The sequence below is a fragment of the Cygnus atratus genome, chromosome 2, assembly GCF_013377495.2.
Source record: "Cygnus atratus isolate AKBS03 ecotype Queensland, Australia chromosome 2, CAtr_DNAZoo_HiC_assembly, whole genome shotgun sequence".
In the NCBI taxonomy this organism is placed as follows: Eukaryota; Metazoa; Chordata; class Aves; order Anseriformes; family Anatidae; genus Cygnus; species Cygnus atratus.
In genome coordinates, this window is record NC_066363.1 from 129,721,808 (window position 1) to 129,788,966 (window position 67,159).

Genomic DNA, 67,159 nt, shown 5'->3' on the forward strand with positions numbered 1-67,159 from the left:
TTAGCAGATTAAGATGAAGATTCTTAGTGACTAACATCTCTGGGGACTGGTATAAAAAACCTGAAGGTGGGACTTAGTTTGAATGTTGAGGAGAATGCAAAGATGGCGTTAGAAGAGGGCATGAACAATGTATTTCAAGATCCTCCAATTTTTGCTCTTCCACTGTTGACAAAGAGTTGTGGAATCCAGAGACAAAGCACTACATCTCACTTTAATATCCATTCACGTAAGTAAGCATACCAAAAACCTATGTTGGTATCCAAGTTGTCACTGACAGACTTTTTTTTTTTCCTTAAAATAATGGTTTCCACGTACTATATCTGAAAATGTGAAAAAGCTACAGTTGACAAGTCAAGTGCTGAGAAAAAATTATGGCTAATGCCAGAATTGAGAATGACAGTACAATCTTAATTTCTCCTTTTTATAGTGTATACACTGTAACAGCATTATATTATTATGAGCTGTTCTTCCCATTTGGAAGGATGCTTTATATTACAATGTTAGTAATGCATTTTTAAGCACAGAAAATGCTACAATGAGACTATTAGTCCTATAAAGTTTAGAAAATGTATAATCAAGCAATGAAGTTGATGGTGGAAAATGAGAAAAAACAAGCATCATTGCTATTAAAGCGTTAAGAAAATCAGACTCCTTTGTACTAAGACAATGCTTGAAGCCCCAAGGGGAAAAAAAGGAGAACACATCTGTTCCCACTGACGTCAGGAGGCTAAGGGCCGGGCTCTACCCCTGTACATGCACAACTTCCATTACTTTCAGCTGAAACAACTTGTAACTTAGGGCAGAACTGGCCTTATGCATAAAAGTCAAACCATCATATTAAAGAGACAAGTGACATAAATTACTGTAAGTGCATTCTGGAAGAGACTAACATTGTACAAACTGAAACACTGACATTGCTGCCTTGAAAATCTGACTATCCTAGTCTAAGAAAATATGCAGCCAGCATTAAAAGAAGGATACTTAGAGACACTGGCACAGGCTGTCTGCAACCAGAGTTTGGTTGTTCTAATCTGTTCAGAGGCAGATCATTTTACTTTAAAATTCCTCTTGCTGAAGATTAGAAACTAATGTACTGGCTCCAGCATGACTTGTTTTCATTTTAATTCATATGATTTTGATAGAGTTATCAAGCAATCAGGCAGAATTTACTTAACCCCCCCCCTCAGTCATTCCCCCCGCAAATGGTTTGGAAATGATTGCAGATATCCATCACTATTTTAAATATATTTTATTGATGATGGTTTTATTTATAAGAAAGTCTATTTGGGTATTGCTGACACTGCAGTTTGTCTTGCAATGTTCTTTTTCATTGTCACATTACTTCTGTGTCCCTTTTTAAAATTTCTGCAATACACATCACATCCCATAAACACAAACAATTGTACAAAATATGTTCTTTTACCTAAAGGCATAACTATACATAATAAGCAATAATGGTAATGAAAGAATAAAGAAAAGAGTGAATGAAAGAATGAAAAAAATTGAAATTGTGAACTTGGAGAGAGAGCTTAGTGCATTTGCTTTTAAAAAATATCTGCTGAAACAGAATAAAATAATCATAGAACCATAGAATCATTAAGGTTGGAAAAGACCTCCAAGATCATCTGGTCCAACCATCACCCTACTACCAATATCACCCACTAAACCATGTCCCTAAGCACTACATCCAACCTTTCCTTGAACACCCCCAGGGATGGTGACTCCACCACCTCCCTGGGCAACCCGTTCCAACGCCTGACTGCTCTTTCTGAGAAGAAATGTCTCCTCATTTCCAACCTGAACCTCCCCTGGCACAACTTGAGGCCATTCCCTCTAGTCCTGTCACTAGTTATCTGGAAGAAGAGGCCGACCCCCAGCTCCCCACACCTTCCTTTCAGGTAGCTGTAGAGAGCAGTAGGGTCCCCCCTGAGCCTCCTCTTCTCCAGACTAAACAACCCCAGCACCCTCAGCCGCTCCTCACAGGACTTGTGCTCCAGGGCCTTCACCAGCTTTGTAGCTCTTCTCTGGACACATTACAGAGCCTCGATGTCCTTCTTGTAAGCACAAAAGAAAAACTGCATTTTCTTAGCACTAAGGTTACAGCAATTTTTCTTTTGTGCATAATTTTATTTCAGGGACCTGAAATCATTTCATCTAGTAGGTGCCAGAGGGGTCAGAAGGACAGTAACTTACTGGGCACAGTTAAAGAGTTCATACAATGCATTTTTACATCATTCTTCAACAACATCAGTAAGACTGGTTTGCTACACAATATGGACTGCACTTACAATGTACTCCAGAGGAATTGTAAAAATTTGTTCGATATCTTATATTACATTGCTGGTGACAATTGGCAATTGTTTTTTCTGCCGTTTTCTGAAAGTTACATAACATTTTTGCCCAGAGCTGTTATAAAAACTGGTGAAATTTCCTAAAAACTGTTTATTCATTGTCTTGCTATCTTTTAAACATAGTCTGAAGAAATCCAGGAAAAAAAAAAAGTAACTGTTATTAAAGTGTACAATATTTAGTTTAATATGAAATATAGTTTAGTTTAATAAATATAGTACAAGTTTAATAATAATAATAACAACAAAGCTTATGGCAAAGTATGATAAACTGGTTATAACAGAACTATGTATTTTCCTGAGAAAAATAGTGTACTGGCTTGCACTGCAGAGACTCCAAAATCTTTAGAGTTTTGGCCCACGCAAACCAAACCTACCCTGGGTAACTGCCACATAAGCAGGCTGGTAGGAGGTAGGCTATTTAGATCGAAAAAGTAGACGGGGGATCAAGACAGGTGATCGGAGTTCTTGTTTATACTCAGTAAAACCAGTTTTCCTAATCTGAGGAATATAAGCTTTGAAGACGCTTATGTGCAGTAGTACTTGTATCTTCATATGTTCTCCATATAATATAAACCTTCATTAGCAAGATACCTTGTAAAGCAGATCAACTTTTACCAACCCTTGTGGTCTGAACTACTTTTACCACTGGTATCAAGCAAAAGCTAAGTGCAGGAGACTTCATTAATAACTTCCTGAACATCCTAATGCTTGTGAAAAGTCTTACATGCATAGGTGGGCATACACTTACATACAAAGTACATGTGAGCAAAAGCATGATGAAGTATTTCCTTACAGAGGAGCTTAAATAGCTCTCATAAACTATTAAATACTGCTATACAATCTAGTGCATAGATTTTTGATGCATTACATGCCTAGGTAACACTGAAATGAAAGGTCTGTGGGAGCTAATCTACTCTGAAGATGGACCAAGAGCTCAGGAAACACAACCCAGTCGGCAAACTTCCTTATCTATACTAGCCTCAGTCGGTATCTGCTAAAAATACATTTTGCTTTCTCAAATCTTACAACACCACTAGCTCAGAGTCATCCAGCGAACATCTAGTACTTCTGATTTTTTCTTTCTTTTCCTTTGTAATTTTCAGACAATGATTCTCTACTGCATAGTTAAAATGTTTTGTGTTTTTGCTATTAAAACTTCATCATAGTTCTGTGATTTCACTACTCATACAATTAGTAGGTTATTCCAATCCCACTCTGTACTGATAAGGCTTCTTTTAATTCATTTGTACTTACTTGCCAAGACCACTACTGAAAATACTAAATAAAAATCAAGATCACTCTTTTTGAAATGCTACCACTAGCTTTTCTCCAGAATGTCATCTTGTCCTAACAAGACAACTTTTTGCCAGTCTTCACATTCCTGGTCTATTACACATATACTTTACCTACCTTTAACCACTCCTTATTTTCTGCAGTTTATCAAAATGGCTTCCACAGTCAAAGCATCCCCAGATTTCAGTGTTGCATGCTGCCAACAACTAGCTAAGGTAACTAAAGTTCCCTAGGTCTTTTTTCTTCTCATATCTTAAGTACTGGTACTGTCTGACAGTCTCCAAGGAGTAGGGGAGCACCCTGACTTATATACATTTTTTGTGATTTTGTACCCTAGTTTTTCATTACATTTAGACAGAGATTTACTCCTCTGATTTGAAGACACTCTTTTGATTTTAATTTCACTGTGAAAACAGTAACGTTAATTTCTAAACATCCATTCCATTTGCTCCACCCTTTGTTCCAGCCAGCAATTACCAGAAAAGCAAACTACTCAGTTTGAGGGACAAAGCGTAGATTTTTCACCCCATCCTCACTGAAAGAGAGCTCAACTTCTTCATTTCAGGTTTTCTTTATATTTTTACACAATACACATTTTACTATTTATTTCAGTATTTATTTTAACAATCTAATTCGAGCGTTGGCAAACCTCACATCATCCTGGTTATTTCTAACCTTAAAGCCACAAATATCTTTTCACTTGTGAGTTGACAGCTTAATTCTAATACCTTGTTTGAAGTCACTCTCTTTTCAGTTGTCTGGAGTTATTCCTTACACATTGTTCTTTTCACATCTAAGAAAAATTCCCAAGGTTTCCCCACACTGAGTTTTTCAACTGATTTCACTAACTAGTTTCTTCCTTTATTTCCCTGCAGACTACCCTTTTAAAGCTAAAATGCTTAGTTTTCGATCATTTGTATTTATATTTCCATTTATTTGAAACTAAGTCCATGATTAGTAAATCCAATATTATATTCCCTTAGTATGGGATCTCTGAATGTTGCTAGATGATGCACACCTCTATGTTTTTCTACTACAATCAAATTCTGTAGGTGTTTGCCCTGTGCCCTTCCTCTTTTCTTGTAATGATGTGGAACAGTAGTAATTAATATTCTTGGGCCAGGAGCATTTACTTCTCTTGACTCTGCAATTTAGTGCTACTAGAGAAATAGTACTAATTCTTACTTTTGCACAGATCAAATATTTTATAGGGCACTAATCATTTAGTGAATTAGTTGCTGAACCAGATAGCAAGCAAGGCTGCCATGGCTCCATGTTCCAAGGTCCAACCTCTCCTCCAGCAAGTCTTAGCATGCATTCCTGATAGGCAAAAACACACTATACATGTACACAGTAAAGATATGAATATGCACTTGGCCAGTCACACAGTTCAACACAGACACAAACACTCATGCAAACAGAGATGGTGTGGGAAGTGTAACGCTGTCCTCTCTGGCATGGGTCCCTGTGACCTGAGGTCTGACTCCCATTGCTGGCACTTACACATCATACACACACACAGACCAGGAAGCCCTCTCAGTTAGCGAAATACAGTTTAATGAACAGACAGGAAGACTGCAGTGATCAGGTGCAGGGCACAGACAGACAAGCATACCAACCAGCCTGCTGTTTACACAGGACTAACCCTGTTGATCCCCTCATCCCACCACTTTCCAACACTTGCTCATCCCCAAATCACCTTGGTATCTATCTCCCTTTCCCCTGGCCTTTCACTCTTCTCCTAAACACCCCATAATAATCCTTTGTACACTCCCCAAACGCTCTACCTATTATGCACCCCATAACCTGTCCCGCCCCAGCAGTCAGTGGGGTGACCCGGAGATCCTTTCAGTTGCCTGCTGGTGCTGGGTCCCTATAGCCCCATGGGGCTGAGGCTGCCTGGGCCAGCCCCACCTGCCTCTGCGCTCCTCTGTGTGTGCGGAGATGAGCCCTTAATCACATAACAAACTGTAAACAGAGATTAAGCATCAGTGTTGAAATGCTGCCAGTTCTGCACATTCAGATCCGCAATGCCAATCAATATAATAGTCTCAAGGCAGGGAGTAAACAGGAGCTGCCCCAAATTAGTGCAACTGTGGAACTGCGCAGGCACTGGAAATCAAATCAAAGATCCCAGCGCAGTTAAAAGCCTTTTCATAACCACTAGAAAAATAAATACAAGGAATTTCCAAACAGGAACAGGGGCTCTTAGTTTTTCCATTTCATCTGAGAGACCAAGATTAAGATCCTTACCTTAATGAGACTCTTCTCCCCTTATCTGCTTTCCTCTGCCACTACCGACAACTTTCCTAGCTATTCTTGGGGCTGTTGAGGCAACTCCTCTCGAGAGCTTTGCTCCTGTCTCAGGCTTTACCACCATGGCTAACGGCAGTGTTTCCAACTCGTGCCTACTCCAGAACTTCACTGGGACACTGGCTACCCGGTCAATAGGACCAAGCGCCTTGGGAACACCTGCGCTCAGAGCATCTGTGTTTCCCTAAGAGCTCTTCCATCAGGATTTCTCCTGGTTTGCTTGGCTTGGGCAATGCCAAGAGCTCTCGGGCCAAGTGGCTTGGCCACACGCCTATCTGTCTATCTGCACAGGACTGCCTGGTGCTGTTTGTACGGCGACACGGCCATGCTGGTCCTGCACGCAGGGCTGGTTCGTGGGGTTGTAAACTGTAAACTGTGGCTGCAATCCAGCCTTCTTTCTGTACGAGCCTGCCAGCTCCCCAGCGCACGCACGGCACTCTATAAATAACAAAAATAGATGTGCTGCCTACTGGTGGATCTTAAAAATATCAGGACACCCTCGTAAAAGGGAGAAGCGTGTCCTGGTGACCTTGAACCAGGACGGTGGAGGGCTAGGCCCTTCCTCTGCCCTCCACCCCCCGGCACGGATCAGGACCCCCCGGGCCAAGCAGCTCCCCTCGTCCCCCCAGGGAAAAGCGTTTTTGGGGGGCAAGGCGTTTTTTTGGGGGCGCAGGCTGCGAAGCGCTTGCGCGCCCTGAGGCCGGCGGGAGGAGGAGGAGGGGGGAGCTGGGCGCCCACACGAGGGATTACAGCGGATTTTCCTTGAAAAACAAGACACACGCACACCCCGGGGGAAGGCTTCCCCCGCGGCTCCGGCCTCGCAGCGCCGCGGGACCCTGCCCTGCCCTGGTACGGTGCCGCGGGGCCGGGCGCTGAGGGAGAGGGAGCGGGAGCTGCGGGGGGGGGGGGGCGGCGGGGCGGCCTCAACCCCCCCCCGTCGTCGGCGGGAGCGGAGTGCGGCGGCCCGGGGAGGGGGCGGAGAGGATGACTTCATGCCGCCGGAGCGCCGTGAATTTAGGAGCAGCTGCCGCCGGCACCGCCGGCACCGGGATGTGGGGGTGAAGAGGCAGCGGGAGCTGAGGGAGGGGCAGCGCGGGGCGCCCCGATCCGCCGCCACCACATCCAGCAGCGGGAGGCGGGGAGGGGGGAAGATGCGCTGAGCCGGTCGCTGCAAAGGTGAGCGGGGGGCTGCGGGGGGCTGAGGGCCGCGGCCGCCTCTTCCGTCTCCCTCGTGCTGCGTTTTCTGCCCCGCTCCCTGCTCGGCGGCGGGGATCGGTGTGTGGGGGTCGGCAGGGCTGCGGCAGGTGCGGGGCCGAGCTCCGGGCCGCCTCCTGCTGCTGCTGCTGCTCCCGCCGGCGGCAGGGAGACATCTTAGGGCCGGGGGGCTGAGGGGAGCGGAGCCGCCCCGTACACCGCCCCCGGCCGGAGCTCGCTGCGCAGGGAACTAAAGGGAGAGTGGAAGAAGTTGGAGAACCGGCCCTCGTACCGAAATGGGTGCTGCGGGTTCCTCACGGGCTTCTGCCCGTGCTCCTTTCGTTTTTCTATTGGTACCGGCCAGAGGGAGGTTTGGGCTGAAAAATGCCGGCGAAATCCCAGTGCCCTCGTTGGCTACATGGAAGAATTAATGAGTTGTGTCGCCATCGTATCAACATCTAAGTGGGAAAACAGGAGTACACGCAGCAGTGTAGCTTGGCCATTTGACATTGCGCCTTCGTTGTGGTATGTACGCAGGTCCTGGTGGTACACGAGTTGTTGCTTGGAGTTGAGTGGAAAGGGGAAAAATCTGCCTGGCCTGTGCCCCTTTCTGGTATGTTTGGTGGGTTTTGTTTTTGTTTTTCCTTTGTTCTGCTCTCAGGAAGGATGCTGAAGAGATGGCATGTCAGTACAGGAGGCCAGGGTTGGCATGCATAGGCAGATCATTAGCATGAGCTCTGTTTGCATGTGGTAATGGTTAATGGCTTTATTTGGTTTGGTTGGGAAGCGAAAAGAATGATTGTGCCTCCGGTGAGAGGAAGGGTAAGGTATTAATGAGAAAAGGAAGTGGGATACTGGAACCTGAAAGTTATTTAGTTCAATGTCTATTCACTTACATGTTCATTGTAAAGGATCCTGTTATGCTGTGTGCTCATTGAGCAGCTTACGTAGTTGTGGGTTCCTCAGTTGTGGCCAAAGCCCCAGGCCATGGTGCTAGAATGATAAAAATAATACCTATGGAAGTAACAGGCAGATAGATGCTTGGTCTCTTGTCATTATTTCTGGGAAGATGTTTAAATACATGTATTTGCCTCAGTATTGTTGCTGGGTAAGCAGAAGGCGGATGATGACTACGGAGGCAGGAAATGCATATAAAAGACAATTGAGGCTTCACAAGGCTGAAACAAAGAGTGACTGGTGAATTGCACTGTCAGAAATCAGTTCAACAGACAGATCTTTACTGTGAAGAACAGTCATTAAGTATGACCCCGTATAAGCTATTATAGTCATTAACTATGGCCCCATATAAACCCCGTTAAGCACTCCATGGCACATCCATTGTATGCATTTCAAGCCACAGAAAGTAATAACCCATTGCATCAAATCTGTAGTTTTCATCTACCAAACATATACCTTGTTCCTGTAAAACACCTGGGAGCCTGAATTATGATATCTCTACTTTTTTGTGTTGTTTTTTGTTTTTTTTTTGGTTAGAAAAGAACATGGTTGTTTGTCTCAGCAGTTGCAATGTTGCAGTCATCTGTTGATTTCTGTTGTGATGGCTTCTGGCTGGAAAAAGAAACCATGCAGCTGAGTTCACATACTTTTCAGATTAGTCCACCCATTCTATATTGAGTCCATTGCTTTGCTGAAGAGAGCATCAAGTAAGGGTTTCACATTCTGTTGTTGTAAATGTGGGGTAGTATGAGTACTTGCTAATGTTGACAAAACATTACCACAGTAAATATAGCTGTTTATGCTTCCTGGCAAATGTAAAGAGGGTTTCAAAAGGATGTCAGTAATTTTTAAAACAATGTGGTGCCAGGGAAGAAGGACTAGTTGGCCAAGAGTCGTTATTATAGATGTGAATGTACATCTGGTTGGTTTGACACAGAAAACTTGCTGTTGTTTTTATTTTATGTGTACTCCAAAGACAGACGGTGAAAAAGTGTATATGTAACTACCAGTGTGGATTTAGTTAAATGGTGTAACCGATGTAAATCAACTTGTTTCTTAACTCCTCTTCCTCCTTTTGTTACAGTACCTACCAGGCAAAGAAAAGGATCTTTGCTGTGGTTGATCTGGGGCAAGAGCCCCACTGCCTGGAAGAACGGCACAGTTGCCCAGCTGGTTGATGCCAGACAGACTGGGTGGCAGCTGAGACTTAGCTGTCTTTTCCTCAGAGGGTCTGCTATTTTGGATTTCTTCATCTGGGTTAGTTCTGCAAATTCGTAAGACCTTAATTATCTCTGAGATTTCTAGGCCACAGCCAGCCTTTGAACCAGCAGGTTCATTTAACCAAATTTATGAGCAGGGGCCAGATGGATATGTTTGCATAAAGCTTGTTTCTTTAGGAGAACAAACTGGAATACCCAGTAACCTTGAATGCTCTTGAAGCTACAGAGGCTTGATTTACTTGTGCTCCTTTCCAAGGCTGAAATGAAACAGTTCAGTTAATGCATTTTTCTTACTATGAGAATGTTCAAAGATGATATTTCTAAGTGCTGTTTGAACCAACTGAAGTAAGCACCTTCCAGATCAAGCAGGTAACAGTCCAGTTATGTTGTTACTAGACTTTGAGTCGGATTATTTTCTCCATCTACAAATTCCTTAGAGTCCAAGAAATAAAGGAAGACGAGCGGAGTGTGAGCGAGCAGACATTAAATTGTATATAATACACGTAAGTGCACGCTCTAAATGAGCAAAAGAGTATTTTAACAGTAGTGGTACTATCTTTTCTTCATAAGAACAAATGTATTAATGCTTGAAATGCATGCCCTGTATGTGCAGTAACTAGCATTTCTAGATGAGAAAAAACTTCCGTCAGAATTAAATGCCAGGTATTGACTTAAATTTCATCTGTTTTATCTAAATTTCATCCAAACCCACTTGCATAGTAAAATCTTCTACTGGAATCTTTAATTATTGTCAGTAGAAAATTGGCATGTGATTGGTCAGTCAAATACAAAGGTAACAATTGTTAAGGAGAACTAAGAGTTTTATTCATTGATATCAAGCAGTGGGAACAAGACAGGCATTAAGTACCTTTGTACAGAGACCTAACTGAATACATCAGAACTTCACAACCCAGGTACTGAGGCCTTGAATTTAGTATCTGAAGTGTAGAAGAACATTGTTCATATATGCTTCTTGCAGGAGCAATCAGATTTGCAGTCCTCTTTAAGAGAGAGGTTTATGTGAACGCAACACAAGCATGAATCCATTTATTTGCATTAATTTCATGATGCATTGATAGACTAGTTTCTTGAAAGTCTTCGGGTTTATACTCTTAAAAAGTGACTCTAAAATAATAAAATAAATGATCTTAAAGTATAATAACTGTATGATTCCAGTATGTATCCATGTCTTTAAACATAAACTTATCGGGAGAAAGTAACATAAAATGGAATCTCTTATAGGAGTGTTGGTGAAAATGTCCTAGCCAAATGCCAGATGAAGCAATCTCATTTTTCGTCCCTTAAAGCTTGCAGTAGAACCAATGAGTTACGCTGGTGTTCTTTGTGCTCCCTAGCGTACTGCCAATATACTGCATTTCTGAGCTGCCTGACTTTCTGTGGCAGTAAAATGATTCCAGGGTACCTCTGTCTTTCTACCCTGGGTGAACCAAGTATAAAGTTGTTGGTTTTTTTCCCCAAACCTTTTGGAGAACTTCAGCAGACAAATTCTGATGTCATCCCTGGTGTAGTTGTCTCCAATAGAATGTATTTTGTTTTCTAACCATTATTAAAATTGGTTTTAAAATAGGCTATATTGCTGTTCTTTGGCTTTATGGGATTCATGGGCAGTTTAACCTGTCCCATTTCAGAAGTACTTCAAAGCAATGGGCTGGTCTCTGCACAGTTATGCATCCCTTTCTGCACTAATGTCCCAGTGATTCATCAGAAGTGATAGGCAAAGAGGTCTAACTCCAACATACGGTCTTTGTTTCTCTGACTGCTTTTTTGTCACATCTTTGTTCTAGAAACTATTCCGAAAGACTCAAAGATACATCGAAGTTATCCTGGCAGCTGTTAGCTAGCCTGTAAAATGTGCTGCAGCTTTAATGAGATCATATATATCTTAATATATCTATATAATTATATATATTATATAATATATAATATATGTATTTGCTAACTATTCACTCATTTGCCTTCTACCTCCTACAGAATTTCCATTTACACATATGGTGAGCACATAACTCTGGTGAAACGATCTCACCACCTGTTGTTTTAAAATAGCACAGATGCTTATTAATGGTCCTTCCATGATGCTGTTTATAGTACATGTTAAACCTCCCTTAAAATACTGTGGATCATATTGGTAAAGGATATTATTACTTCAGTAGCAGCCTTAAATTGGCTCCTGTTCAGCATCTCTACTTAACCTGTTGATTGCTCACAGGTAGGACAGAGGCAAACTTCGTGGGAGAGTCAAAGCTGTGATCTCCAGTGAGAAACATGTCAGTGAGTCCCATACAAGGTGTTATGTGAAAATGACTGCTGCTATTTGGATTCCAGAGTAACACAAAGAACTGCAAAAAGTATGAGTACACCACTCTTCAGGCCAAAGCTCAAGTACAGAGTCTTCATACTTCAAAGCAAGGGAAAGTGAATAAACTGAAATGTTGACACTTGATCAAGAGCATCTCCTGATTGTATTTTATATATATCTTTTTCCTTTCATGGAAAAGTAATTTCTAAACTGACTAGACTAAATTATGTATCTAAATGTTCCATCAATTCTGTGTTTTCTTACAAGTGACTTGGAATCTGGAAACTCTTTGGAAGCAAAGTTTGGAGTTCTGCCTAATTCTTCTGCTCTGTAACAGTCCAGACTTGTGGGTGAATGCTGCTGCTCGCTGCTGCTTTTTTTTTTTTTTTTTGTCCAACCTGATCAAAGTAGAAATTAAAAATGCATTAGATGCATTTCTACTTCAAAATCAATCATCTATCCACAAGGGGGCCAAGAAAAACTATTGATGTTAAGTGGTATTTTATTATCATTCTCACTTCACTGAGATGTAAATTTAAAAGGGTGATTGGAATAAGCAGACTGTGCTGCTTTCAAACTTCCTGAAGTGCTTGCTTAAGGTGCAGTAAGTTCTTCATGTTTGTACGTTGTTTATGAATTCCAAGAAAACACTGTTACATACTGCAAAAAAATACATAGCAAGAAACAGAATGAAGGATGCATCTTATTTAATTTGAGCAAAACCTCTTACTATTAGTGAGTGTCTTTTTTATTTTATGAATATTTTAAATGAAATATGCGTGGAGACTTTTTTCCCGTGGTGCTTGACAGATGGCACTGACTGTTTGGGTTTAGAATGGCTAGTAAATAAACAAAAATAGTTGTTCACACCAGAATATTGACTGTCAGATGTCTGCTCAAACTGTCTAGGATGGACATAAACCTCTTCTCATTCAGAAAAGTTGTGCATCGTATCAGTGTAGACCTAACCTGTGATAATAGAAACGTGCTATTGGAATAAAACTGCTGGCAAACTCTCAGTAAAGGACGCTTGGAGAAGTAATACATAATGGAGAAATAATACATAAATTCAGTAAAGATCTTCTGATGGAGTCTTCCAGCACTTGGTGCTCAGCATTGATTAAGAGGTTTGTGAGCTTAAAGTAATACTTACACTACTGTATTTAATTGCAGGAGATATAGTGCCCTCACTGAATGAGTTCAGTTGCTCTGATTTATGTTCTCAGCCTCCATAGCGTGGCAGGCATATGATGCAGTGCTTGTGTAAGTCTCCATTTTGCCTTAAATTTGTTGCCTAATAGTTTAATTGGTGCCCTTTAAATTGTCATGCTGTGAGAAATGTTAAGCGATCATTTCCTTTTCAGTTTCTCACCTGTCATGATTTCATTTTATCTATCACATTGTCTTTTTCCTCAAAAACAGTCTTCTTGGTTTATTTACTCTTCCTGCATCTGTAGACTCTGTTTCATATCTGATTCTTCATCACTTTATTTATATGCTTCCTACAACTTTATTTCTGTTAGGCACCAATAACAACGTAGGAACTCTACTTAGCAGTGTGGTGACTTCTATTTCTGTTCTATTCCTTTTTTCTTTTCTTTTCTTTTTTTTTTTTCCCCACAGTTATTAATTCTGCATTTCATTTGAACTGATCTCTGGCATCCTCATGAAGTTCACTGTAGGATCACTGCAATGATATGTCTGCAATGAGTCCGGAAGAATTAATTGGGTGCCATTAGCAGGAGGCATGGATGTTGGTAGCTGGATCTCAAAATGTGCCTCTTACAAGTGCATAAAAATATCTAGAAAGTGTGTCTTAAAAATATAAGAAAGAAAAAATGTAGTGTGTAGCCTTACAGAGCAAGAGAAATTTAGCCCTTTCTTTGTTTCATATTTCTTATGTTTCAAAATAGCGGCAGGTTGAGGAGTTGGGCTGATGTTTGTGAATTTAGACATGGCGAGCTGGAAATGAGTGAATAGGATCCATTAATGCATCTGAGAATTGGAGCATGTGGAAAAAAAACGTACTCTGAAAGGCAGGCATAACGTGAAAAACTTTATTAATGAAAAATAAATAAATAAAGCCTAAGAATAGACTGCTGCATTTTAAGTAACTGTTATTTGTAAGGTCTCAGGGAGTCAAAGCGTGATAAGAAATGTGAATGGAGTACGCATGAATATAGAAGCTGCGTGACTTGAGAAAGACATGGCTTATCAATTTTGATTACAGCATGCATTAAAAGCCTAAGGATACCAGAGCTTTTTGTCAGTGAGGTAAAAGTATTTTATCATATATTTGCTTCTATACAAGCTACTAATGTTTACATTTATTTCTTAGGCAAACACCAGAACATTTTCTAAGCAGAATATTGTGAATATGAAGTGCCCTGAGTTATCTGAATAGCTAGAGGACTTCATGAATGTTTCTTTGGTGTGTAAATTTGCCTGTGAGGAGTACAGGTGTTGATCTGTTGAACGGCAGCTGCAATATTATAAGGCAGAAAATAGAATTCTATAATGCCAGTGTCATTCACTCTGAGTGACAACATACAAAAAGAGCATTGCCAACCCTGCATGTCCTTTTTAGAGTGTAATTGTTGTAGCTATACTGTGTGTGGAACTACAAGGGCCTGTCTGGGGCGATGGCAATGTTCTACTGAATTTTTACAGAGGCAGAAACACTGATAAATGGTGAATGAGGTGCACAGCCTCCAGAGAAGGTATCATACCCACCCCCATGACACACACAGCACGAGGGTATTTATAGAAGACAAACATGATAGCCATGCATCCAGAGGAACACAGACAGTGTGTAAAAAAAAATAAAAAATTAAAAGCATGTGACATCACTTCCTCACTAATACTTTCACATTCGTTGCATGTGGATATAGCAATAAGCTTTTAATATATCAAAAACTGATAATGCTGATTAGTGCGTAAAGATATTTTGCATGATACGATACACAAGCTAATTGTCACTCCAGAAATGGATACTTCTCAATTTTACATTCTTTGCATGTTTAAACAATTACCGTACAAACCAAAGAGCAAGAAGAAGAATTCATGTTATTTTCCTTTTCTTCGATATTGGGGAAATGTATTATATACTTTTAATCATGGAAGACCTCAAAACACTTCACAGTACTTCCATTTTCTTTGACAAGCAGGGTATGAAAGGTGTAGTTTAAACATTGTTTTCCCCCAGTCGTAAAGCAGATAGAACTGCAGGGAGTTATTTATGCTAATCTCCAGAAAAAGGTACTGATTTCTGATGACTGCTGCAGCACACTGAACCATACTATTTCCTCCCAAGCAGAAAATTCTTTCCTGTCACTTTTATGCCTCATATAAGCAATTTTGAAGGCTGTTCATCCATTACTGACTGCAGCTCTGCTTCTTGAGCAGTGTTTCCAGTGGGACAGCACACTATGCAAATGTATTTTGTGTGGGTTTATTTGATTCTCCAAGTCCACCCTTCATTATAATTTCTGTTCTTCCTCCTCATCCCCTCTTCTTGGTCTGGGTAAGCCAGGCACTGGTACTCATTTTCCAAGTCTATTCTTTACTGAGTTTGTCAATAAGACTTTATAGTTTATAGTTGGGGCTGTCTTGGCAGCACACTATTTTATAAATATTTATTTTTAACTACTATCTCATAAATTTTTTGGAGACTAGCAGGTGGTATACGTCAAACATCTGATTGCTTAAGCAAACTGCAAGGCACAATATTAAGAGGAAGAACTTTTTTGAAGCACTGCTCTGGGATCAGCACCCAAATGACCACACATCTTCCTGTGGTGGTCTGTTGCGTTCATTTCCCACTGGAGTGAGAGGAAAAAGAGAAGGTGCCACGAATCTGAACAGTTTGTCCCTGCTTACTGGGCTTGTGTGATCTGAGGTGATCACTGAATGCTGTGCTTTCTTTGAGCATTAGGCACTGAGCAAATTTAAAGAGAACTTATGCTTTAGCACCTTGATTTCATCAGTTCCCGCTATGTGTTAGTAATTTACAAAAGGTACTGCCATTTCTGGTAACAGTGGCCAAAATACTAGGCTTTCATGTTCACCAAGGGTTGTTTCTCTTAAGAGATTCTAATATGAGTCAGGGTATGCATGTGGACAGGTTGGAAAAGACAAAATAAATAGAGGAGTTAACTGTCACCAGAAGAATGCAAGAGTGGATCTACTCAGAGTCTTTCTGGATAAGTCAAGTATTGGACTAAGAAAGTATAAAGGTTAGTGTTTATGTTGATTATTGTCCAATGGGTGAGGTTTCTTCCTCCTACCCCTCCATAGGCAGTGCCTTCTCTGTGGAACTGATGAATGTGAGACTGTGAGGAGAGAGGTGTTGCTGGGTCACTCTTATTAAATTTTGAGTAAACCAAAGTAAACATGGCTGTGATCTCTGCTCTATACCTGTCCTTCCCTTTTTCATTTCTGCTTTTGTATGTATTTGGGTCAGGTATGTAAGTCAGGTGCTTCTGTCTTAGAGTTTTGGCTTAAAGCTTTCTTATAGACTTTTTTCTTTTAGGTTCCTACTGCTTTCTACAACTAGCCAGCTCATTTAAAGTTTAAATTTTACACTTGGTGGGGAGGCTGTTTATAGTCAACCCACCTGATGTATCACTAAATGAAAAAGTATTCAAGGAAGCTTGGAAAGATGAAGTGGGATTAAATAGCAAAGTATAAAGGTTTATTCCATGCAGGAGAAGCATCTGAAAGCTAGAAGCAAGCAAAAGAAAGAAGCGTTAATTGAGGGAAGTTAAAATATAAAACAGAAATCGTAAGAGAAGGTTCTTCAAATTCTTCCATCTATTAAAAACATTAAATTGGAGGTCTTTAGTTTACAAGTTTACATGTGATCAAATATAAAGAGAAATAGTGAAGAAGCCTATTAAAGATAGGAAAAAGGAAAAATGTTGAATGAAGCAACTGTTATGCATCTCCCCGGGGTCAGCTGTCTATGAAAAGGGTATCTTCCCTCCTACCCTGTGTGTGGTTTTAGACATTTGATCAGAATTGTTGGTTATTTAAGGTGGCATGGATGACATCTGAGTGCGAGACATAGATGAAGTCAGTTATCTGTATGCTTCTATAAATAAAATTGCATGTAAGGCCTTGCTGACTGCTAGCTTGTCCATTAACTGAAAGGACTAACTATCCACAAGTTTTATCCAGGTCTTCTTCCTTCATGCATTGCTTATTGTTCAAAACCTAACCAAAGCTGAACACAGGCTGTTTTCTTTGTCTCTCCTTCCCTATTTACTGAGTGTCTCAAGATCCCCACATAGAACTTGATGAAAACACCCCAGCTTTTGTAGTCACTTGTTTGGTTTCACCTGGGAAAGGTGAACACAGCAATATTGCAGACAGCAATGCAGTAACGAGTTGCTCCTAAAGGATCCTTTGTTACCCTCTGAAAATCCTTGTATCTCTGAAAACAAGAGGAATATGAGACTGAAAAAAGGTCTAAAATGCCCATCTCAGTGCCTCACTGTCTGCACTTGGATCATCCACAACACACCTACTTCAAGTGGATGTCTGTTTTTCCATGGAAACTGGGATGGTGATGGAGAGAATGGGAGTGTCTCGGTTTCATCCTGACATTTAATTATGACAAATCTGCAAAGTAGTTGTGGAGCGTGCAACTGTAACATAACTGAGATCTCTTTTTTTTTTTTAGTCTCACTGACCGGCATGTTTTCCTACTTTCTCTGCAGGCAAGCTTTTTTTTGTTTTTGTCTTTTATGCCTTCTCATCTCAAAATGACAGAAGTCACTCTACTACTTCACTGAGCAATACTCTAGCCCCTTTGTTTGCTGGATCAGCTGCAGCAGGACCTTTCAGATGGTGTGGCTTACTCCTAACCTTCTGATGGAAAATACCCGATTTGGCAAGTAATTTTTATTTCTGCAATTGTTTGGAGGAGGATATGCTTTCTCATCTACTCTGAGCCAAAGGAAAAGTGCACACTTACACATGTGAGGCTTTTCTCAACATCCAAACATTCTGCCAGGTGCTGTGAGGGAGCTAAAATGGCTTTGCCAAGTTGTCATTTATAGTCTTGACTATTTGAAGTGCCTTTATGACAAGATACTTCATATCATCCACTGAAATAATTCTGATTCCTTTCCAAAATTTCTGGGCAGAAAAATCAGGCAAGAAAGAAATTTTTATCTCCAAGGGCGTATTTCTTACAAGCTTTTGAAGTCCATTCATTTCTGTGGAATTCCTACCGCATCCTTCTCATCTTCTAATGGAAGGGCCATCTGTGACCCATTAGCTAGTCTGTTTCTGTAGCTATGTTTATACAAGCTACCAAAAAGAGTGGAGTTTGTTTGTCACACATCGTTGGGTACAACTTGCTCAAAAAAAAGCAGTGTCACCCAAATTTAAATGGAACTGCCCACCATTCCTTCCTTCATGCTCTTCTACTCTTCCCTCAAATATTTTGGAACAGTAGAAATAACAGTTACAAAGAAAAAGAAAGCTAATGTTACATCTTTATTCAAAATGGATAAATATAATGACTTACAATTGCCAAGGTCTATCAGTCTGATATTACTACCAGGCAAAATAGTAGGAACAGTAAGATTCCTTTTACTTAAATCTTTGAAGGATAGTACTATAGGTAATGCCAATCACTGATGGTTAATGGAAAAAAATAAATAACCTTGTTAAAGAGTGGTGTCCCTCAGGGGATCTGTCCTGGGACCGGTACTATTTAATATCTTTATCAATGACATGGACAGTGGGATCAAGTGCACCCTCAGCAAGTTTGCAGATGACACTAAGCTGAGTGATGCAGTTGATACAACAGAAGGAAGGGATGGCATCCAAAGGGACCTAGACAAGCTGGAGAAGTGGGCCCATGTGAATCTAATGAGGTTCAACAAGTCCACATGCAAGGTGCTGCGCCTGGGTCATGCCCAGGCGTGAGTACAGACTGGGTGAAGAACTCACTGAGAGCAGCCCTGCAGAGAAGGACTTAGAGGTTCTGGTGAATGAAAAGCTCAACATGAGCCAGCAGCTCGCGCTTGCAGCCCAGAAGGCCAACTGCTTCCTGGGCTGCATCAACAGAGGTGTGACCAGCAGGTGGAGGGAGGGGATTGTCCCTGTCTGCTCTGCCTTTGTGACGCCCCACTTGGAATGCTGCACCCAGGTCTGGGGCCCCCAGCACAAGAATGATGTGGGGTCAGTTGGAGTGGGTCCAGAGGAGAGCTATGAAGTTGGTCAGAGGGCTGGAGCACCTCTCCTCTGAAGAAAGGGTGAGAGAGCTGGGGATGTTCAGCCTACAGAAGAGAAGGCTCCGGGGTAACCTCATTGCAGCTTTTCAATACTTAAAGGGGACTTGTGAAAAAGATGGAGAGAAACTTTTTGCTCGGGCAGTCTATGACAGGAACTGGGGAATGGCTTAAACTAAAAGAGGGGAGATTTAGATGAGATGTTAAGAGGAAATTCTTCACTCAGAGGGTGGTGAGGCACTGGCACAGGTTGCCCAGAGAAGCTGTGGATGCCCCATCCCTGGAGGTGTTCATGGCCAGATTGAACAAGGCCCTGGGCAACCTGATCTAGTGGGAGGTGTCCCTGCCCATGGCAGGGGGTTGGAACTAGAGGATGTTTAAGGACCCTTCCAACCCAATCCGTTCTAGGATTGAAAGAGATTGTGACATGCTGGCTTTATGTGTTTTTGGAGGTTGCAAGTTTGGCTAAAGGAAATAGACTTAGTGTATTTCATTCAGTGAAATCTGCAGTTAATACCACTTTGTGTCTGCCAACTCAAACACCTCTAGTATGTTATCTGCCAGGTTTGCTAGTTTGCTCCAGATGCCAGGCAGATAGTTAGAGCAAAACATATGATATGTTACATTCACACCTATGTCTTACCCACTGTAACTTCTTTGTGCCTGTCTTAGAGGTGTGACGAATGTCTTCCCAGCAAGTCCATGGCTGCATTAAATCAGCACTAACCCAGATGAAGCAGCTGTTTCTAGGTTCATTGTAAAAAGATTTCTAAAAAATGGTGTAGTTACAAGACTCTTAACCTGCGTAGAAAATACCAAAGCATACCTACCTGATGAATATCTACTGAGTAATAAATGGTATTCCCTTTCTTGCTCAGTCTCTGCGATGGTCTGCAGTATTGTTGGGTGTTTCCTTACTTACCTTTCTTCTCCCTGACTTCCCCCTTCATCCTGAGAAAGAAAAGCAGAGGGAGGTTTTTCCTGCAGTAGAAGGTAGAAATAGAATTCAGTTGTACTCTGAGAGAGTTGAGCTCTGAATATTTGGAGAGCTGCATGATTTTGTACAGCTTCTGTATTTATTTCACAATGGAAAAATTGTTTTCTTATTGATAATTTACCTTGGCACACAGACATTCCATTTTTCTCTTAAAATAAAACTTTGAAGCCAAAGAAGTGTGAATTAGTTGTTCAAAAGCTTTGATATTCAGGATGTTGTTTAAATATAGCAAATATATCAACAGTATCCTAACAGATGTCTTTATAGGGCTCACTAAGTATGTTTAATTGTTAGATGAATTCAAGGACAGCACAAACAGAATTAAGCATTCTCCAAGGCCATCTTAATGGCTTCTATGACGATGCTTTTTTTTTTTTCTTTTTAGGTTTAATGTAGACCAAGAAAAGACCACTTTTTCCAAGTGTGTTTGATGGCTACATTGCAAAGCTGGTAAAAGATCTGTACCTCCTCCTACCAGTAATTTTACAGGACCCTTAGTTCAATAAAAAGCTAGGAAGGAGGACTGTGCTTTAGTGGCCTGAAAGCTTCTGAAAAATCCATTTTAAGCCTTTTTTTTTTTTCCATAATGTTCAAGACTGATTTTTTTTAGCTGTTGTTGTTCTAACCAACAGAATAAGCAGAATTCTAAGGTTGCTTGTAAAAATGTTGAAATTTGGCCTTTATGAATCTGTTTACAACCATCTGGCTTCATGTTCATCATAAATTCATGTAATAAATCCACCAAAATGATCCTCTCTTGCTAGAAACCTTTGAAACTGTGGAAGCACTGAAACCGGGTACTTCTATTTCTTTCCATATGAGACATTACTTTGCTTGCCTCATTTAAATGTTTTATACCTAATTAATCCCTTGTAATTACGTTGCGTGTCTTGGTTCTTTCTACTCTGTATTGGAAAATTGGAACTTTGTTTCAATTATCTTTTTGCATTTTGAACTTTCGTACAGACCGTTCTCCATTGCAGCTACTTGTTCCATCTACAACAGAGTGAGATTCTTCCAGACATCATCAGCATGTTGCCTGAAGATGAAGAGGGGAGTTTAATGTCGCATTATCTTCCCTACTTCTCTTGAAGTAGATGAAATGAAAACCTGACTGCTGTGAAAACAGAAGACTGCCAGCTGTGCCATATGCATGCTATCTAGTAGCATGAAGAGAACCTCTTGTATAAGTTGCAGTTAGAGGATTCTGGCTGGGTCTTTCAAATTAATTATTGAAAATGGCATGAGAAACACAAGATGAAGAAATGAGGAAAAAACATCAATTAAAATGAGTAGGATCTTTCAAAGAATGTCTGGGAGGCAGCTTTTAAAAACATAAAACAACAACAAACAAATTTATAAACTATTTGTTTTTTTACTGCTGTGGCCAGAGCTCTGTATGAGAGGTATGCTTTTGTGGAATCCTTTGTCTTCAGCCTCTAGCTGTCCCCTCCCCTTTCTTTTTGTTTTCTCACAAAGGACAGAGATGAAGGTCAGCTCTGTGCTCTGGACCATATGTCTGAGTGATTGCTTCATACTATATGTCTTCTGGTTTGTCTGTTTGTTTTTAAAAAAAACAAAACTCAAAGGTTTAAAAGTTCATAATTGCAATATACTAATGAGAGAACCCCACTGCAAAGAAGCATTTTGTATGTACCTTCTTCCAGATGCTAACAGATGGATTTTCTTATTGCTTTTTTATTTTACTACTTCAAGAATTGATTTTAAAACAGAATCTTATTTCAATGCCTGCTTGCTCTGTGTATTCCTAAAACCGTTTCTCATGTTCCAGTTCATAATGGAGATCATCATTCTTCCTCCTGTAGTATGTTACCCAGTTTGTAGATAAGATGCATATGTAAGACTTTATTCTATAGACTATGTGTATGTGTTAGTAGTAAAATACATAGCAGTATGTCTCTTCCAGTTATCACCAAGCTCAAGGCCAAAGTTCGTGTGTTCTTGCAAATTTAGGAGTTAAATATGCAAATCTTCATCTTCTCTTGAGAAATTAAATATTTTTGACTGCATGGGTAGAATCTGATGAGAATTCAACCAGCAAAACTTCTCCAGTAAAGTTAATTAAAGCTGGTATCCTGAGAACACTTTGCATTAATTTTGTATCAGATTATACTTTTACTTTCTGCAGCCTTAATTAATCAAAACTTAATGGTTACTCAATCTGTAGCAATGTTTTGGGCTTAAAAATATCGAGGGGCATGTTCCTAATTGAATATTGGTATCTGGGGAGGGGAGCAGTAGACACTGGTCCCGTTTTCCAAAAGAGAAATAGACTTTGAGGTATGAGCAGGGGGAAAAGAAAGAGGTAAATGTCGGCTTGTCCTTGAGGACAAGAAACAGCAGCGGAATGAAGACAGCAAAGTAATTAACAGGTCTTTCTACAAGAGAGAAGGTGGCCTCTACTATGCCTGATTACACATACTGTAATTTAAAACAAGCTATCTTGATCTCACAGCTGGATCTTCCAGTGACTGGTTCCTGCAGGCAGTCTGAATATGTAAGATGTAGGCCCGTGAGCAGAGACTGAGGTAGTCATTGCCTGAGAGCACAAGCTGAGAGGACAAATTGCTTTGTGATGAGCTAGAACTCTCATCCGTGGTGGCTTGGGGCTGTAGATTAATCCTTTGTAGATTAATGATTTTGGCCCATAATGTTAACATTCTGAATTGTACCAGGATGCAAAGGAGACTCAACTGCAGTCTGAACTTGAGCTGTTACCCTCCAGCAACAGAGCTAAAAGCTGGTTTTGTAAACCTCTGCAGAGGTGATTAAAAAGTAAATACCTGGTTACTTGAAGTATGCATCAGGATCAAGCAACTCTAGAGCAGGCCAAACTAATGCCAGGGAATCATCGTGCCAAGACTCAGATCCGTGTGTAAGTAGAGGGCTATATTCATTTATGTCATGATGCTGATGATAGTGACAACTTTTTAAATGTAATAAGCGTGGATTAAATAATGTTTCTGTCAACTAATATCCTTTGCTTTTCTGCATTGCTTTTAATGAAACTGGGCTCTTAAACCAGGAAAAAAGCTGGACTTCATCAGTAAAAAGAGTGAAGCTAGCAGATCAAGAGAAGTGACACTGTATGTATGTATAGATTTTTTTATTTTAAACACATGGATACAGATGCCACCCTTTTGAGGTGGCATCTAAAGTAATGTCACCCGTTTTGGACCCCTGAGGATTGAAACAGGACGTTGACATGCCAAGTCAAGTGTACTGGAGGCTACCAAGACCAATTAGGAGTGTGGAGCACATGATGTACAAGAAGGGGCTGAGGGTGCTGGTTTTGTATGGTCTGGGGAAGACGGTACAAGGAGAGGAAATTGTCATATGTAAGGAGCAGTTATGGAGAAGACTTAGACTTTTCTTGGAGGTGCTCAACAAAAGAGTAAGTGGCAATAGTCACAAGTTTCAATGAGAGAAATTCTAACTGCATGAAATGGAGCTGGGGCTTGTTGGACTAGATGACCACCAGATGTCACTTCCAGTCAAAATTTTGCTATGATTCAAAGAGATTTTGTTGATCTGCTACGTGTGCCTGTAGAGGCCTAGCAGTCCTAACTCAAGGTCGAGACTTAAGTTTAAGGTAATACCTTCTCCATGGGGAAAGGGAATAAGAGAATGGCATTGCTTGTCTTTAGTACAATGGCCCCATGTAAAGGAAGCAGGAGACCTGTACTCCAGCCTGTCCTCAAGCTCAAGGGACCTGAACCTCTGTCCCAGCAGAGGGCAGAACCATCAGCGTGCTGGTTCTTCTTCAGCAGTTGAAACTGGTTTACTGTGTACAGGCACAATTGTTTTCCTGCTGGTTCTGTGCCTTTTTACAGATTAGAGGGTGCCTGACTGTCATATGATTGCTGCAAAACAGGAAGCCTCCACTTTAGGATCTTGCTCCCCAGATTATTTTTGTTGTTTTTAATTGCCTCTAGAGTAAAATAGATGAACAGCTCTGGAAGTCCTGCTAGCTTTAGGTGCCATGTGCAAAACAAGCTGATCTGTCACTCAGTGCTTATTTTACAGGAATATCTTGATCATGCAAGATACAGAGGTTCAGTTAGACCCGCCCCACAGAAAGCCTCTAATCCAGCATAACGATATGCAAGTGCCAAGGCAATGTGGTTCGCATGCTTCTACAGCAAGCTGGTGTTCTGGACCTGTAAAACATTGTTGTGAAGAGATTGCTTTTGCTTTACTTAGGCTGCCATGTCAAGTGAAATTGATACTAAGACAATGGGAAGCAAACCAAGTAAGCAATTTGAAATCTGTATTAATGAGCTTGTCATTGTTTAATGTACTTTACGCTAGTGCAGAAAAATACAGATAATGTGACAAGAGGCATTGCAAACTAAACTTACTCTTCTATCAAGTCCACCCACGCAGATATTCAAGAAAAGCTCCATCACATGCTGAAATCTGAAAATCTAAAGCAATCTTCAGAAGTAAATTAAATTAATTAGAGTACACTTAATACCTGTGTATCATTCAGCTTTCAAACAATACTGGTGTAGGACAAGAAACAACAAAAATCAAGGAGAGTAGAAGTTCATGGCTTTTTTTTTTTTTTTTTTGTGTGAATGTTGCCAGCACTGTTCTAGAAGACCTTCTGGCTTCCTCTCCTGAAGGGTATTCACCTTCAACAAATACTGAAGGTGAACAACTTTCTACACAGGCTTGTTAAGGAAAGCTACTGAAAAATACTTGTTCTGGATAAAGAAGCAGAAAAGAAGGTATATTTGCTGGTATGGTCCATAGTGTCATAACGTGAAATAATTGCTTTATATAGAGCACTGATTTTTAGTCTAGTCGTAAGGAACTCTTTAGTTTATACACTGTCTTTGTTTATAATTCTTGATTCCTTGGAAGAAAATTAGTACAGGATTATAACTACTAGATTTTATGCTGATCTAATTGATTTTAGCTGTAATCAAGACAGTATTTTTGAGGATTTGTCACAGCAAATAGAAATACCGTTGCATGTTTTTTGTGTGTGTGTGTGTGTGTGTGTGTGTCTTGAGGAAAAAGATATTCACCCTTATATTGGTATAAGGAGAGTAGTTTTCTTAATGAAAGACATCAGCTGACTAAAAGCTACTTACTCTTATAGATCTATCTTGTCAGCCCCTAGTTTCTAAGAACCTTCTCAATCTAGCATCAGGTGTGTTTCTGTCTACAGAGATCCTGTCCTATTATTGCTGTTTCAGAGTACCCAGGATTAACAGGAAGAAATGCATAAGAAATAAACAAATCTAAAGCTGAGCAGAGCAAAAAATTGTCTCGAAGTGGTAAGGTTTAGTTCTGCAATACTTGATTACTTCTGTAGTTACATCTAAAAGGTATAATGCTGTGCAGCTTCACAGAAAGTTTATGCAGTAATAGAGATCACTGGAGTATTTGGTTACATGCTTAATAATCAGGCTAAAACAGTTTGTCTTTGTTAGCAACCTGATCACCATCTGTATTTCATCAAATCAGAGGTGGAGGGTTGTTTGGTTTAGTTTATATAGTTTATATGCTTTTTGTATGGTATTTTTTCATTGTTTGTTTTTGTTGTTTTTATTCAAGTTATCAGTTAACTGGAAAGTCAACTGAAGATGTCTCAAATAGGCTTCATGGGGTAAGAAGTATTTGTGTTTGGGGTTATGCGCCTGATAAGCAGGAGCATTGTGGTTTGGTTGTAGCTTTTTTTTTTTTTTTTTCCCCTACATGTTTGTTTTCCTTGGGAGTGTGGTGTAGGGTTTTTTTGGTGGTGGTGGATTTTTTTGGTTGTTGTTTGGGTTTGGGGTTTATTTTGTTTGTTTTTTGTTTTTAACATAAACCTCCATCTTTCTGCTTATATTCCTAAGGTGTGTAAGGATGGCTATATCTTTGTCTATGCTATTCAGGAATGGCATAGCTCTTTGCTTTAATTTTTTTGTCTTCTAGTAATGTCTTCGATTGTCAGACTCAGACTCCGAGCATTTTTACGCTTACTGTCTGCAAACTATTTGTATACTTTTAAAGAAAGAATTCTTCTGTATTTACTATTTGGTGGGGAAGATAAAGTTTGCTTTCACTTTCAGTTGAACCCATTGGCTTTTGGTATACTGAGGTATACCAAGCAGGAGGTGAATAATAATTCACCTAGTAGTAGCTTTAACATGCCTAAGAAATCATCATATCACATAATGTGAAGTTTCAAGTAAACAGCCAGATTCCCTTTGACTTTACAGCTAAGTTTGCTTCATTTGGTATGTGTCTCAAATGACTAAACGATTTGTTGTGATTCCCAAAAAATCTCTTGGCACATGTAGATCACGGCTGTTTAGATACAAGATCATTATTCCAGTAATGACATGTTAAATAGCTCTGTGGAAAGGAGACACATGTTGAAGCATGGATTCAGCAGTGTTTCACATAAAAGCGAACTGTTCAGTGTATGTGTCTCCATCCAAAGGTCAGTTAAGGGGAAAGAGAGGTTTCTGTTTCACTTAGCCTATGGATTCTTCAATATTTTTTTGCTTTCTGTGTTTCAGGTGTTTGGACTTTTTTAAAAATATAATGGTAATTATAACTGAGTAGAATTAAAAGGTTTTAAATTTTCATTGTTTTTAATATTTTAGTAGTATTTCAATAATCCCTGTAGGATACTGAGCAAGAAGAGAGGCAAAATATAAAAGGGGGAAAATATTGCCTGATTCTGAAAGTCAAACTTAAAGATATTCCTGACAAAGCATGAATGAACAAATTGCTTAGGGGGAAGAGGAGCATTTTGGAAAGAAAGATTTAAAGCAGAAAGACACTGAGGCTGAGCAGTCTATATCCAAGAACTGTCATCTGAAGGTTATTTCAATAACACTGTACTGAAAACATTTCTAAAATGAAGATACTCCATGTTTTTTCCATATTTAGTTCAGCTCCGATTTCATTGCAGTCTATGATGAAAGCATAAATATGGATTATTTGTTACACAAACATCAGAATTATTTATTTGAAAATCCTGGTGCTGTTTCTCTTGGATCATGAGAAGGCCATAGGTAGCAGGGCTGAGCTATGAGGCAATGGAAAGATTTGTTCAAGATAAGGGCAGAAAAGATAATTTTTGGTGTTAGTTTAGGATGGTAAATTTCAAAGACATTGAGCTAAAAGTTTAAAATCTACTTACCTAAAGGTTGCTGATGAAGCATATATTCACCAAAGTTTTTAATCCAATATAGTCATGTTACAAAAAGTAGGCATTAAATGCCTGCTAGTAGTAGAGAGAAAAATGTCTTTGTCTCCCCTCCGTCCTTGTTCCCTTAATGTTTTTTACAGTATGGGTAATTCTAACTCAACTGAAATTGTACTGTGTTTTCATCAGTGTGAACAGGTCTTGGAGTTAGCACTGTATCTTCAAATTTAATGGGTGATGTCCTACACACTGTTCATTCACCTGAACTTGTGAATGATTAGAGTTAACCTACAAGCAAGCATGTGACCTCATGTAACATGCTTGAATCCTTGGTACTTCATGCTCTTCTGACAGGCATTAATTCAACTGAATAAGGTGCTGTGATGTAAAAAAATATTAATTTTGTTACTATAGTGAATGCTTTCTTGGAAGCAACATATAGGTTTGAAAAGCTAGTATATACTTCTCTTCCACCTTTTTTCTTCTGGTACAGAAACCTAAAAATGTCAAGGCTAATTTCATGTTTAAGTTATTTTAAATAACAGAGAAAAGATTCCTCATCCTCTCCCATGTAAAACAACAGCTTCAGTCTTGGGAAAAACAAGTTGCTTTTGTTGTTTATAGAAATCATGGCTATAAGATAAGCACCATGGTGATTGAGAATTCCTTGGTATATGGTGATAAAGTCTGGTGTGTAGATAATTCCTTAGTTGTTGCTCATGGCTTTAACATACCTAATGCACAGCCTTCGCTTGGAACGAGATTGTCGCACATCAGCTGTGTGGTGTTAGGGATGTGTAACAGATGAGTTTACCATGTGCCTGTGATTTCCCAGTCTGAAGAGGAAAGAAAGTGACTGAAGAGCAGTCTCAGCAGGTTAAGGAAGTTTAAGGAAGACACAGGAAAGCCTACTAAGTGCTTGTCATGGCCATTTATATCTGCATAGAGTCTTGTGATAAATACAAATTCTGTCTGTGGGTATGCTGGTTGTAGGTGTCAGGGTATTGGCAATGGGGTGGCTGCATGGGTGACCTCTGTGATGAAGAGGCTGGGGCCTGCCCTGTGCTGGACGTAGATGGTTACAGCCAGCTCCACAACAGCCCCGCTGCTGGGTACAGATGGGCCCATCCACCGAGCTGATGCTGCCAACAGGAAAACTGGGCATCTCGGGTGCCTGGAGCACTTCCTCCTCTTCCTTCTTCTCTGACCTTAGGGTTCCTTCTGCTGTTTCTCACTCTTCTTATTCCTTCCTCCTCTGCCTTCTTTTTTAAGAAGGGACAAAAAATGTCACACAGGCAATTATTGCCAATTAATAACAGACTAGAGCAGTGAGAACTAAAAGTAGACTAAAAGCAGCTTCTCCCCATCCACTCTCTTCCACCTGCACCCTGGCACAGGGGAATGGGGAATGAGGGCTGCGGTCAGTCCCTGACGCTTCGTCTCCGCCGCTCCTTCGCGGTCCCTCTCTGCCCCTGCTCCACGTGGGGTCCCTCCCATGGGATGCCGTCCTTCCCGAACTGAGCCTGTGGGGGCTGCTCACAGGCAGCAGCTCTTCAAGAACTGCTCCCACATGGCTCTGTACCATGGGTACCTTCTGTCAGGAGCAAACTGCTCCAGCACGGGTCCCCCACGGGCAGCAGTTCCCCCCAGACCCCCTGCTCGTGCGTGGGCTCCCCTCCACGGGCTGCAGCTCTGGCCCGGGCCCTGCTCCTGCGGGGGCTCTCCATGGGCCGCAGCCTCCTCCAGGCCACATCCACCTGCTCCACCGGGGGCTCCTCCATGGGCTGCAGCGTGGAGATCTGCTCCATGTGGGACCCATGGGCTGCAGGGGGACAGCCTGCTCCAGCAGGGGCCTTTCCGCAGGCTGCAGGGGAACTTCATCAGCTCCAGTGCCTGGAGCACCTCCTGCCCTCCTTCTGCACTGACCTTGGGGGCTGCAGGGCTGGTTCTCTCACATTTTCTCACTCCTCTCTCCCAGCTGCTGTTGCCCAGCAGGTTTTTCCCCCCTTTCTTAAATCTGCTCTCTCAGAGTTCCAACCAGCATTGCTCATGGCTCAACCCTGCCCAGCAGTGGGTTCCTTTTGGAGCCGGCTGGAGCTGGCTCTGATGTGACATGGGGCAGCTGCTGGGCTCTGCCAGGCAGAAAGCTGAATGCAGACTGTTAACATACGGATCAAGGAGAATAGACCAGTATGTGACAAAATAGAGTTCTTTGTCTCTTAACAGAAGGTGAAAGGCTCCCTGTAATCACGATTCCCTTCAGTTTTTCATTCTTTCGCTGTAGTGCTGCATGGTAGTAGGGAGAGCTAGGTGGAGTTAAGGCGACTTTCTCTGTTCCACTTATATGAGTGGAAACATTCACTTGGGGTTGTCAGCATTACAGTTCCTACAGTTTGCCTGCAGTCCAGTCAACTCTTTTGAAGGGCTGTCATGACTCTTGGCTGTGTTACCAGCAAAAAGGGAAACATACCTGATGTGAAATAAAGTTTTAATAGTTAAAGTACAAGACACAGTTAAGTTACAAAACTATTAATACTTGTCTGTATTGATAGAGAAAAGCCTTGATAGTACAGTTCAAATTTTTGTCTACGAATATTTACTGGTATATACTGCTTTCCTCTGGTGATATGATCCTTCCCGTGTTCATCTAGCTCTAAAGATGGACAGTTTTAGTTAGGATGAGGGAGAGGCTTACAGCTGGCTGTCAGCATCCCAAGGTCTTTGCAAGGAGGAACAATAGTTATAAAAGGTGGTTCTTTCTCTTTGCCAGGAGGCACTTGATGTTGATTGTTTCTTCCTGCTCAGCCTTAAAGTCCACCTAGGTTTATTTTTATACACTTGCCACAGTCTGCTTGTTTGTCCTTTTTCTTCACTGGTTATCAGTTACTCCTTTTTATGTTGTTGTTGTTTTTTTGTTTTTGTTTTTTTTTTGTTCTCTTTATTCCTAAAGCTTACTTTTTACTTAACAATGCGAGGCTGTGCTTCTGTAGTGACTTTAACAACTGTGTATTTTCCTATTGCTTTAGGTTTGGAGTAACATAAACCCATTTATACAGTTACCCTCTATCTCTGAGGTTATACAGACAACTGGACTTCTATGGAAAAAAAATGGTATCCAAGAACTCACCTCTGTGGGTGATTCTTATTCTTGAGAGGTTTTCTTCCCTTTGCCAAGATTTCAGAATTGGAAGTCTTAGGATATATTCTGCCCACGTATATATTGTTATTGTAAGCAGACAGCTGGTACTTCTTTCAATATTCACAGTACACGAACAGGTAGATGAAAGGAAGGAGGGCTTCTGTGTTTGCATGGTCTCAGGTCAAGTATGAATGTATTCATGTGCTCTGACAACATGAATTCCTTCCTTGGGAACTTAGTGCAGCAGTAAGTTCTTCAGTCTCTGCTCATACCTATTTATTTATGCCCTGGCTCATATCCAGGAAACATGCCTCACACTCCATTATATTTATTGTTTCTATGCACATGGGTAAGAATTGCATGTTCAGATTCTTCTTAGGCTTTTTTAGCATTTCTAAGTACTAAGCAACTGCTGTGAAATTGTTGTGAGCTAGAATTAGGAGCTTGGGCTGCAGAAAATTTATTAGTTTAGTTGGATAACTTTTATTGGCATGAGTATAAAACATCTACTGTGTGACACTGCTTTTTTAACAGCACATCTATTAAGGTGCTTGAGCACTTTGTTATGGTTGGCTGAAATCACTGAGCTCTGCAAGAGTAGAGGAAGTTCTACTTTGTTTATATGCTTCCACTATCCCCTCTTGTAAGCCCCTCTTCGTCCATTTGGGCCTTTCGTCTCTTAGATGAAGAACTGGGTCACCAGAGGCACAAGACTTAAGTATTTGAGCTTTAGTTTGACTTGAAACTGGGGACAAAAGCAATATTGGCCACTCATACTCAAAGCTGTAACTAACACAGTTTTTACGTAGCTGTGGTTTGCAGGGCCTCTGTTTTCTCCAGTTGCTGTGGGGTATCATATTAGTCTGGGTACCTGGGTTGGCATCTACAAATGCATCTTAAATCTGAGTGCCATGGACAGATTCTGTAATGCAGCACATTTGCTAATGAAATATTAGTATATGCAAGCTTTTTTTTTTTAGTTTCCATCTGGTACCAGTACACAGAAACTTGTCATCATTGTTAAGAGGATCTTGCTCTATAAAATGCAGATTTTTTTCAGTCGCAACTGTTCAAAATGTTCCTGGATCTGAAGGGTTCTTCAGGAGGAGGGGATGTTGTTTGTTTTGCTTTTTCTCTGTCTTTGCTTAATTAGATTCTTTTTTTTTGCACTGGGACTTGTAAAAGTTATCTTTAAGGTTCCTGTCTTCAAACTTACCATGGCAAACATGAGGACTTTCCATTGTCTTTTTACGTTAGAAATTCTTTATAACCTGTCTTGTAACAGAAATGCATATAAATACTACAAAATATAAAATGCAAATTGAATATGCTAACGGACTTCCCTGCTAATGCCCTTCTTTCCTCCAGCTGCTCATGCATCATTTTCAGGTTTCAGACTGCTTATGATAAAGGACATCCTTCTAAATGTTGTTCTTCAGGTCTCAACATCTTGGCTTTCAAAATAGTATCGATCCTGATTTGAGTCTCAGATGTGCTTTTTAATATCAGTTGTTTTAAAGAATAAACACTTGAAATACATCACTCAGGGGTAGTCACGCTTGCTAAATCTTGCACAATCGTGTTCTTGAATAGCTTGGCTTCGCTGCGTGTCTGTGGCTACGCATACGCATATGGAAAATTACTGCTGTATACCACTTCATGTGTTTGTTGTTGAGAAGTCCATTCTTGTGCCTACCATGGAACTTTTTTAAAAGAAAAAGTCATCTTTATGACTTGAAGTTATTGTAAACAGCAGGAAATTGCTGCTCTCTTTCCCACTTTCCCTTTCAAAGACTGCAGGCAGGCTTGCTTCTGTAGGGACCTTAATTCATACCTTGCATCAGTTTTCTCTGGGGCTGGGAAACATCTTTCCTCTTTCTACCTCAGTGCTGGGCTGACACGTAGCTCTCTATAGACATAACTGCTGCTGAGCATGCTAAAATGGACAAGGGGGAAAAAAGAGTATGACGTAAGATATTTCCTTTCGTTAAAATCGCTTTTGTATTTTTAGACCTTCCTTTGTCTGCTTAGTCTGGTGCATAATAATACATTTGGCCCTCTTGCGTTGACCGACTGATGCTTTAACAAGAGCCCTGTGTTTATATTGCTCTACATATTGTTACAGAAATAAATTAACTTAAGCTTCTCAAATGAGCCAGCAATGAGAAAACAAAACACGTTGGTTTACCCTTGCAGCAGCAACATAATGAGAAAAATGCCGTCCGAGGCTGGAAAAACTGAGTATTTCACAGGACAGTTTCTCAAGGGCAGCACAACGTTACCTCAAACAGCAAATGCAGCCCCACTGCATGGCATCCATCACGTGATATTAAAAACGTGGAGTCTTGCCCTAGGGATTTCTGAAATCAGCTTATGTTGTAATGAATGACAACTTGGAGTATTCACATACAGGTTTTTCCTCTTGATCTGATTAAATTTATAATGGACTTCATATACAAGTACTGTGGTTTTTTGTGTGTGTGTGTGTGTGTGTGTGTTTTTCCTGTCTGGTGACTTATTCTACAGTAGGTAGAGATTGTTATTTTTTTTCCTTTGAATGAAATAGAGTAGGAAAAAGAAAGCAATTAAGATTTTCTCCCCAGTGAAGAAATATATGGCTCTCATACACCTGGAGAACATCTGGCAAGAATATAGCAATACTTGAGATTTACACCTTCGTGTGCCAATGCAGGAGGTACGTCATCAATTTTGTAAGCAATATCGTTCTTTCTGTCCTCTAAGGTAGCTAGCAAAACTTTCCAGGTGACCGTTGTCTAATCTTATGGCAATAGTATCAGTGGTCCATTATAATGAAAGAGTAAAGTATTCCTGCTGGAAACAAGTCTAAAAAAAGCGCATGTGAGACGATTATTTCAGGAAGCCTTAAGTAGGCTATGCTGTTGCATAGCAACAGAAGCAGGCAGTCCTTAGACTCCAAAGCAGTCAGAGGACACATGGGAGCAGAATGCAGAAATGATGGAAACCTTGAAAAATGTAAGGCTGAGACTAAGGGAAACTGAAGTGAAGTGATATGCAATATAGAATGCGAATGTATCGTGGGAGAAATAATAAATTGAACTGCTTTTAAGTCAAACTGAAATGCTGTCAGCTAAACTGGGCTTTTTTTCTTTTTTTTTTTTTTTTGTAGCTTCTAGATAGTCATTAAAAAAACGGCAGAATGTCTGCTGGCTGGGAAAGCTAATTCAAATGTAAAGTAGATGTTAAGTGCCTACCACAAGAAAAAAAAATGCATGGAGATGTTGGATTTTTTTATTGACGAGCCAAAAGTTGATGAAATACGCTTTGAATGAAATATTGATTAAGGTATTGTGGCACAAATTGGTTATTATTAAAAAGCTATTTGTCTCACGTTCACAGGTCTCCAAGTTGGCCTATGGTATTTATCTAAGCAGATACTGAGAAGTACGGTGTCATTGGGTGTATTCTTGGCAAACTCCAAGCCTGCATGTGAAATGTGAGATCTCAGCAGAAGCACATTGTAGTTTAGCAACTTTGCAAGAGGTAATCTGTTTTTTATTAAAAGCAAATAAAGGAGCCAGTATTTAATATTTGGTAGCACGCAGTTGTGGATGATCGTGCCGACAAAAAGACAAATTTTCTTCCTTCCAGTGCTGTTTTTATCACTGCCCTAGAAGATACAGTAATAAGCTGAAGCTCTTCTGTTCTGGATGCTGCAACACATACTTTGATGGTGAGTCATGACTGCATGATTTTAAAAGGTAGTCACATGCAGTTGAGCTATTGCACCAGAACCTGCTGAAAAGATTAGTGATATAACAAATCTCTCCAGTAGATTAATGTATTAAAGATTTGAGGAAAGTGTCTTGGAAGGGGACTGTTTTTTAAAATGCTAAGAGAGAGTTTAAGGATTTATGAACTGGAGCATTTATGTATCTTGAATACTGTTAGCTAGACTATACATTGCACTGAAACATTAAAGAATCAGAGTAAATAGGTCTGGAAGAAACCTCTGAAAAGTGTCGATGCATCCTCCATTCCACACAGGATCAATGTATAACCCGTTTTAGATGTTGTCATGATACTGGTATTTAGACACTTTCTTTTTGTTGTTCTAACTGAATGCTTTCTTCTTCTTCTTATGTTATCTACAAGCTGATACTGTAAGATGCTGTAAACATATCAATCAAATTGTCAGAATGCAGAACATCACAAAATGCAAACTTTGATTCACTTGGGAATGGGAGCAATGTAACAAGAAGGATGACTATTAAGTGAAATCTCTTGCAGTGAGCTTAAAAGGCAGAAGGCTTTCTAAAATTATATTGAATGAGATTGTCTTAGAGGAAAACGGCATTGGAATGATAGAGTATTGCCTGGAAATACAGTATATGCTGTAAGTATGTTAGATTGTTGTCCAGTGCTGAGAAATGGAATTAGTCTATTCCAGGGAAGGATAATAAAAGTATTTTTAAGACAGAGTCATACAGGAGCAGGAAAGCAGTATCTGTTTTCATAACAAATAGGCTTCATGATATTAAAAACAGTCTTTTTCTTGAGTAGCAATAGAAGGATGCCATAAAAAGAATTATTTTTAAATATTGTAGGCACTGGACCACATTATCCTCTTATTGTAAGATGTCTGAAGTCTCTTCCCCTGCTTCCCTTCTCCTAAAATACATACAGTCTCCTCATTCAACTCAGTGGCCCTGTGTGAAGTCCTTGACTCAGATTAGCCCAAGGTTCCTCTTGGTAGAGTAGCTGGAGGGATCTACCACGGTGGAAGCTATCTTCCTGATTGTTCAGGTTTGACTAGTTTCTTTAACCAAACTCACAGTTCTCAAAGGCAATTGCTGCTTCCCCTCACCTGCTTTTTGTTTTCCTGGTATTGTCCCCCAGACAGAGTACCCTTTTGGATGATACCTCCCCACCTGAAGTCTGATTCTTCACACCCATATCGTGGGTTTTGTAATTCCACTGTATTCCTCCAACCCAGAAGATACATAGATAACTGTTGGCAGTGCTGGCTAATATCTTTTTGCTAATCATTACCTTTACTGACATTTTAAAATAATGAAGAGCAAGGTTCATGTTAGTTCTTACCCTTGCATAGCAAAGGTAGGTATTTGGTCAGTTTGAGTATATGTTAGTATGGCAGAGGCAGTCTGTTATTTGGCTTGTAGCTAGCTAAAGGTCATAAATCTTTGTGCTAGTTTCATTGTTCACCTTTAGGATTTGCAGAAACTATAGTGGATGGGTATTATTTTGGAATCTTCAGCCATTCAGATCTATAATTCAGCTGCATGTTTCAGCCATCAGAAGTGAATTGAAGTTTTCTTGCGCCATGGAACTATTTCTTAAAAAGCACAGCCAGGTTCCATTTAACTGGAAAAGTACACAACCGTGTGCTGCATGTTGTCTGTGTGCCATTTCTTGTTTGATTTTATATTTTACCATGAGAATCAAGTAGTCTTTTTTTTTTTTTTAAATCTCTCTCACTCGAACCTCAAAAGTATACTAATAAAGTAATAACTAGCAAGGTGTATATCTGCAGAGGAAAATCATATCAAGGGAGATAGGTCATTTGTGGATAAGCATTTAAATGTGCAGAATTTAAAAACTCAATAGACCAGAAAAATTCTTTTAGATCATCTAGAGTAGGTTGAATGTAATTTAACCTGCATATATAGTAAAGATCTCTGCTTACCTGTTGGACTTTTTTTCTACTCAGTAGGAAGAGATAAGCACATTGAAGATGCTAAGTTGCATTCATTCTAAAACAAATGCTTAATATGGATTGAATGAATCACCTCATATAAGTACCTACCTACATATGTATGCACCGGCATTTAAAATTAGTCAGTAAATCTCATTTTGTCCCTTCCAAAGTACTACGCTTCTGTCAAAAATTGGAAGTTTAACTTTGATAGCAAATCATTTATCTGAGTGGCTTCCACATTATCACCAGTAAACTGGTCGTTTAAAAAGTTCATAACAGTCTGCAGGTAATTCACAGTGCTATTTTGCTATTACACTTTCAGTTAAAAATTGGCTAAATCTTAAAAAAAAAAAAAAAAGTTGAAAGTTGCCTATAAGGATTACAGTGGTTCACAGTAGTCTAGTCCAAAAAATTTGCAGACTACCGATCAAGACAGTTCAGGTTTTTTGCTCTTTTTTTCCCCCGTAAAGCCATGTAGATACTGTTGTATGTAGCAGTGAATAGAGAAGATGTGGCTGTTTCAGAAACGCTCATTACAGTGCTTATAACAAGTTCTTGAAAAGAATAGGTATCAGAGACAGCTACGTTTTCTAATGAGAATTGTGTTGGTCAATACCTTTAATGTACTGTCTGTGCAGGTTTGCACTTGTGTGTTCAAGAGAAAGAACTTGCTTGCAGCATTAAAGGCAAGGTTAGGAAGATACAGAGATGCTTCATGAGCAAAGCCCACGTGACTTTCTTCCCTTCAGTAAAAGTCCTGCTGCATCTACTCTTGTTTCTGCAGAAAGGAAGATCGAACTGAAATTAAGTGGTAGATGAGAGACCAAATCCTTATGGTCATGGGAATCGTGGATTTTGCTCAAGCGTAGACAGAGTATTGAAATATCTGGCCTATAGTTCTGTAGATCTCTTTAGGCAGGCTATACTAAAACATCACTTTCCCAGAAGGGAAACATTGATTGTCTTTTTGAATGATCTCTTCACGTTTGTTGTGGGCTTAAGGGTATCCAACTTCATAATGCTTTTTTAATGCAGATTTAAAGCAGCTTCTGAATTTGTTCTGGTTGAAAAAGTCTAGGATAGTAATCTTTGTTCTGTTTTCATTGTCTTACCAGTTGAGTTTCCTTGTAATTTCCATTAAGGTATTTCCAGGACTAGGAGTACTATATATACTGTGTTCGCAGTAAAAATATGTAACTGTCAAAAAGGTAAGTGACCTATTGTACATTTCTCTTATAGAGGCAGTCACTTCAGAAGCATCAGACAAAATACATAGTCAGTTTTCAAGCTGAAGATTAAAATGCTGTGCAGCTCATAAGGTGGCATGGAAATTCATATTTTCTTTAAGTGATAGCCCTCTCACTAAAAGCTTGTTTGGCTTTCAGGAGTTAACACTGATTGCTCAACTGTGTGTCTGTGCAAAAACAGTGCTCTTCTATAGCAAGATAAATCATCTCTTGTGGAAAAAGTGTACTTCTATTTAATTGTTGCTCTGTTTCATTTGTTTTCAACATAGCAGACCATGAATTAGATGGAAATCTTAAAAGTGTGCAGGGTGCTGTGGAATAGAGCTATCTCCTCACTGGAAAGAGCCCTGTCTCTAAGCTAAGGCTAGATTTGGAACCAAAATTTATTTTAAAAGCATAATTATACACCTTCTCTAAAACAGACATGCTATTAAATGACAAGTTCTCTTGGCTTTTTTTGTTCTCTTATGAAAGCTGAATATAGATAATTATATTTAAATAATGTGCTGATCGTGATACAACATTTAGCAGCCAAAGCCTGAGAGAGTTTTATTTGAAAATCCTTTATTCAACCCCATCATTAAGCATGTATGGAGAAAGAGGAGGAGTAAACGTTGAAGGATTGTACCTCCTAGTCTTACACTGCAGCTTCACCAAGAAAATGGCAGCTCCCTGGTGCTAGTGGGCAACATATGACAAATCCTCTAGACAAGCCACATGTCAGGTGCTCATTCTTACTGTCATCTTTTTTAAAATAAAACATCCTTGCTAATTGATATATTTTTTTAATTAAATGCTTTTGTAGTTCTTCTAGGTAGATAGTCCCTTAAAAATATTAAATTCAGCAACTCTAGGTACTTATAGCCCACAAACTACAGAGGCTCAATTTACATTGGTATCTCACATAATTTCTGTTCTTTCACTTCCAAACTCTTGATAACAATGTCACCATGTAAAACCTTGTTTCACTGAGTTATTATGGGATCTAGTCAAACTGGGATTTCATTTGTGAAAGCTATCACTAAATTTTAGATTTTTTTAACTGTTCTTTCAACAGAGCTGAAGTACATAGAAGAAGGAAAACAGCTGCAGAAATTTGACAGTTACCTTAAGAAACTTGGTGGATGTGTTACATATAGCACGGAAATAGAAAACTTAACAGAGGAGTTGGATTGTGGAGTGTTCAGGGGGCCTTCTGAAAACACAAATACCGATTCGTTCTGTGTGTATTAAATAACACTGTTCTTGTCATCCTTCTTTACTCCTCCTGAGTTCTCCGGTTACTAATTCTACTCTTCATGATGCTTACCAGTAAAAACTATACATTCATGGGATATAGAAGTAGGTCCTTTGCAGGTTTACTTGTTATTTTTAAAAGTAACAAAGATGTGTTATTACACGGGCTAAAATCCAAGACAGCAAGTCTCCTGTGATCATACTATGCCTGTTTATTTTCTTCCTCTTCCTCATCCTCTATAATTGTTTAAGAGCCTACAAGAAATTTTCAGCACAACTTCCTTTGGGAGTAAGGAGTTGGGAGGTGAAAGAGACAGAAGTCAAGATACCCGTATTTCTAAAGTTTTATGAAACTAGGAAGCTGAGGAAAAGAAGGATGCTATATGAAAATCTCCAGTGCTGCGGTTCAAATTCTAAAGTTTTGTCATGCAGAATGCTGTGGGAAAGGGAAAGCGCAGCTGTGGCAGACTTCAGATGGTATCTTACCACTCACCACGTTTTCCAGCCCTGTGGCAGCAGGTTTCATTACGTTCTTATGCTCACACAACTGCTTTCTTGTTCCTGTTTCTGCTTTCTTTAGCTTGCTGGTTCAGTTGGCAGAAGCGGTAAGGTTTGCAGCCTTCTTGTTTCAGTTCAATACCATGCAGGAAAATACTGTTTTTACAACTTTAAATAAATAAACACTAGAAATAATGGGACCGGGACCACAATCTTTTATGCAGGAGTATCTGTCAATGCAATTAGGAAATTCAAATTACATTTCACAGAATTATTAGCAAACTCTATTCCTTCCACAGAGAATAAACAAAAAAGGTTTTTTGGAGTGAAGGGTAATTCCTTAATGACTGGTTCAGTGAATGTATTAGAGACTGCTGGGCATTGTGCCATTCACTGGAAGGGGAGCTCTCGGCTGATGTCAGTGGAGTTCCATATTTATGCAGTAATGTCTCAAGATAATGCCAATACACAACAGAATGGTGTTTGACATTTAAGAGAAGATGCAGACAGGAAAACTTGGAAGTGTTAATAAAAGTATGTTTGGTAACATTATTTTTTTGATCTGAATGTTGTTAGTAATGCCATATTGAGCCTATAGAAAACAAGCCTTTAAAGGTTCTTCGCAAGCAGATTTTTCTATGGCTTTATAGCTTGTTTCATAGCTAAAATTAAATTAGCAAGCCTGAGAATTCCCCAGGTGCTCACCTTGTTTTATGGAGTGTTTCATGAAGAATATAATCTCTCCAAAGAGTATTCTGTGCAGTGCAAACTTTGTACAGTCTGGGGAATTGCTCACGGAGTACAGCATTCCTCGTCTTGCTGCCCTTACAGCTGTATAGCCTGTTTCATCTCAGCCACAGACTTCTCTGCTCATTCTGTTCCTGATGGACTGATACGCAGCTGCCAAAGTTATGAAAGAATATTCTTCTGTGGTGTCTTTTTTGGTTAGTTTGGTTTGGTTTTTGTTTTCTTTCTTTCTATTTTTTTGTTTGTTTTTCACCCTCACTAAATGATATCAGTAACTTGGCAGGAGTGGTAGCAGTGATGACTTTGGACACATGCTATACTACTGACAAAATCCAAGCTGCACACTGCTGACTTACAGGTCTTGTACCTCCTTTTCTACAGGCCCACTGCAATAACAGGAATGAACAAACATAACTGCAGTAAGTTTCACTTCAGACCTTTTGCATTCTGATCTAGCTGGATGATATTTTTCAGGGAACAGGTCCTCACTGTTTCTCTTCACTTTTGGATGTTACGTGCTTCATTACCCCATCGTTGATATATTTGGTGCCTGCTGTGCCTCGGGGGAAGAACAAATGGTAGATGTCTCATTTCCTTCAGTATTCTTGCAGTGTTTCAAAAAGGGAGCACAGGAAGAAATGTGCATACTCTCATGCTCATGAAGGCATTTGTTAATTGAGAGGCGCCACACCATTTTATGTTTGTCAGGCAGGCTTTCAGTCAGTGCTGACCTCTTTCACTTCCCTGGATGCTTGTTGTTAGGTTTTAGCTTTTTATTTTTTTTTAAGTAGTTTCCCGTTTCGTAGTGATTGTTCATAGGATAAAAATTATCCCGTCGGCCATCCAGTGTTTGACACGGGACACCAAAGCTTGATAGCCCTGAACTTCTTTTTAAATACGTCACTCTTGCAATGATACTTGATATAGTTATATTTAGTCTAAATAAAATACTGTTTAGAACCCTTTTTTGACTTCTCAGACAGCTCCTATGTACACCCTCAGACAGCTGACTGAAGTTTGGGAGGTAAGGAATAGTATGAGGATGAAGAATGGTCAGAATTTGTGAAGATTGTTCAGAACTAAGTGTGGGAATGAGTTGGCTGTTGTTGTGTATCTATTTAAACGAGAGTTTATATAAAAAAAAATGTTTTCTTTTTATTTAAAGAGAGAAAGTCAAATCTTTTGCTGCTGCTAGTGTTTGATGACTTTAGGGGCTTCTTCAGTGTCCAGTGAGTGCATATAGTAGGATCTGGATAAAAACATTTGTACACTCTATGCAAATGTGAATATTAAGCTTCTCTGGAAATAACAGCTAAGCCTTCTCAGTGCATGCAGTTGCGTGCAGTGTTTCCCTTATGGCCATTTTCTCTCTCTGCAGTGTACAAAACCAGAGAAGTACTGCTTAGAAATGAAGGCTGTGGGGGTGCTGCTTCTGTTCCATGGTTCCCTAGTGCTGCTTTTCTTCAGAGTGCTGCTCTACCAGAAAGCTTCCCTGATCTCCCTCCTACATCCAAACATAAAATGTGAGGGATGTTGCATTTGAAGCATGGTAATCTAGTTTTTTGCAGAAAGCCTTAGACGAATGCAAATGGAACTACAGTAAAAGTGGGATCAGCAAAAGAACGTGTTCTCCCTGCAAGGTTTATAGTTACATTTCTATAATTTGGGGAAAATAAAAATAAAAATAAATCCAGTAGGTTAGAGCTATAGCAGATATTCCAGCAGGGATGCATATCTTACTGAGTGTGAAATACAAGCTTCCTTGTATCTTTGGCAGATCTCACATCAAGGTGTATCATCACATTATTCCATAATGACATGAGAAATATTTATTTTCCAATGGAAAAACAGTTCTGAGCTATATCTAGGTTACAGAGCCTAGCTTTTTAATCCTGCATTAGTTTAGCTCTTCTTGTACTTGGTTAGCCTGTCTGCACTCATCTCAGTGACTTTATGGTAACACATTGACCTTGGTGCAGCTACCACACAAAAATAAATTCATTGAGTCTGAAGAAGTGTATATACAATGCTGAAATTAACTGTACTACAGGAAAGGAAAATGCAGTAAACATCTCTGTGCCTGTGCACAAGCATGCAGGTCTGCATGCAAAGTGATTTGTACTTTCTTAATCCTTATGCTCTGCTTTTGTGCAGAGGAGAACTTTGTTCCACCCCCTACCTACCTCCTAGTTCCTAGCTAATATCAAAAGCAGAGACAGCTCTATAGAGAAATTATGTTGCTGAGGTCATTGCTTTTATAAAGTACTCACTAGCGTTTTCTGAAGTATATGATAAATGAAGTTGTTTAAAGTACTGCTGAATACAGATTGCATAAAATCCACACACGTTTTTTTCTTTCCACTCTGTTTCTGCTCTAGTTTCTCCAAATGTTTAGATTGAGGCATCTCCTTTTGTTGATTGCTCTATATACCCAGTCTACTCCACAATGAGAGCCCTCTAGTTCTTCTATTCTCCTTTCATAACATCATCTGTTTTTCTGGTGTTCTGAGTGTTGGTATTTTCTTTTCTTTCCTCCAGGTACTGCTATGTGGATATTTGTTAGCAATGACTGATGTGGAATCTACATATGCAGACTTTATTGCTTCAGGAAGAACAGGTAGAAGAAATGCACTACATGACATACTTGTGTCCTCTCCAGGTGGGAACTCTAGTGAACTAGCCTTAAAGTTATCAGAGCTTGATATAAACAAAGCAGGTGAGTACATTTTGGTCTTCTAATATATTTATTTAAGACTTAAGATGAAAAAAGTAGTACACAAAAAATGGCTTATGTGCATACGTTATTCCCTTGTCCCTCAACAACAATATTTTTTTCTGAAACTAATATGAGCAGGGGTTGCCTGCAATAAGAAGCCCAGTTTTCATAAAAGAGAAGGGTACTTATTTGCAAACACAACATATTACTAAAACAAGAAAACTCTTTCTGCAGTGAGTGGCTAGCGCATGTCCATGTTAGGATAAATTTTATAAAAAATTAAGTATAACAAAGAAAATAAGGAAGTCTTAATTAATACCCAACTTTTCATAGTATCCTTTAAAGGAAGCTCCTTGGTTTGAAGCTTGTAGGAGAGGCCATGTGTCTGCTTAAATGTTTGCAGAGGTTAGTTTTGTTTTCATCTGCCAGAGGGACAGATCAATAGCAATCCATTGATGTTTCTTTCATTTGTATCTTTGTTTCCAGATTATGTTGATGCTTTGTCCTTCTTTTAAGGCAATTAGCTCTTATGCAATCTTATATCTTACTCCACCTCTAATGTTAACAAAATTTTAATGCTGGTCATGCACCTTCAGCTGAGAGAAAGGAGGGACAGTGTATGGTGAAAGGCTTTAGATTAAATAAAAACAGTAATATGGCTGTGTATTTATTTTAATGTTATTTGGGCGGACGTTAATGAATGGAGCTCTCAAATACTTGAAAGGCCTTTTCAGATTTTGGGAAAGGAGTCTTAAGCTTATTTTAATAACAGTAGAAGAATAGACACAGCAAAAAAACAAACTGTTGATAAGCAGACGTCCTCTTTTGTGCACATATTTTTCTGAGAGAAAAAGGCAAGAAAGAGTTCTGAGAGGCAATCTCATCACTGGACAATCAGATGTGGTAGTAAGATGTTCAGATGGTTGTGGTGCCGTTTGGAGGGTGGTTCTTTTTTGGCTTTACCAGACTAACATATATCCTAGGTCATTCATTCTGCTGTTGCCCTTGGGCCTATAGCTTCTAGATGCATGTGCTTCTAGTTCTGCAGGGCACTTATTTTTCCTTCTGTTTAAAACAAAAAGTGTTATTAATACATGAGCATGCATTTAGGTGTGACTATTTGTTCTAATGTGTGGATATGTCTCAAATGTTGGACAAATACACAAAGTAGGTGGTATTTGACTTGCATAGTGCCAACCTTCCTTCCTGCTTTATTTCTTCAGTCTCAAATTTACACTTACCAAAATTATTTTCCAAATGGACAAGATCAAACATACACACAATTCCTACTTTTCAGTTAGCTGTTAGGATTGATTATTAGCCAGAACTGTGTTCTTTTGTGAGCTATAAAAAGAATGTGAGTTTGTACTTGTAATATATGTCAGTATGCATTTTGCACATGCAGTTAGCTCTGTAGCATTGAGAATGGTTTAAATAACTGTTATCCTAAACGTTAATACATAATTCAGGAGTCTTTTTTTTTTTTTCTTGCAGACCTTTTTTGCAGCTTGGGTAACCATTGCAGAAAATTGGGTAATCATTGGAGAAAAGCTTGGGTAATCATTGCAGAAAAGTATACAGAGTTGCTCATAAAATTACATTAGGTGGTAGATACACAAAAATGCCAGCATACTTCTTTGGGAGTGCAGTTTTAGTTAGACATAATGAAAATATACTTAACGTTTGTATTGTTAGTACACCTTGGTGCCAGACAAAAGCCTCCAAACCACAAATATTGGAAAATGCATTGCATTATCATTCCTATGAGTATTACTGTATTATCCTGTCATGTCCTTCCAAACTGAAGAGAGGATGAAAAATATTTTGCATCCCCAATTCCAGTTCAGATTACGTTAGGGCTTGAGGGATGTAGATTTGCATCACACCTGATGGGGTTAAGAGAAAAACAAATGCTTATTTCTTTCAAGGTATATGTCAATGAAACACCTTATGCTAAGTGGTACCTAATTATACAAATACATACACCAAGTTTTGATTCTTTTTTTCTTTTTATCTTATTTTTATTACAGCTATATACATCTTGCAAAAATGCAAGCACAGTTGCACAATTTTCAACTGCACAGACTAATGACAGAGTAGGATAATGCAGATAAAGAAGAAAAACAAAGGTATTATAAAATATATGTAAATTAAGCTACCCAAGCATATTTAGTATATCCACTTTGAAAAGCATGCAGATACATTTCCTGTTAAGACCAGAAACAGCTTTGAACAACAATAGGCAGTGAGGCCTTGTTCGAAGACAATGAATTTTCTGTCATGCACTATTTGATACCTGAAGTGAGTGGTGGTTGTCCCCTCAGTGACAAGCCAATTACAGCTAAACAAAAGTTGGCTGCATATAATGGCTGTATAATATTCTCTTTTCAGAACAATTACAGTATTCTTTGTCCATAATAAGTTAACAACCTTCTAATATCCATATTCATGGAGTAAACATATCTACCAAAGAGTGTACTTCAAAATACAGGTTTCAGATTCTCTTTGGCAATGCATTTTATCTGAACTTAGTAGAAGCCCAGTGTACATCTGATGAGTAGAAAAGTGCAATAAAAATCATGGGACATCTTTATCCTTAGTCTTGACTGAAGGGAAGAGAAAGATTTTGGTAGGGAAGTCATCAGATACTCCAGATACCTACTTAACTTTCTCTCTGAGTATACACTGCAACTCCAAGAAACTTTATGTTCAGACTATCTTAGAGGTGATCATAGCTAAATAATGTAGTAAGGTGAAAATATAATGAAGAATGAAGACCAATCTCTGCAAGTTTAATCTCTAAAACAAGCTGCTAGTTTTCCAGGGGTCTGCAGATATGCCAGAGAATTCAGTGCAGAACTGGGAAGGAGGCTTCCTTGTAAGAGCTGTGGTGGTCCAGCCATCTACAAAAAATGGGGATAGTGGAGGTGTTACAGTACCGCACTGGAATGAAGGACTGATTGTAGAAGTTTGTCATTAAAAGTGATTTAAGATCATAGTAGAAATGTTTAAGGTGTAACCTGGAGAGAAAAAAAAAAAAAGCTGGACATTAGCAGAACTAATAACTGTTGCTAGCTAACCAACTCTCACAACTGTACTATGACTTAAAGTATTTTATTATTTGGCAAGGGTTTGTTTTGTTTTAATACTATCTGTTGGAATCAAAATGCTGCATAAAAATCACAATTCTTTCTTCTAAGAGATTATAGCAATCATGTTTTGAAGGAAGAATAGTTCCAGAATGTGTTTAGTGAATTTTTGGATTCTCCAAGCCTCTTTTAAGTTTTTTAGTAAGGGAACTGTGTCAGCAGAAGACAACTTTGTAGTACCAAGAAAGTGTATTGTAGATTAAATAGATGTAGACTTGAGAGTTTTTCAATGAGTTTATGAGAGCTTACTTGTGAGGGGTGACTTTGAAGAACTGGCAGATTAATTAACTAGTGCTCTTTCTTTAAATTTTTGTGCACTACATTTAATGTTTAGGTAGTGAAATGTCTAGACTTTGTGTCAAGGATGATTCTTCTTTTAAACACAAATACATGCAAGTATTTTTCTCTTGAGTTGTTGTTGTTGTTGTTCGTATTTTTGTTCTGCTTTTAAATAAAAATCCTTTCAGGAAAGCTTGAGTTGCTTGGATAGTATGAGGGGTATTAAAAACTCCTTAGTTGTCAGTATCAATAGAGGATGGAGCAGGTAAAAAGGAATCAAAAATGAAATTCCACTCATCTGTTCTTTTATAGTATCAGAACAAATGTAGGAGGCTTTGTAGAAAGTGCTTGGACAACTTGGGCAAAAGGGATTTCTATCCAATAGGAAATCATAGTGTGTGGATCAATCACTGGAAACCTTTGAGATGTGGGAGACAAGAAGGAGAAATAAGGAGAGTTTTCTTAGAAAGTGGATTGCAGAGCAAATTGTTATTTATAACTTAACTCTCAGCAAACAGAACAAACATCACTGTTTTAGTGGGTTAATCAACCTTCCATACAACTTCTCATCAGACTGAATTTGGTAGTTACCAATAACTTCAGAGGCAGTTTGCAGCATAAGTATTTAGTCCATTCACAAAACAGAGTTACCAAGTCCGAGTGTTTTGCAGTGTTCTTTTTTCCATTACCAATATGCTATTTCTTCTGTGTAGAAAAGAGAAGGTATTTACAGGGTTTGTTTCTATACGCAGAAATAAGGCTGTAGAGGCACAGTTTAATTTAAAATGAGGAAATGATAAATATCTGTGCTGAGAATCCTGCCCTTACTCTAAAGACCTGGGTTCAAATAGTACAGTAACCTATGAAAAAAGGTATAGACTTAAAAATTAAGAGGAACTACTGCCTCTTCTTTGACCTCTTGCAACTTTGTCCATGGAATTGTCTTCTCTTAACTTTCATGTTAAGCCAGATCAATGCAAATGATTCAGAATTCCTCCAAGATACAGGGTACATCTAAATCTTTAAATTATTTCTTTCCTGTTACGTACCGATACCTAATTATTGTAACATTCAGAGATCTGTGGCATATTAGCACATAGCTTTCAGTCATCTGGACCTGCTAGGTCTTTAATCATTAGGCAGAAGATAGGGTACAATACAGTACTTTGCATATAGGTACTTAGAGACCATTGTCAAGTAACCGATTAGCTTTCTGTAGACAGGCTTTGAGTTGTCTGCTCACTATGTCATTGTGAGATGTTTTCTATTTCTCAGATCGTTCTGTGGTTTGCAGTGAGACAGCTGGGCTGAAAGCCTTGGGGCATGGCACTGAAAATGAAGGCAAAGGATGAACAGAGCTTTAACAAACTACTGCGCATATTGAAGCTCCACCTCTTTTTAGTAAATTCTGTTCAAACTTGGTGTGATGAGGCTTTTCTCTTCTATTGTCATAGTACTACAGTAAATAAATTGTCAAAAATATACAGATATTTTAACTTCTTTCATTTAGAACCACTTTAGGTGTGTTCTTGAAATGACAGTGGCTGATGGAGCTAGGGATTTGTTTTTGAAGTCATAGTATGAGTATTGTAGCAGTAAAAGGTTTTATATTCAATGCAAGATTTTTGTTTTGTTTCAGTTGATTTACTTTGTTTTGAGACTGGTGGAAGAACAGTTGGGGTTCTGGAAGCAAGATTTCTCTGTTCTAGGGTGGATCACTCATCCTTTTGTTGTATCTTATAGAAGGAGAAGGAGATGCACAACGAAATCCAAGTGAGCAAACGGGGGAGGCCCAAGGGGAGGCAGCAAAGCAAGAAAGCTGACATCCGACTTTGACCGACTGGAGCAACTGCTGGATGTTTTCAGGCTACAAGAGCATGCTGGAACAAATTTGTTTCCATGAGCAAGCTGGTGGAAAAGCAAGTGCATGTGTCTTCACTGCTGGAACCCAGTCAACACAATGCTAAAAATGGGGGTACAAGCTGTGGCAGAAGACAGAATTTTCTCTACCTCTGTCATTAGCAATGGTTGAACATGCATTGATTTTTGGGGTAGTGTCATCAGATGGATCCCTTCATAATGACTACTTGATGGGAACACTTTTAGAAAGTAGAACAAACAGGTAAATCTTGTAGCAAATGGCCTTTGAAACATCAGAGGATCTAATAGTGTATCTTAAGCAAAGGCTTGTGTGATCCTCAGAGTTTAAAATTCTCTGGCCAAAGTGTTCACCCATTAAAAGAACTGTAAAGAAAGCACTGTTTTTAGAACTTTGCGTCTGTTTTACAGCTCTGTTATTTACAATGGTTTTTGTATTGTATGACTTAGATGCTCCACACTGCCCCTTCTCAACTGCTTATGAAGAATATTTCTGTTACTGTGAATTTTTCTACCACGCGTTTTGAAAGGGCTGTTTTTTTTGCATAATGTGGTGATGTGCACATGATAGATTTAAAACGTCAACCGCTAAATTGATTATGCCTAAACCTAAATGACTCAGCAACACTCTAATTTGTTACTAGATAAGCCTTCAAAACGATTCATTAATGTGAATACTTCGGTGTGTTTTGTGTCCTTGGTACATTTTTGCCACTTGCCTGTAGTTAGTTGCATATCAGAGACTCAAATCGAATCTTTGATGTTATTCTTCCCCATTTTCTAATTTTACTCCCAATTTCTTAATCTTTCTCCAAGCTATTTTTTTAAAATGTTAGTCCTAGTATTTTATTGTAATGGTAGTTTTAAGAATACATTTATAACCTTATATGGGTTAAAATTCAAACAAATTCCATGGTGCTAGAGATTTTTCTGGTTCACATTGTTAAAGATGGTCCTTGTATACACATGGGAAAATAAGTGGCATAGGTTATGGCCAATTATCTATTCTGGAATGAGTTTTAGATCGCAGGATAGTCCAAGTAGTGGATCATCAACCAGGTCCAGCCAGGGGAACTACCTTTTTCTACTCCTTGGCTTTGCCTCAGTTGAGCAGGCTGTTGAGTTTGCACATCCAGTAGCCTGTTTACTGATGTACCAGACACAGCCAAGTGCTAGAAGAAGCTGCCCCAGCAGCCTTTTGGTCAGGTTGTGGAAAAGGACGTTGAAAGAGTTAGAAGCTAGCACCCAAAATACTAGATTTTTCCTATTTCAGCAATTCCAAAATGGCAGTCTGAACTGGACATTTACTGAAATACCAGGTTAGCTTGTCCATCCAGGGGACTCCTTAAAATACCCATAAATTAATAACCTATTCTGCCATAGCTGTGCTGATTGATTTCCTTCCCACCCCTGCCCCAGCAGACAAGGCCATACATGAGGCTGAACTCTGCAAAATGGGGCAGTTATACTTGCGTGTGACTGAGGTGAGAAAAGAGAGTGACTGACTAGTAAACCATGGCAATCACATAAGTACCAATCGCAAAGTCAGAAGATTTTTTTTCTTTTTATTAACGGGAGGTGATGTCACTTTCTTTATATATAATTATATATATATTATATATATTTTTGTGTTGTTGTTGGTTTCAAATGTTATGCACTTTTTAATGTTTGTAAACTTTTACTAATGAATAGTGTGATTGCTTCCTGAATATATTAATCATCAGTTAACAAAACATATTTGTGGCCACAGTTATTTGTTTCTACCATATGTATCATAGTATTTGTCACATGAAATTCTTTTGTGAGATGTGTGGAGAAAAAAAAAACACTTCTGATCAGTATTATGAGCTCATTTATTAATGTTAATAAAAAAACAAGCCAGCAGTATGCCTGTGGTTCATTAGTGTAATATTAATTTTCACCTCTTATTGTTTGGAAGCTGAATGCCTCGCTGTCTTATTAGCTGTCAATTGCCCTATATTCTTGGTAACAGAAGTTGTCCCTTTGCTTTGAAAATATTGTTACCCTTGAACTATTTATTCATTTGTTTCTCCTGGTGTTCCTTTCAAAGTTAACACATTATTATTGATTCCCCCCACCTCTACCTTGATCTTGTATCAGGTCTTCAATAAAGAAAACGACTGGTTGTCCTTTTGTCCTGGATGACTAGTTAGCATCAATCTAACAGTAACATAAGAAGGAAATAAGATTATGGGGCTTTATATACATGAAACACCATCAATAAATTTTCATGGAAAAAGTTAATGGAATAAGTAATACAGTACATTAAAGTGTTGCTTTTTTCCTTATTTTCCTTACATGCTTTTCTTTCAGTACATTTTTTCTTCTTCCTAAGTCTTTACTGTTGTGAAATAAAATACATTTCAGGTTTTCCTCTCTGCTTTCTACCTGTTTATTCCTTCTGTTTCTCTTCTTGTTTTCCTTTGTGTTTAAAGCAAATATGGAGGCCTTCACTATTTCTTGATGTATCTCTTTATGATGGAAAATAGCATTGTTAATTTTAGTAGAGTAAAAGGCTGCTTATGTTCCTCATTCCCTGAGAAGTATATGAGTGCTTCCTTTATCAGTTGAATTCTGTTCATTCTCTTTGTTTTTCTGCAGCATCTAAAAGTAGGCTAACTTCATGTGAACCAGTTCAAATGTAGAGCTCTATAAAGGTTTTAAGGAATGTTCTTAGCCACTGGAATTTGATTGTTTATGCCCCTAGAGTGCTCTCTAGTATGCATTTGACCCATGCCAGCTAAAATTTAAGGGCTTGCAACCGTTCATAGACTGTAGAAGATTCTCAATTTGCAGTTAGCATGCGACCGTTCTGCTTTGGAGGTCCCCTTTGTTAATGTAGGTAAAGATCATTCTTTGGTGTCTATTCTCAGTGCTGGAGAACAAATCCTAGGAAAGTTTATTTTACCAGTACAGTAATATCCATCAGAGCCCCCTGAATGTTTATATATGGGGTTTGTCCATTCTAAATCGTGCTACTGGATCTTGAGTACTGTTACTACTCAAGCAATTACAAAAGCACTGGTTCAAGTATAGTCACACCTCTGTTGCAGTGTAATTGCACCACATAACAGGAATGTTGATGGTAGAATCACACTTTGATTGTGTTATTTTCCCTTTGTTAGTTATTTTTTCAGTAAACCTTCCAATCTGACTTCTGTTTTTGTATCTTCTGCATATTTTCCTGCTCTCATGATAGGTAAAATGTTCAAATGCTTGTTTAATCCAGAATTATGTTAGAAAAATCTCTCCAAAAGCTAAATAAACTCAGCAAAGTTAGGTCTGGACTATCAGCTTAATAGAATACACCTTATAGGTTTTTTGTTGTTAGTTTGGCTTGGTTTTTGTTTGCTTGTTTGTTTTATTTATTTTATTTTATTTTATTTTTTATTTCTTTCACTGTCTCTGTAGGTGTATATTTCCCCCTGTAGGTTTGTTTCCTTCCCCCTGACAGAATCATTGCCCCCCAAAATTGTCCTCATGTTTCTGTTGCTCGTGGTAAAGTTTATGACTATGCTTGCCACCATACTTGGAGGTTTTACCTTCTCCATCTACTTTAAATACAGTGAACATAAAACTAGAATTGAGCAAAGATACTGTCCTTTTTTTTCCTATTTTCCTATTTACTGCCTTTATGCTGTTCATGTGCTTTAAACTTTTATTAAAAGATACCAATATTACATCAAACTCATTTTAAGCCAAAAGTTCATCATAATCTTCTATACAACAATTATTAAATAAGTATCAGACAGTATATCTGCTACTTGTCCCTGGTATTTCCCTTGTCACTTTTTTTTTTTTTTCATAGTTTTAAAGTTTCAAGTGAAAAAAATGTGCCCTGGTATGAGTGGCAGTTTCTGAGGCGTTAGATTTCATGCAAATGGGTGATGAAATTATCTGGTGTCCAGAAGGAGGGAATGAATACCAAAGTGGTACTGGGACTCCATGGCATGTATATCTTCCTCCTAAACACAGTGAAGAATTCCAAGTGTGCTTAATGTTTATAGCTAATGTTTCAGAAACATCAATGATTTTTTTTTCTCAGAAGAAAGACTGAGAATTGCTGTTGAATCTAAGCACAGGAATGTAAGCTGAATTTTGACAGTTTGCTTTTACCTCAGCAGTAGTCTCCTGTTAAACTGCTGTATTTTTGCCCTGACTTGTTTCTTTGTTTTGCTCTGCTTCTCATTGTGCCCTGTTTATTTTCTGTTCTTTGCTTCCCTTAAGTAAAATAATACCTGAGAAATAGATGGATATGGAGTACTGTGTTGGATTTTCTTTATATTTAACTGACTAAAGTCTTGTAGTGGAAAGGGTGTTCCTCTTAATTCTTTTGATCAGTGCACAAAGTTCTTAACACAAGAGAAGCAAAACAGCCAGGAAGGAAGCATGAAGTCAGGAAGACAGGCCAGCAATATTAGGAGGATATCTTCTCGTCATAGTAAGGCAGGTGGAGACCAATGCAGAAAAGAGCTTCCTTTATCACATGGTGGAAAGTTGCGATGTGCTGGTCTCTAGCTCAAACAGGGAAAGTGCTCAACTTAAGGTGGTATTTTGACATCAGAACCAACTCCAGATTTTCAGCCACACACTAGAACAGAAGCTGACATAATTCTGTGGCTCTTAACATTGAGACAAATGAGTACCATCGGGTTCTAATGAAAGAGAATGAGAGGTCTCTGGATAATTTAGAATGCAGGGTAGTCTGAAAAGGCAGAAACTTTTAACAACTAGGAAGATGATAGAAATTAAGATAGTAGTGGGAACCTTCTCACTGTTCTCTGCAGGCTCACAGGCTGACTTTCCTTCTTTTCTGCCTTTTTTTATCATGATAAAGGATACTGTGCTGAATGCGAAGGACAGAGATGGCCAATATGGATGTTTAGTACCTATCATTATGTTATGTACTGCTAACATCTTGATGAGAGTAAATAATTGTCAAACACAATGGTCTGGTCAAAGAGGATAGCAGGGTACTGAATCAATTCCTTCCTAAGTATGTGACTAAGTCTAATTCTGAGTTAACAAAATGTGAACGAATCTTAAAAGCAGACAGTAAAGCTTCATGACTGCACAGGTCAAGAAGCATCCCGGTCTTCTGAAAGTAGCAGAACTTCATGCTCTGCCCTGTTACATCGATGTTTGCATTATGGATTGGAGTTGCTGAGTTTTTAGGATGGAGGCAGGAAAGACTTGTCGACTCATTATGTGTGCATGTACAAATGATCTCTTGGTATTTTCAGGCATTATGCTTCAGTGTCATATAAAAGGACCAATGCTGGTGATGTCTAGTTTACAGGTTCTTTAGTAAGTTTTTTTTTGCAAATTAGCATCAGTGTATGTATTAAATCCTATTTGCCATTAAGAAATTCTCTAGTATTAGTCCATGAGCATAGTGTAACAGCTGTAACAGCTGATATCCCAATACAGATGTGACCAAGGCAGATCATCTTGAGTGCTTCCAGAATGTCTGAGACAAAAATGTTTGCAAAAATCCTTCTCTCACTAGCAGGCAGATAGTAAGTGTTTTGTATCTGTTAAATAATAAGCCTATTGTATAGGTCGTTAACCAGTTGATACTTAAATCTCCTTTCATTTATATATATATATATATCCTGACAAATCAATCACTATTTTTAAGAAAAAAAAAAAAAAAAGAAAAAAAAAAAAGGATGAGAGGGGAAATAAAAGTCAACTAATTTATAGTATTTAGTGATATTATCATCTGAGATAGAAGTGAGATATTTGTAGGGACATCTGATTTTTAGCAGCTCTGCAAACCAGTATCAGGGGAGTAAAGCTAGGTGTCAGTCAGTCAGTACTAGTGTGGCCTGAATATTGTGTGTTTGCACATGAGTTGATCTATTCTACATCTGTGGTACAGTAGAATGTAAATTAACTCTCACTGTGTTTGTTAAACATGGATGTTGCAAACATATACAGAACTAATTTTTAAGTATGAACAGATAGTGGCTTCCAAGGCAGCAAAGGAGAAAACAATCATCATGTAGCATGCTGACAGGTCTGTTTCATTACTAGTATGCTACCATTAGTGTCACTTTTTTTTTAAAGAGAACACAAATAATTGGGCAAAGAAATTCAGTATCACACTGTGTGCATCAGCAGAACCATACATTTGTCATAACAGTGTTCTGCTATCACTTGGGACCACAAATGGTAAGTATCTCACCAATGTATTGACCATATCCTGTGTTGGGAGGTCTGCTTTATCATTCATTTACATTAGTTTCACCACATTTTCTACTAGTTCAGTCAACTCATTTGCCTGTAAAATGATTTCTGCTGTCTGCATTCTTCTCAGTTCAGCTATTTAGCTAGCTATCGATGTAGGAACACACATTGTGAAAGCTAACAACTCGTACAGTAATGATATCTATCTGCTGCTTTAATATTTCTCTTTATCGAACAGGGCATCTATGACTCGTTGGGGTCAGGACCTACTCAGAAACTTTCTGGGTCTGCCTTTTCTGGTGGGCATCCAATAACCACTTCTGTATGAGCCATGAAAGGTTTTTGGTGGAAGGGTGTTAGAGTTACAGACAAATAGAAAGGACCAAGAATACAGATAAATTCAGGAAGGGAGGGTTTTATGGGGTGGAGGAGTTGCAGGTTTATTCAGGTACCCTGAAAGCCATATCTTCAGTGAAATGTTAACTTTTTCACTAAATTAAATTTGACAAATAATTTGATAAATCAAGATGTTTGGCCACGACCTGTACAACAAATTATTGTATTTGGAAACCGTTCTTAGACTAGTGATTTCTCCTCAGCAAAGATGGCATGCAGTTTATCAAAACAAGCTGATTGCAAAATGCATTAGAAAGCAGAAATAGTCAATCTGACTCCATTAAAAAAGTGTCAGTCCTGCATGCCCCCGTCACGCACAACATCTGCAGGTAGTGCTTGCAACTGTAGTAACACACTGAAAGTTAACTTCTGGCTCGAACAGGGACACTATCAACTAGATCCAAACCTATGGCAACATTATATGCAGGGCTGATCATATTTTATCAACTAATTATTTTTTCCTATCTGATGTTCAAATGAAATCAGATTTATTCCAAGGTATGCTTGTAAATGTTCATGTGGTAATAAATATTGGCACTATTTTAGGTAGGTGTAATTATTATTGTCCTATACGTTACTCTACATCTCTCTACATATTTTATGTCCATTTTTACACCAAAAATACATTAGATATTTTCCAGTTAAATATCACCGAACAAATGGGGATCTGCAACATAACAATGCTGTGATATTTAGCTTTATATTGTACACATTCATCTCTTTTTACTAACCTTGGAAGTTACACACAAATGCAGATATGACACAAGTTACGTTTCCTTGAGAGATCTTCATTTCCACAGCATCATCTTTGATCCTGCAATGCAGTCAAAATGTAGACTGTGTAACATCTCATTATAGTCATCATTTCCCTAGCAACAGAATGATATCCTCAATACATTATACAGTATATTTCAGAGAACAGTGCATGCTGTAAGGAAGAAAAAGAAAAAAAAAAGAAAAAAAAAAAAAGGATGACTTAATAGGTATTTTTCATCTATAATTTTTCTCTGCCAGGGAAAGAACTAAGCACTCTCTCCAAACACAAACATGATGTCCTTATTTGTTTGAAAGTACAAACACCAATGCTATATAATAATAAAGATTCTACAGAAGCTCCCACCACTGTGGTGTTGTTATGGAGCCCCCTTCAACAAAGAAACTTAAAAAATGCAAGCACCCTGGAAAGTAACCGATAAATAGCACACGGACACCTCCTGGTGGCACTGCATAGTATTTTAAACAGAAGGATTAGAAATTAAACCGACCTATAGAATCAGAGATCTGAACAGCCATGGTGGAGCTGGGAAGACAAAGGCACTGAGGGGAGAGGAAAAAAAAAAAAGAAGGAAATGGGGGCTTGACTTTTGTCCTTAGCCTCTTAAAACACGTATTATTCTTCAGAGCTTTCCCAGGAAACCATCCATACCCCTCAAAACTAATCTCCATAACTGCTGGAAATAAACCTCGGGTTGTAAAGCAGGCCTTGCAGCTGATTCCAGCTGATGATGAACGGAAATCAGAAGTGCAGTATCCTCTTGTCTTCATGCAGCCTCTAATTGCTAGAAGGACAGCCCACAGAACCCCAGCCTGGGCTCACCAATCTGACAGCACAGTCAAAATTGACGTTCCTGGTGACCTGTACTATCAAAAAACTATGAATCTGAGTATATCAAATAGGTTTTAAATTAAGTGAAGTCATTACAGCAGAGAATGCTCTTCTGACATTTGTGGGAAGTTTGTGCTTACTGGAATTCCTGAAAAACAAATTAATAATAATATAGAAACATCATCAAGGCAAATTCAGAACAAGAAGGGAGATTCTAAAGCACGACAGGGTACTTCTGATAGACCTTTCTTTCCTGCTACTAATCCCATGAGCAGGGCCAGGCAACTAGATGTTAAAGAGGCCAATAATGAACGGATTTGGTAGCTATTACCATAAGTAGCCCAGGATGCTTCAAGGAGAAAAGGAACACAAGACAAAATATTGGACAAAAATAGAAAAAAATCATATGCAAAGATGGATAAGAAGTCACTTCATTTTAGTAATCTTTAAACAAGCCTCTCATTTCCTCACAAAGAGGCTTAGTGTTGGAAGATAGGAAAGGACACAATGTGCTAGTAAATTATATCACTAATTCCAGGCATGACACCAGAAAAGACTGCTAATACACACTTGCTTGTTACTCTGATACACATGTCCAGAAGTCTCAGAAAGCCTGAAAACTTATTTTCTCCAGATTAACAATATAATGCAGCAATTAAGAGTCCTACCACCTTTTCTACCTCACCTGCCAAATTGTGTCCTGCTGTTGACACAGTCTCACATCTGAATTTTATTTTTCTCTTTCTTCAAAGGGGGAAATAGAACTTTTCAAAATGCTTTTACAAAGGACTTGAACTGTCCCGAGATGGCCTGTCAAACTCAAATGCCTAAAATGAAGCAAACAGTTAAAAAATTTCAGAGAAGCTTCTTCACCCCACCAACACTGCTGCACATTTATACATATACAGCTAAGAAGAAGAAAGCTTCCTACTGCCTCCAGTCCAAAGTAACTCTCTAGCAGATCACCCTTAGACCATGGTATTCTCTTACTGCTTCTAGCTTCATTTCAGAGTTAATGCTACCACGTTTCAAGAAGGCTTGTCAGGTGTTAGAAGCTCTGGAGAAGCCTAAAATCTAAAATACTTTCTAAAGGCAATACTTGCCAAACTAAAAACTGTCAGTGACAGGATTGTCCATTCATCTCAACCACAAAACATTTGCTTATGATAACATGCCATCAGTATTGCCACAACTCTGGTGAGTAAACCTAGTTGCTACCTGTTCTCCTGATGTCTGAAAAATGACCTAGTGCTACAGCAGACCCCATGTTAGGCAACATTTTAATTGGAAATTCCATTTCGTATTAACAAATTTCTCATTACCCTGATTATAACATGTTCCCTCTTCAAAATCAAGTTTTTAGGCCAATAATTTTTAGGATTATGAAACAGTTCTGAATGAGACAAAAGCACACAGAAAAATTACATTCTCTTCAAAATAGCCTATGTATTCTTTCACTAATTCAGAATGCCCAGAACATCATAATATTATGATTTATGCCAGTACTTGTATTTTCTTATACAATAGTACTCACAAACATAGCAAAATGTTATATTTCTATCACTTGAAGAATAGAAATTGCTGTTTAACTGTTCCAAACACAGTTCTGCCACATGCACAGCCTTCTACAATGGAGTTACTGGCATACCTAAACGTATGTAACCACCTGCTACCTTATCAATTGTGGATCCTGATTCTTTGGTTTGGGAGCACATGCTTCCCTAAAACTTTTTATTTTATTTTTTTTTAAAGTTGAAGATCATGAATCTCCCAGCTGAAAGCTATGTACAATCCTGATGTATATATAAAAATATCAAGGACTGGAAAAAATAGACACATATACCTTTTTTCGATGTGTTTTGTACTGGTTACTGGCCTATAAAGGTCAAAGCAAAGCAAGTTCCCATTTGTAATAGTACAGCAGAACCCACACCCTTTACTAAACAGTATTCTTTTACCAATTTTTGGGTATAAAATATCTGATGTAATTGCCAGTTGCTTTTATTACCTGTAAATGTATTTCTCTGAAGACCTTGTCATTGCTGAATTTATTCTTTAATAGTGGTCTAAGTATCATTTATGTTGATGCAAAGCTTGGACACAGATGCAACCCAACATAATATTTCTCTAAGTGTTTGACTGGCAGACCTGCTTTCATGTCAGCTACCCACGAGGCCAGTTAATAACTTCCCAAGAGCTCACAGGCTCTTGTTTGTCCTTCCCTGCTGTCTTCCATGAAATATTCAGGCTCTGTTCTCTGAAGCATTATTCTGTTTCTTTGAAATACTTCAGTGATTTGTACTCATGTGTTGTGAAGACATTTAAAACATGACTTCTATGTCCCATATTAAAACTGGATGTTGTTTTTTCTCCATTTCTTTTATTTCTTTAGGGCAACTGAGACTATCCAGTAGATATTCCAGTTTACTAAACATTTTCACAGGAATGCTGAATGTGAGTGAATGAGAAGAACTGAGCAGCTAAATTCAAGCTAGAAAAGAAGCAAATAACTACTTTGAGATTTACACCACACCACAAATACAAAAATAATAGGTAGATTGTGCTCAGTACATTCTGCAAAAATAACACCTTTTTTTAAAAAGGGGGATCTGGTTTGTACAGATTATAAAGCAATCTTAAAAAAAACAAAAAACAAACAAACAAAAAAACTCCTTTCACCAAAGCCAATAGACTTACACTAGTATAAAGCTCATGTGGAGGAATTCTGACTACCAGCAGCAAATTCAGCCGGTCCATCTTTGGTGAGGGTTTCAATCACAAGGAAAATTAATGAAGTATATTTTGACCTGAGCTTTCACTAAATAAACTGCCCCAATTTAAAACCAATTAATACCTACCTCCCATATAACCAGCATGGGTGCATAGTGAACAGAGAAACAGAGGTTTCTCCGGGGCATAATTAAAAAACAAAATCTAGATTAGTTTCTCTGAATTGTCTTCTGCAAAAAGACTCTGGGTAGACTACCTGGCTTAGTTACCCAACCAGTTACCTTCAGTTTCTGGCATGAATATCTCCTTACACTTACATGGTGGAGAATCAGAACTCACAAACTTGTCTTTTCATCTTAATTTTTTATTCATTTTATCCTTTTGCATGAAGCAAGATAGCAAGGGCTCATACCAAAAGTGGATCACCTACTTCAAAAATACACACCAGTTTCACTATAGCCACATGGTGAATATAGCACTTGAACTTGCAAAATATTTAAAGGGGAGCTACTGCATTTTCTCCCTGGGTGAATGAGGCTTTGCAGAGATAGAAAGAAGATGATTTACAATGCAGTTGCAGTTGATAAGCACACAGAAACTACTACTCAACACATAGGAATCTACTGAGCTGAAAAAAAAATAAAAAACCTTGGAAGATGTAATCGGAGCAGTACCCCAAAAAGACACTCATTTGAGCAGGCATGCAAGGTGTCAAAAAAAGCATATTAATATCTCTGGTAAGAGGCATCTGGAGTCTGCTCACTTTAGCATCCATATTGCACATAAAAGTATGCAACTGAGCTGCCAGTTAAGTGCTTTCAGTGGCAGCAGACAAGTCTCTACTTTTAAACCTTCAATGATATTGGACATGAACTTTAAAATTGTTCTTATATGAAAACTGGAAAATCATTTTAATGTATGATAAAACTGTTGACTGGGTTGTGCCACTTATTTGATTTATATTTGATATATTTGATTTATATTTGATTATTGAATATAAATATTCAATATTTATATCGAACATGATGAGAATATTGTATTTCATATTACATTTCTCTGCACTTCCATGGTAAAAGGAGGAGGGAGATGTATGTCATACTGAAACATATTTCCTTTCCATTTACCATCATGTTCCTTACTATTTTAAGACCTGGATAGTGCTGCAAAGTGAATATAACATAACAACTATCATAACTAAATAGATCACTGGCAATGTCTGGAATTGAATATGGTAATTAGCATGGGGGTTCAATATAATTGCATATAATCTATTACTTTTTTACCAATCCATTTTTTTATAGATGAGTAAAGTGATCTTTTTCTCTGGCTATTTACCAGATATGGACATTTCTCTCTGCTGTTTCCAAGACCTTCATATAGACGCTTTCCTCTCTTCTTGGTATGGTGTACAGAACCCTGTAACAACACCAGACATCAGAATGGTTTGTTGTGCTGTAAATTGACTGTATTGTCAATAACTTCTTTTACCATTGCTTCTATTTTTGTCATTGTGCCACCTATATATCTGTCCCTGATATGATCCCCACAAAAATGACTAAATATTTTTTTGCTCAATAGCATTGATTTTCTGTGCTTTGTTCTGCCCTTTTTTTTCTCTACCAAATCATGCATTAGCGAGTTGAACACCAACAGCCCCACTGCAGACAGCAATTGCTTTATTTTTAACATATTATGTTCAATACTCACCATGTGAGTTTGCAGTTGTTATGGTGGATAATTTGGCCACAACCATTTCTATGGGCAGAGAAAACTGAAAGAGGACTTCCAACAAGAATGATTTTACCACTAGCTAGGATTCAGTCTTTAGTTTGTTCTACTCTGCATTCTCAGTTTCAAGACTCCTTGAAATTTCTGCTTACATGGTATACTTTGTCTGGTAGATTGTGATGTTCCTGTTGATATTCCCAGAGCAATCTGGCACGTTGTGATAAAGTATTTTACCTTTTTTTTTAAAAAAAAAAAACAGTGCACCTGTCTTTGGACATTTCATATATGAACACACTTTACCGGAAAACTGCAGATCTTTTGCCAACATCTTCTTTGATGAAGTATTACAAAAGAAACTCTGATTTCTTTATAAATCCATTAATTTTTCCTTAAATCCTAGAAGTTGATGAACTATTGAAAGACTTCTATTTTCTATTCTCCCATCTTTTATTACAATTGATATTGCATTGGAATATATATTCATCCATATGTTTCATTTTAACATACTGAAAAATACAAAAATATATATTTCATTTAAAAGATTTCTGCAAGTCTCAAAGATCTACTGTACTGCTCACTTGAGACTCTAAATGAGAGGAGCACAATCTGTAGTTTCCTTTCTTGAATACATTGTAGGGAAATTTCAGCCTTTTTACTTTGTTTTCCACTTTCTGAAGACTTTGAATACATTGACTTTGAATCTGAGACATCTACTTTTAATACTTTAAAGATTAACCCATTAGGGCCTCTTTTAGTTTAAAAAAAAAAAAAAAGGCTTTTTTGAACTTTATCTTCACACAAGGAACACACTCTTTCAGAGAAGTGTCTGCACCGTATCTAACAGCTTCGAGGTGAAAATTCAGATTTTGTTATTCTTCTGTTTTGTCTACAAGCACAGAGAACACATAGGAAGGGTTTCAGAAAGATCTCAGTGAGTTTTTTTATGTTATGTGGAGGCTTTCCAACTAAGAACATCAATCTATTCTACTACTCAGCCCGGAGTAATAGGTTTTGCCAACTTAAGTGCTGAATGAGTTCAGAAGAGTGAAAGGCTCCCTCTATTACTTGTTTCTTGAACCTTGTGGTCCATCAATAAAACATCTGTAGCTATCTATCTCTATCTCTATCTCTATCTCTATCTCTATCTCTATCTCTATCTCTATCTCTATATCTAATCTATTATTGATATGATTAGATATAGATATTAGATGCAAGAAAGATTATTAGATATAGCTAGAGATATACTAACTACATTTGTATACATCTTTGTCATATATATATAACTGTATATAGAGAGAGATTATGGATATACATTACGTATTGCATATCTCTATCATCTTTAATGAGTAGAACAGCACAACTTCTCCAACTGGAAAAATCACTTGACTCATCAGCTAAAACCACATGGCAATTCAGTCATTACTTTTTCAATTTCAGCAAAAGGAAAAGCAGAACACATTTTTTCATGAGCATTACAATACTTAACTAGTCCAGGCAGGCTGAGATTTCTTTTGTCTTTGTTTAAAAAGATAAATTATTTAATTCAAAGATGTATGTTTTATCACATGTGTACTATGGAGATGTAATGTCATGTTAGCATGTATATTGCAGTAAAGATAGTACACCTTTTTCAGATACATCACAGGAAAGTAAGCAATTTTGTCTTAAAAGCTTTCATGCTGTAGTTTGACAGCTTAGCTTTGAAATCTGTGATTTCTATGAACTAGTCTGTCAGGCTGTACCATTAGGAAGTACAAATGTGCTATACATGAACTGAAGGTGTAGTATATACCCTTGAAGCTTCACACATTTAAAAAAAAAATAAAAAATAAAAAGTTAACTCTTTCTTTCAGTTGTTATCTTTTAGCCATAAGCTGACATAATCACTTTTCCTTACCAGAAAGCTGAATAGATGTTGGGGGGTGGGAAGGGAGGGAAGAGTTCTCCCCAGAGATTGCTTTTGACTAAGCTCTAAATGCGGGTTCTGAGTATGAGCCTACTGAGATAAGAACTGCCTCTTAAAATCTTCGTTCTTCCAGAAAGTTGGCTTCCTCTCTTTTAGACAACTATTCATAATAAAATCATTTTTTCCCAGCTGACCTTTTAAGGCCAAAACTCAAAACCTTAAATAAGGCATCTGAATAAAGCTGCAGGTCTGGATACTGTGTTTCTTTGTGGTTGAAGGTGAGATCCCTTCCCCTTTCCTGCCGAAAGCCACAGAAGCCTTGCAGCATTTTACTTTTTGAAGAAAGTATGTCAAGCATACTTGAAACAAAATAAGGACCAGATGATCATGACAGTACACCATGTGCTACTCTAACATTCAGTAATACTGGTCTTCCTAGGAAACCATTTTATCAAAGGTTGTAACAATAATGCCTCCTTCCCCAGTCCTTTTTCCCAACAGCTTGAAGATTAAAGTTTTGACCCCCGTGACATCAAAGGTTCAGAATAAATCCTATCTTTTGCCTGAGGCTTTGAATCTCCACCATCTACCTTCTAGGCAAGAGACTAATCTAGTGCAGAGACTTCCGAGCCCTCATTTTAAAGGTTTCCCCATTACATAAAAAGAAATGAAAGGCTTCACCTTCTCCCAGGTGAGTACCCTAATCACTAGACTACCTGACAATTGCTCCAAAACTACACCGGTTGTTTTCTTAAAGGAAAAAAGAGTAAAAAGAGCAGGATCGATAAGCTGATCTTCAAAGGAAAGTACTGAAAGAGATTTACATGCTTAATATGAGCAGTCAAGACAAAGAAGAGAAAGGCACCCCCAAGCCCAGAGGGAGAGATTTACATCCCTGACAAGCAGTTCTGAAGCACCCCCTGTGTATTTTCTTCACAAGCTCATGTAGCTCAGTTGTCAGCACATGACTTCTGTAGACCCCGCTGTAATGGGTTCATGTGGCAAGGTTTTGGTAGTGGGGGGGCCACAGGGGTGGCTTCTGCGAGAAGAATCTAGAAGCTGCCCAATGTTAGGGAAGGGGCCCACTGCTGGCCAGACCCAAGCCAATAAGCGATGTTATTTGCACCTCTGTGAGAGCAGATTTAGGAAAAGGAAAACAAACAAACAAACAAACAAACAAAAAACTGCTGGGGAACAGTTGTTGAACTGCTGGGAGAGTGAGGAGTGAGAACCAGCCCTGCAGACCCCAAAGTCAGTGCAGAAGGAGGGCAGGAGGTGCTCCAGGCATGCAGCGGCAGTTCCCCTGCGGCCTGTGGAGAGGCCCCTGGTGGAGCAGGCTGTCCCCCTGCAGCCCATGGGTCCCACAGGGAGCAGATCTCCACGCTGCAGCCCGTGGAGGAGCCCCCGGTGGAGCAGGTGGATGTGGCCTGGAGGAGGCTGCGGCCCATGGAGAGCCCCCGCAGGAGCAGGCCCCAGGCCAGAGCTGCAGCCCATGGAGAGGAGCCCACGCAGGAGCAGGGGGCCTGGGGGGAGCTGCTGCCCGTGGGGGACCCGTGCTGGAGCAGTTTGCTCCTGGGGGACGGACCCCGTGGTATGGAGCCATGTGGGAGCAGTTCTGGAAGAGCTGCTGCTTATGGGCAGCCCCCACAGGATCAGTTCGGGAAGGACGGCGTCCCGTCGGAGGCACCCCACGTGGAGCAGGGGCAGAGAGTGACCGTGAAGAATCACAGAATCACAGAATCATCTAGGTTGGGAGAGACCTCCAAGATCACCAAGTCCATCCTCTGACCTAGTCAGGGACTGACCACAGCCCCCATTCCCCGTTCCCCTCTGCCACTCAGGGGGAGGAGGCAAAAGAGAGTGGATGAGGGGAAAGGAAAGTGTTCTTAATTTGATTTTAGTTTCTCACTGCTCTAGTCTGCTAGTGATACGCAATAAATGACATTAATCTCCCTACGCTGAGACTGTTTGGCCTGTGACGGTAGGTGGTTAGTGATCTCCCTGCCTTTATCTCAAACCTTGAGCCCTTTCCATTTTATTTTCTCTCCCTCTTCCTTTTTAGGAGAGGGAATGAGAGAGTGGCTATAGTGGAGTTTAGCTACCCGTCAGGGTAAAACCACCATATATGCAAAATGTCTTTACCCTAAAAAATTATCCCCAGCGGAACCCTACAAAGATATTTCAGAGCTCAGTTCTTTCCTTGAGCATAGGAATACAGTATCATTATTGCTTACAGTGTCACAGACAGATAGTAGCATCTGAGAATAGCATATTGTTCTTAGAGTTCAGAAGACCAAGCAATAAATTGGAAACAAAAACAAGCTGACAAAAAATCTCCAGACAAAACTTTGATTATTTTATTCCCTTCATATTTATTTGCCATTAATCTTTGAGACGCTATTTGAGGAGTCACGAGGAGGGATTATAATTATTATTATGGCATTGTTATACCTCAGTGTATTAGATGATAATTATTAATGATTGTTAATGCTAACAATAATTAACATTTAATATACTGAGGTAATACAGTATAATAATGAGGTATAATAATACAATACTGAGTTCCTTTTTTCATCATATCTTGAGTCTGCTAGACTTCCTCACAAAATATTTACCTAAATAGAAACATTGTGTCATCTCCATAAGAGAAAAAATAAAATCACTGTATGCATGTGTTTATTACATGGCATGTAATTAGTTTTATATAATAGTATTTATCAGTAACAGACATCTGCATGCCTCCAAGTTTTACCCTTAGGGCATATTCACGTGGTGACTGACAAACCCATGAAACTGGGTAATGCTACCTCTCTCCTTCATCCTCATCTTTTCTTTACTGTGGAACACCTGACATTCTTATCACCCAGAACAGAGGCTTTTTAGGCCAGAAGATGCAGTTTCCTTCTAATGGAAGACATCTGCAAAGTGCAGCAAGGTGAGAGTGAACACTGAGCTGGTAAACACAAAATTTTTGCCTCTATGTGGGGCTGAGGGGCACAAGGACATAAGTCTGGGTCCTCCAACTTAGACATTCAGTGCTGTATTCTAGGTGAGTACATCGCATGCTTGCTAGACCCTTAAAGATCAGATCCTTTCTTAGATATAATATCTGGTACACTGTGGGACATTTTCTTCTTAACTCAGTATGTAAAGTGGAAGGTAACTTTGTCAACACTTCCCAATTGAACACAGTCATAGTATTTAGTTGAGATCTCTTGGAGGAACACTTCATGATTTGAATGCTTTCAGGGAGATGACAGAGGACGCTTGGAAATTTACAAGGTCAGAGAACACAGTTAGAAAGTGTGTGCAGAGATTTGGAAAACCTGACACACAACATGTTTCTGGTTTGATTTCTGGCTTACAGTATTATTAAAAATACAGTAGAACAATTAGATTTATTTATTTATTTTTTTAGCATTTATGTGAATACCTTACCTCAGACTTCCCAGCCTGGTTCTTTTTGAAGTGTCTCTTGTTAGCAATTCCAGCTCTAGAAGTGCTGAATTTTATCTCTGACCCTGCTGGGTGCAGAATGTGTCACCTCTCCACTTCAGCTGCAACTGGACCTCACCAGCAGCTCACAGGCCTTTGGCTTTCTGTTGCAGCACCTTGGTAGGTGTGAAGCAGCCAGACATCCCCGACTGAAGCACCTGCCAAGAATTGTACAGTTAAGCTGGAATTCTGTTTTCCTGAATAACCATAAATGAGTTTTCCACCATGTACATTTCACCTTGTCCCATCTCATGTTTTACGTCCTGCAAGACTGAGTTACAGAGCAAGGTACTGTAAGAGTTTTAAAAAGCCATTTGTAGTCACCTTTTATGTAGTCGCATAGCAGATGGTAGCATGCTATGTAGCTATATGCATAGTAATGTTGCATAGTGTGCTTTACTGTTACTTAGCAGATGGATAACTAATAAGGCAATCACGGCTCATGGCACTGACTCTTCTTTTTCTTCTAAGATAAACACTTATTTTCAAGGCATCTAGATCTAGATCTGATCCTTGAAGTTATTGAAGCGCACCTGGGGGACAATGCAGTCATTGGTCCCAGCCAACATGGGTTAATGAGGGGTAGGTCCTGCCTAACAAATTTGATTTCCTTTTATGATAAGATCACCCATCTAGTCGATCAAGGGAAACCAGCTGATGTGATTTTTTTGGACTTCAGCAAAGCTTTTGACACGGTTTCCCATAGGGTCCTAGTGGACAAAATGTCCAGCATACAACTTAACAAAAACATCATATGATGGGTGAGCAATTGGCTGACGGGCAGGGCTCAAAGGGTTGTGGTAAATGGGGCCACATCTGGCTGGTGGATGGTCAATAGTGGGGTCCCTCAAGGCTCCATTTTAGGGCCAGTCCTCTTCAGTGTTTTTATAAATGATTTGGGTGTAGGACTAGAAGGTGTTTTGAGAAAATTTGCCGACAACACCAAACTTGGAGGAGTTGTGGACTCGGATGAGGGTGGAAAGGCCTTGCAGAGAGATCTGGACCGATTGGAGAGATGGGTGAACACCAACCACATGAAGTTTAACAACAGCAAGTGCCGGGTCCTGCACCTGGGACAGGGCAACCCTGGCTATACGTACAGACTGGGTGACAAGATGCTGGAGAGCAGCCCCGCAGAGAGGGATCTGGGGGTTGTGGTTGACAGCAAGTTGAATATGAGCCAGCAGTGTGCCCTGGCAGCCAGGAGGGCCAACCGTATCCTGGGGTGCATCAAGCACGGCATTGCTAGTCGGTCGAGGGAGGTGATTGTCCTGCTCTACTCTGCGCTGGTGCGGCCTCACCTCGAGTACTGTGTGCAGTTCTGGGCACCACAGTACAAAAAGGACATTAAACTGTTGGAGAGTGTCCAGAGGAGGGTGACGAAGACGATGAAGGGCCTAGAGGGGAAGACGTATGAGGAGTGGCTGAGGTCACTTGG

General features: G+C 39.1%; 1 protein-coding gene across 3 annotated transcripts; it reads left to right on the forward strand.

Annotated features, from left to right (window-relative positions):
- Positions 1–6,671: 6,671 nt before the first annotated feature.
- On the forward strand, positions 6,672–49,531 carry PKIA (cAMP-dependent protein kinase inhibitor alpha). 3 transcript variants are annotated; one of them, XM_035546339.2, is made up of 5 exons: positions 6,931–7,133; positions 33,578–33,721; positions 33,830–33,911; positions 42,164–42,341; positions 47,513–49,531. In XM_035546339.2, the coding sequence occupies exons 3-5, from the start codon at positions 33,909–33,911 to the stop codon at positions 47,590–47,592; spliced, it is 261 nt and encodes an 86-aa protein (XP_035402232.1). In that variant the 5' UTR covers positions 6,931–7,133; positions 33,578–33,721; positions 33,830–33,908; the 3' UTR covers positions 47,593–49,531. The 3 variants fall into 3 exon arrangements, with proteins under 3 accessions (XP_035402234.1, XP_035402232.1, XP_035402233.1); XM_035546341.2 differs by lacking the exons at positions 6,931–7,133; positions 33,578–33,721; positions 33,830–33,911 and adding an exon at positions 6,672–6,806; XM_035546340.2 differs by lacking the exons at positions 33,578–33,721; positions 33,830–33,911 and having other exon boundaries at positions 6,932–7,133.
- The last annotated feature ends 17,628 nt before the right edge of the window (positions 49,532–67,159 follow it).

Excerpts from the sequence above, each read along its gene's own strand:
- PKIA (XM_035546339.2), top strand. Across the intron at positions 42,342-47,512 it reads GCTTGATATAAACAAAGCAG|AAGGAGAAGGAGATGCACAA; the intron begins GTGAGTACATTT and ends TGTATCTTATAG.